The 72,089-nt window shown below is 44.5% G+C and overlaps 2 protein-coding genes across 3 annotated transcripts; both read right to left on the reverse strand.

Annotated features, from left to right (window-relative positions):
* Positions 1-12,970: 12,970 nt before the first annotated feature.
* Positions 12,971-16,433, reverse strand: LOC127683935 (insulin growth factor-like family member 4). 2 transcript variants are annotated; one of them, XM_052181004.1, is made up of 4 exons: positions 16,361-16,432; positions 15,970-16,014; positions 15,626-15,876; positions 12,971-13,310 (listed from the first exon to the last, which is right to left on the reverse strand). In XM_052181004.1, the coding sequence occupies exons 1-4, from the start codon at positions 16,377-16,379 to the stop codon at positions 13,287-13,289; spliced, it is 339 nt and encodes a 112-aa protein (XP_052036964.1). In that variant the 5' UTR covers positions 16,380-16,432; the 3' UTR covers positions 12,971-13,286. The 2 variants fall into 2 exon arrangements, with proteins under 2 accessions (XP_052036964.1, XP_052036963.1); XM_052181003.1 differs by having other exon boundaries at positions 15,626-16,014; positions 16,361-16,433.
* A 50,393-nt stretch (positions 16,434-66,826) lies between these two features.
* Positions 66,827-70,544, reverse strand: LOC127683961 (insulin growth factor-like family member). Its single transcript, XM_052181005.1, has 3 exons — positions 70,526-70,544; positions 67,051-67,378; positions 66,827-66,878 (listed from the first exon to the last, which is right to left on the reverse strand). Exons 1-3 carry the CDS (start codon positions 70,542-70,544, stop codon positions 66,827-66,829), a joined length of 399 nt encoding a protein of 132 aa, XP_052036965.1.
* Between the last annotated feature and the right edge of the window lie 1,545 nt (positions 70,545-72,089).

A 72,089-nucleotide genomic window follows, 5' to 3' on the forward strand; every position in this document is an offset into this window, starting at 1 on the left:
TATTATAGATATCTGGGAGACAGAGGGAGAAACAGAGAGAGAGATACAGAGAGAGAGACAGAGACAGAGAGAGACACACAGAGACAGAGACAGAGAGACAGAGAGAGACAGAGACAGAGAGACAGACAGAGAGACAGAGAGAGAGACACACACAGAGAGACAGAGGCAGAGAGACAGAGACAGAGAGACAGACACAGAGAGAGAGAGACAGAGAGAGACAGAGAGAGAGAGAGACAGAGACAGAGAGACAGAGACAGAGAGAGACACACAGAGACAGAGAGAGAGACAGAGACAGAGAGACAGAGACAGAGAGAGAGGAGACAGAGAGAGAGATACAGAGAGACAGAGACAGAGACAGAGAGAGACACACAGAGACAGAGAGAGAGACAGAGAGAGAGAGAGAGTCGTGGAGGGCAGAAAGAGGGGGATGCGGGGACCCAAGAGCTAAGGATGAAGAGAATGTGGGCAAAGAGGGCCCAGCTGGAACAGCAGGGTTAGAAGAGGCCGAGGAGCTGCGAGGGAGGAGTTCAGGGTCCAGAGGAGCTCACCTGGAGGATTCCCTGGGCGATCGTGCAGGTGAGCACTGAGCACGGAGAGGGACCTTGCTGTGTCCCTGTGCTCTGGGCTGTAGCATGAGCAAACTTGGTGTGTGTATGTGTGTGTAGGGGGGGTTCTTTGTGTGTGTGTGTTTGCTGTGTGTGTGTGGTGTATGTGTCTGTGTGCATGTCTATGTGGTCTGTCTCTTTCTGTCTGTGTATGTCTATGTATGTCTCTGTGTGTGTGTATATATATATATGTCTGTGTGCGTTTTATGTGTGTGTATGTGTATGTCTGCATGTCTCTGTGTATGTGTATATATATATGCCTCTGTGTGTTGTGTGTGTGTCTGTGTATATCTCTATGTGTCTCTGTGTATGTGTGTTATATGTGTGTATATGTGGTGTGTATGTCTGTGTGTATTACTGTGTGGTATGTGTCTGTGTGTGTCTCTGTGTATCTCCATGTGGTGTCTGTGTGTCTATGTGTATATCTGTGTCTGCCTGTATGTGTTGTATGTGTTGTGTGTGTGTCTGTGTGTTGTGTGTTTCTGTGTGTATGTCTGTGTGTTGTATGTGTGTCTGTGTGTTTCTGTGTGTCTGTGTATGTGCCTGTGTGTATTATCTAGTTAAGTCCCTGGAAAAGTGCATATCTGGTAGCCTTTTGGGGGAACTTTTGTGTCTAAAGGACACTGTAACTTTGGGAGGAAGTGTCCTTGGCTGTCCTGGTGTAGTAGTGTAACCACGGACTCTTGTGAATGTGCTGGGGCAGAATGTTCAGTGGTTATCCAGAACTGGTGGCCCGAGCGTTGCTAGCAGTGAGTTCGGGAAGCAGAGGCTGCACAGGGTTGCTATGGCAACAAGAACAGGTCCAGCGTCTGTGAGAAGGGACAAGGAACGCGCCTGAGTGTTCAGCTTGGTAGCAGGTATAGTTGAGGTTTTAAGAGTCCAAATCCCGAGAGACATACAGAGGAGGCAGAGTTCATCTTAGGGACGCCTTGTAGCCTGCAGCCTCTGTATAAAATCTTCAGGGTCTTTAGGACCTCGACAGGAGAAAGTGGGTGTGGTAGTAGACGCGAGGGTGTGTTTGACCTGAGGCTGAGTGAATACGGGTGATGAGAAAGAGAAGACAAACAGCAGCTGTCCCCAGGAGGTCTCACATGACTGACCCTTGTGCCAAGCGAGCTTGCTGCGGTGCTGCATCATGTGTACCCGTCTCGGAGGGGACAACAGCCAAGGAGAGCCAGCCACAATGCTGGCAAAGAGAGCGTGGAAAACCTCAGACCCAGCTGATGCAGGACCACAACCACACCCCAAGTCGGATTACAATTGAGTTACTGGATGAATCTCATCAGAGACTTTCAAGTTTGGACTTTTAACAATAGTGAGACTGCTATAGACTATGAGGACTTTTGAAGTTGGACTAAATATATTTTGCATTTTTAGCTATGACCCCCATGGACTCATATGTTTGAAGAAGCCTATGGGGGCCAGGGAGTAGAATGTGATGGTTTGCATATGCTCTGGCCAGGGAGTGGCACTGTTAGGAGGTGTGGCCTTGTTGAAGTAGATATGTCACAGTGGGCATGGGCCCACTATAATACCCTAGTCCTAGCTACCTGGAAGTGAGTATTCTGCTAGCAGCCTTCAGATGAGGATGCAAAACTCTCAGCTCCTCCTGCACCATGCCTGCCTGGATGCTGCCACGCCCCCACCTTGATGATAATGGACTGGGACTCAGAGAGCGGGACTGGCTCTGGCCTGGGCCTGGCGGGGGCTGGCCTGTTCTGTTGTTCGGTGGACTCTACTCAGGGTAAGGGGACTGGGACGTGGTTGCCCAGCCAGTGCTCCTCCCATGCTCTGCGTGAGGTTAGCGGAGGGCAGGCAGGTTCTAAGCTCAGCTGCTCAGCTGGGTGTCAGGTTGCCCACTGATTTAGGGATTGGGAGCAGGTGTGGTTGCAGAATAAACACTAGTACAGAGCACACACACACACACACACACTCACACACACAAAAGAATAACAAAGAATAACAAGTGGGTTTAACAACCTTCTGAAACAAAGATATGGTTGCAAAATACTCATAACAAAGATAATAACCAAGGTGGTCATAACAAGGGTATCATAACGAGGTAGTCATAATAAGGTAGTCACAAGCTGGTAACAAGGGTGGTCATAACGAAATGGCATTACAAGGTGGTCATAATAACCTTTAGAAACAAAGGCACAGTTACAATTTCCTGAAACAGACAGCACAGAGCCATTTGCAGATAAGCTTACAGTGGAACGTAGCCCAGTAGAGAGAGTTAATCACAGGCAGGAATGAGCGCAGCATATCTTTACTGTAAGATGCCCTTTAAGCCTAAGATGAAGGCAGGCTGCTTCATCAGTATGTTTTTATATGAATCATATAAAACAAAATTAAAACAAAACATTAAAATAACAACACAAGCATATTTTTAGCTCAGGGAAGCTGTACCCAGGATTCTGGCCGAGAAAGGCACGGTTTTTTAAGCGATGAAGATTAGAGGAGAGTGTCAGGAACAAAGGAAATCCATTTCCTCACAGTCTCAGGGTTATACAAAAGCTGGCTTTCCTCAAAACCCCGGGAAGCCAGTTTCCCTCTAACAAAAGGAGCCGGTTCCTTATCACTGTCAGTAGGAGACGATTCTCGCCTGGTCCTGCAGTAACCTGATGTGCCAGGGTGAGGTGATATCCAGGAGGGGTCCTGCCTTCTCAGAGAAGAGGGGAGTGGGAAGTGGGGGGAAGAGCTGTGTGAGGGGAGGGCTGTGGAAAGAGGAGGGGCTGATATTGGGATATAAAGTGAATAAATAAATGAAAAAAAAAGATTAGCTCAGCGGGTGCCCAGCTTAGCACTGAAAGCACCAGGTCTCTGTGTCTTTCATTTGGGAGCCAAACGGGGCCAGACTGGGGATAGAAATGCACGCAGAAATGTCCTTTACTGAAGGCTCGGGTTTCTCCCAGGAGAACACTAAAACAGCACTGTTCAGGCCGGCTCATCAGACCAGCCCGTCTCTCTGCAGAGAGATTTGTTGTTTTCAGGGACTTAACGATGAATGTAAGTGGAAATTCAGAAGGCAGGCACGCAGTGGCCGTCATGTTCTGCAGTTTTGAAGTTACTTTATTTTAATTACTTATTCGTTTTTTGGAGCAGGATCTCTCTACATAGTCCTGGCTGTCCTGGAACTCACTATGTAGGCCAGGCTAGCCTCAAACTCACAGTGATCTACCTGTCAGTGCCTCCCAAGTGGTGCTGGAATTCAATGCGTGCATCATCACACCCAGCCCTTTAAAGTTATTTTAAAGTCAGCATGCAAAGGGACAGCTTTCATTATGGTATTTCCACACATATATCATTATAGGTCATTCTTTGTCCCTGTGCCACTGCCCTCCCCTGGCTCTCTCTCCCCAGTCCTGGTCCCCTCCCTCCTGCCGTGATGTCCTTCCTTCTTTCATGCCACATGCATGGTTACAGTCCTTAGCCCAGCGGTTCTTGACCTTCCCAGTGCTGGTCACCATCGAGGAGGCTGATGGAGATTTACATAGACAGTTGTCAGATGACGTAATAGTCACAGCCAAGACATGAGTCAGGTGTTAATTATTATAGTCTTTTAAGATAGAATAGACGACAGAGGTTCTGTTTGATTAACAGAGAGGACGGACTGGGTGTTAGGTCTATCTTATACTTTATAGTTTACAAAATGGTAATAGTTGTGCTTAATTTATATTTGGAGAGAAAGTTTTTTTTTTTTTTTTAATTAAACAGAAAGGGTGAAATGTTGCAAGATTTCCTATTCATTCACATTGAGGCAGTGAGAGGCCAGTGATTGGAGGGGAGAGAGGAGGAGGAGTTAAGGAGGGAGAGAGGCTGGGTGGACCAATCAAGGTGTGTGTGTGTGTGTGTGTGTGTGTGTGTGTGCAGTGGGGGGGAGAGAGGGGGGGCACAGATATCCAGATGGCTTCAGACACATTTCTGGTGTTTTGGAGACATTAAAAATATTGGGATAAGACTTTATTATAACTTGACATCATGAAATTGGGAGTTTCCTATATGTAAATATATTTGGTTAACTATTTAAGAGTCATGCTTTACTGAGTATTTGGGTACAGAGTGGGAGCATGGAACTCTCGCCGTTTACAGAGTCTATGGCAGAGAGGAGACACAGCTGGGATGCTGTGAGAGCTAGCTGGGAAAGATTGGCCCAGCGGGCAACAGTGAGAACTGCCCTGAGCGAGACCTTGGTGCAGAGGCCTGGCATGCAGAGGCCTGGTGGGGTGGTACTCTTTTTGAATATTTCCCACTACACTGTGACCCTTTAACACAGTTCCTCATGTTGTGGTGATCCCCCCACCGTATCTTCATATTCATTGCTACTTCACAGCTGTAATTTTGCTACTGTTATGAATCATGATGTAAATGCATATGTATCTGTGTTTTCCAATGGTCTTTGGTGATTCCTGTGAAAGAGGATCGATTGACCCCCAGAGGGGTGACAAGCCACATGTTGAGAACCGCTACCTTAGACATTAGATCTTTCTCTCCTCTTTCACGATCTCCTTTTTACCTTCACCTCTTTCATACACATATGCACACGTGTACATTTACACACACACATACACAACACACTACTCAGACAAATTTATATCTAGGTATCTTGAGAGGAAGAACAGTTTCATCATTCTGAGCTGGATTCCCCCCCCCCCTCCTTTCTCTCTCCCCGCTCTCTCTGTAACATAATGTCCCCAGGGGTTTCAGGAACATGTCACAGGGGACTCATAGAGTGTTTGACTGCTTATAATCCAAAGTGGTTTTTTTGACTCTTCTATGAACATGGCTTATGATGACATGTCTATGGCTGACATGTTCACCATTGACCATGTTCTCCAGCTATGTCACACACGCTTAGCATGGATGTGTACCTGAGGTTCTTTGCAAGCACAGAAACACGGAACTACCCCAGTTATCTAGATATCGCATTACTTACCACACCAGATAATACAGCCATTACTGTTGTTGCATGTGTACTCTGTTCACGGGTACACACGCACGCACGCACGCACACATGTGCAGACCACAGCCAATTTTTGGTGTTTTTCTGTTGCCTTCAACCTAATATCATCTCCCAGGTAACTTGAAGGCCTTCATTTTGCCAGTCTGGCTGGTAGAGCCACCTCCCAGCTCTGCCGGCCTCTGCTCCATCCTGGCACTGGGGTTGCCGTCTCTCACAACCATCCTAGCATTTGCATGGATGCTGGGGTTCCAAGGCTTTGCTTGTTTAGTTTAGCAATTGTGTTTCCCTCTGAGCCATGTTCTCAGCAGCACGCTGCCCACAGTTCTTCAGTGTGGAGCCATTACCATGGCCACCTCCAGTGTTACCCTCTGCTGCAGTCGAAGTAAGATCTCAGCATTTCGGAGTTCCATGCAATGCTCCTCAGTTTCAGTTTCGCTATCAGAGGCTGTAACACGCACCCCAACTTTCTCTGCATACTTTCCCCTAGATTCTTACTTCTACGCCTTCTGAAGACACATGGGATTTCTGTGCTAGAGTTATTTCAAAACTGACTGGCCCCCTCTCCAGCCCTGCAACCGATGGCTTTTTGAGACAAAGAAAACAGGAGTTTTCTTGACATTCTGACCAGGCAGGGGAGTCCACACTATCACCACACCCTCAAATAGGTCACAACCAAGAACAGGTTAGACCAGTAACAGGTTGTTCTCAAAGGTCTTCCCCTCTTTGTCTGGGCTCCTGTGAAGACAGAAGTCACAGCTTCCTCTAACAGAATTATGAGAGGAAAGGGCAGCTCCCCTGGGAAAGACTGACAGCTCACAGTGTGCTGTAATTTTTATTTTTTTGTGCCTTCCAGGTCACAATGGAATGAACACTCTTTCTGTGACTACAGCCAATAGCTAATAATTGTAGGCATGGAGTTGGCTCTGAGCCACAGGGCGCTGCCCTCTCTCCCTGCAGATGGTCGAGGCTGCTGGTATCCTCGAACCCTGTCCTGTGCTGGAGTGTAGCCAGATGGAGACCAACATGGCTTTCTGATGTAAAGGAACATGCCAGCCTGCGAGGGTAGATACGCAGTATGTGTCTGGTCACATCCAATAGGCCTTGGGCACAAGGTGCCACCCAGCGATACCTCCTCCTTTTCCACCTCCATCCTCTCAGCGTCTGAGAGAATCCTCTGTGCCCTGCCATAGAGCACATGTGCCGTCTCCCCTGCACAGGCTTTGGTGGCCTCCGGGGGGAGGAAACTCTACGTGCAGTACTGATGATGTCATAGAACAGAGCACGCACTCAAGGAATAGCCATCGATTTCATTTCTTTCCCATGGCATTTGCCTGGTTGAAGCAGCTGTACCCCAGGCTCCAGGCATAACAAAGTTCAGGATAGAGTGAGAGAGTGGAGTATAGTATATAGACCAGGGAGTGACAGAGCAGAGTATAGTATATATAGACCAGGGAGTGACACAGTAGAGTATAGTATATATAGACCAGGGAGTGACAGAGCGGAGTATAGTATATATAGACCAGGGAGTGACAGAGCGGAGTATAGTATATATAGACCAGGGAGTGACAGAGTGGAGTATAGTATATATAGACCAGGGAGTGACAGAGTGGAGTATAGTATATATAGACCAGGGAGTGACATAGTGGAGTATAGTATATATAGACCAGGGAGTGACAGAGTGGAGTATAGTATATATAGACCAGGGAGTGACAGAGCAGAGTATAGTATATATAGACCAGGGAGTGACAGAGTGGAGTATAGTATATATAGAACAGGGAGTGACAGAGCAGAGTATAGTATATATAGACCAGGGAGTGACAGAGCAGAGTATAGTATATATAGACCAGGGAGTGACAGAGTGGAGTATAGTATATATAGACCAGGGAGTGACAGAGCAGAGTATAGTATATATAGACCAGGGAGTGACAGAGCGGAGTATAGTATATATAGACCAGGGAGTGACAGGGCGGAGTATAGTATATATAGACCAGGGAGTGACAGAGCGGAGTATAGTATATATAGACCAGGGAGTGACAGAGCAGAGTATAGTATATATAGACCAGGGAGTGACAGGGCAGAGTATAGTATATAGAGACCAGGGAGTGACAGAGCGGAGTATAGTATATAGAGACCAGGGAGTGACAGAGCGGAGTATAGTATATATAGACCAGGGAGTGACAGAGCAGAGTATAGTATATAGAGACCAGGGAGTGACAGGGCAGAGTATAGTATATAGAGACCAGGGAGTGACAGAGCGGAGTATAGTATATATAGACCAGGGAGTGACAGAGCGGAGTATAGTATATATAGACCAGGGAGTGACAGAGCGGAGTATAGTATATATAGACCAGGGAGTGACAGAGCGGAGTATAGTATATATAGACCAGGGAGTGACAGAGCGGAGTATAGTATATATAGACCAGGGAGTGACAGGGCGGAGTATAGTATATATAGACCAGGGAGTGACAGGGCGGAGTATAGTATATATAGACCAGGGAGTGACAGGGCGGAGTATAGTATATATAGACCAGGGAGTGACAGAGCGGAGTATAGTATATATAGACCAGGGAGTGACAGAGCGGAGTATAGTATATATAGACCAGGGAGTGACAGAGTGGAGTATAGTATATATAGACTAGGGAGTGACAGAGCAGAGTATAGTATATATAGACCAGGGAGTGACAGAGCAGAGTATAGTATATATAGACCAGGGAGTGACAGGGCGGAGTATAGTATATATAGACCAGGGAGTGACAGGGCGGAGTATAGTATATATAGACCAGGGAGTGACAGAGCGGAGTATAGTATATATAGACCAGGGAGTGACAGAGCAGAGTATAGTATATATAGACCAGGGAGTGACAGGGCAGAGTATAGTATATAGAGACCAGGGAGTGACAGAGCGGAGTATAGTATATAGAGACCAGGGAGTGACAGAGCGGAGTATAGTATATATAGACCAGGGAGTGACAGAGCAGAGTATAGTATATAGAGACCAGGGAGTGACAGAGTGGAGTATAGTATATAGAGACCAGGGAGTGACAGAGCGGAGTATAGTATATATAGACCAGGGAGTGACAGAGCAGAGTATAGTATATATAGACCAGGGAGTGACAGGGCAGAGTATAGTATATATAGACCAGGGAATGACAGAGTGGAGTATAGTATATATAGACCAGGGAGTGACAGAGTAGAGTATAGGATATATAGACCAAGAAGTGACAGAGTGGAGTATAGTATATATAGACCAGGGAGTGACAGAGTGGAGTATAGTATATATAGACCAGGGAGTGAGAGAGCAGAGTATAGGATATATAGACCAGGGAGTGACAGAGCAGAGTATAGTATATATAGACCAGGGAGTGACAGAGCAGAGTATAGTATATATAGACCAGGGAGTGACAGAGTGGAGTATAGTATATATAGACCAGGGAGTGACAGAGCGGAGTATAGTATATATAGACCAGGGAATGACAGAGCGGAGTATAGTATATATAGACCAGGGAGTGACAGTAGAGTATAGTATATATAGACCAGGGAGTGACAGTAGAGTATAGTATATATAGACCAGGGAGTGACAGAGCAGAGTATAGTATATATAGACCAGGGAATGACAGAGTGGAGTATAGTATATATAGACCAGGGAGTGACAGAGTAGAGTATAGGATATATAGACCAAGAAGTGACAGAGTGGAGTATAGTATATATAGACCAGGGAGTGACAGAGTGGAGTACAGTATATAGACCAGGGAGTGACAGAGTGGAGTATAGTATATAGAGACCAGGGAGTGACAGAGCAGAGTATAGTATATATAGACCAGGGAGTGACAGGGCAGAGTATAGTATATATAAACCAGGGAGTAACAGAGCGGAGTATAGTATATATAGACCAGGGAGTGACAGAGCGGAGTATAGTATATATAGACCAGGGAGTGACAGGGCAGAGTATAGTATATATAGACCAGAGAGTGACAGGGCGGAGTATAGTATATATAGACCAGGGAGTGACAGGGCCGAGTATAGTATATATAGACCAGGGAGTGACAGGGCGGAGTATAGTATATATAGACCAGGGAGTGACAGAGCAGAGTATAGTATATATAAAGCAGGGACTGACAGAGCAGAGTATAGTATATATAGACCAGAGAGTGACAGGGCGGAGTATAGTATATATAGACCAGGGAGTGACAGAGCGGAGTATAGTATATATAGACCAGGGAGTGACAGAGCGGAGTATAGTATATATAGACCAGGGAGTGACAGAGTGGAGTATAGTATATATAGACCAGAGAGTGACAGAGTGGAGTATAGTATATATAGACCAGAGAGTGACAGAGTGGAGTATAGTATATATAGACCAGAGAGTGACAGAGTGGAGTATAGTATATATAGACCAGAGAGTGACAGAGTGGAGTATAGTATATATAGACCAGGGAGTGACAGGGCGGAGTATAGTATATATAGACCAGGGAGTGACAGGGCGGAGTATAGTATATATAGACCAGGGAGTGACAGGGCAGAGTATAGTATATATAGACCAGAGAGTGACAGAGTGGAGTATAGTATATATAGACCAGAGAGTGACAGAGTGGAGTATAGTATATAGAGACCAGGGAGTGACAGAGCAGAGTATAGGATATATAGACCAAGAAGTGACAGAGTGGAGTATAGTATATATAGACCAGGGAGTGACAGAGTGGAGTACAGTATATAGACCAGGGAGTGACAGAGTGGAGTATAGTATATAGAGACCAGGGAGTGACAGAGCAGAGTATAGTATATATAGACCAGGGAGTGACAGGGCAGAGTATAGTTTATATAAACCAGGGAGTAACAGAGCGGAGTATAGTATATATAGACCAGGGAGTGACAGAGCGGAGTATAGTATATATAGACCAGGGAGTGACAGGGCAGAGTATAGTATATATAGACCAGAGAGTGACAGGGCGGAGTATAGTATATATAGACCAGGGAGTGACAGGGCCGAGTATAGTATATATAGACCAGGGAGTGACAGGGCGGAGTATAGTATATATAGACCAGGGAGTGACAGAGCAGAGTATAGTATATATAAAGCAGGGACTGACAGAGCAGAGTATAGTATATATAGACCAGAGAGTGACAGGGCGGAGTATAGTATATATAGACCAGGGAGTGACAGAGCGGAGTATAGTATATATAGACCAGGGAGTGACAGAGCGGAGTATAGTATATATAGACCAGGGAGTGACAGAGTGGAGTATAGTATATATAGACCAGAGAGTGACAGAGTGGAGTATAGTATATATAGACCAGAGAGTGACAGAGTGGAGTATAGTATATATAGACCAGAGAGTGACAGAGTGGAGTATAGTATATATAGACCAGAGAGTGACAGAGTGGAGTATAGTATATATAGACCAGGGAGTGACAGGGCGGAGTATAGTATACATAGACCAGGGAGTGACAGGGCGGAGTATAGTATATATAGACCAGGGAGTGACAGGGCAGAGTATAGTATATATAGACCAGAGAGTGACAGAGTGGAGTATAGTATATATAGACCAGAGAGTGACAGAGTGGAGTATAGTATATAGAGACCAGGGAGTGACAGAGCAGAGTATAGTATATATAGACCAGAGAGTGACAGAGTGGAGTATAGTATATATAGACCAGAGAGTGACAGAGTGGAGTATAGTATATATAGACCAGAGAGTGACAGAGTGGAGTATAGTATATATAGACCAGAGAGTGACAGAGTGGAGTATAGTATATATAGACCAGGGAGTGACAGAGTGGAGTATAGTATATAGAGACCAGGGAGTGACAGAGCAGAGTATAGTATATATAGACCAGGGAGTGACAGAGTAGAGTATAGTATATATAGACCAGAGAGTGACAGAGTGGAGTATAGTATATATAGACCAGAGAGTGACAGAGTGGAGTATAGTATATATAGACCAGAGAGTGACAGAGTGGAGTATAGTATATATAGACCAGAGAGTGACAGAGTGGAGTATAGTATATATAGACCAGAGAGTGACAGAGTGGAGTATAGTATATATAGACCAGAGAGTGACAGAGTGGAGTATAGTATATATAGACCAGGGAGTGACAGGGCGGAGTATAGTATATATAGACCAGGGAGTGACAGGGCGGAGTATAGTATATATAGACCAGGGAGTGACAGGGCGGAGTATAGTATATATAGACCAGAGAGTGACAGAGTGGAGTATAGTATATATAGACCAGAGAGTGACAGAGTGGAGTATAGTATATAGAGACCAGGGAGTGACAGAGCAGAGTATAGTATATATAGACCAGAGAGTGACAGAGTGGAGTATAGTATATATAGACCAGAGAGTGACAGAGTGGAGTATAGTATATATAGACCAGAGAGTGACAGAGTGGAGTATAGTATATATAGACCAGGGAGTGACAGAGTGGAGTATAGTATATATAGACCAGAGAGTGACAGAGTGGAGTATAGTATATAGAGACCAGGGAGTGACAGAGCAGAGTATAGTATATATAGACCAGGGAGTGACAGAGTAGAGTATAGTATATATAGACCAGAGAGTGACAGAGTGGAGTATAGTATATATAGACCAGAGAGTGACAGAGTGGAGTATAGTATATATAGACCAGAGAGTGACAGAGTGGAGTATAGTATATATAGACCAGAGAGTGACAGAGTGGAGTATAGTATATATAGACCAGGGAGTGACAGGGCGGAGTATAGTATATATAAACCAGGGACTGACAGAGCAGAGTATAGTATATATAGACCAGGGAGTGACAGAGCAGAGTATAGTATATATAGACCAGAGAGTGACAGAGTGGAGTATAGTATATAGAGACCAGGGAGTGACAGAGTGGAGTATAGTATATATAGACCAGAGAGTGACAGAGTGGAGTATAGTATATATAGACCAGGGAGTGACAGGGCGGAGTATAGTATATATAGACCAGGGAGTGACAGGGCGGAGTATAGTATATATAGACCAGGGAGTGACAGGGCGGAGTATAGTATATAGAGACCAGGGAGTGACAGAGCGGAGAGACATGGAAAAGCAAACGTCCAGCCAAGGACGCCATGGCTCTAGTTCCTCCCCGAGGTGCAGAAGTCAGGGTGGAAAGATTGTAAGATGGCTAGAGATTCAGGAAGACGCTGGGAGGCCATGTTGTATAGCTTTGATAGGGAAGCTAAGCACATAAGAGCTCAATGATAGGGCCCAAGCCCTAGATGAAGAGCAACAGGCAACTGATGACCGATTCTGGAAGGTGGAAAATTCGACTTGTCAAGAGATGTGTCCCCCAACTGGTTATTCAATACCAGGTGGTTGGCTGTGGAGACATGCAAGCAACACTAAAGACACTGAGATGGTTGTATTTATGTATTTATTTGTTTATATATGTGCATGTATACAAAAACAGGGGAATACTGGTCATGGACAGGTTTAAGAAGGAAAGGGGTTGGGATGTAGAGAAAATGAGGGGGCAGGTTTGAGGGAAAGGGGGTATTAGAAAGCCATATGGACAATCCACTAAAAGCTATCCCTCTCACAGCAACTATTCGTTGACAATATCTTCTTAGCTATAGGTGGGACTTTATGCCCACCCTCTCCGTGTTGGGATTTTGTCTGCCTCCAGCTTGTGTTGATCTTGTGCGTCTGCCCAACTGCTGTGAATTCATCCTTGCAAGTGCCCTTCCGTGTGCAGAGAAAGACTGTGTCCAGCTAGTCACCCATTGGGTGATGGATCTAGAAGGAATTACTTTAGTGAATTAATATGCTTTGCACAATTAAAAGAATGAGACAGAAAAGGGGAAAAGCTCTATATAAACCAACAATCTTGTAAAAAAAAGTTAAAGTTGTAATGGCAGTACCCTACATGGTTGGAAAAAGCTCCCTTTTGAAGTTATGGGTTATTGAACAAAATCTCCAGTGCCAAGAAGTGGAAACTTTCAGTTTCTTTAGAAAGCCAATCATGTGAAATGATGTTTTGCTGGGGCGCACAGGTGAAAGGATGTTTGGATATAGCAAACACATGAAAGGACTCTTGATAAAGGAGTATAAATCTGACCCCACCGACAGTGGGAGATGAGCACGGAGCTTTGGTTTGGTTTGCTCCGCCATGGTATTCTTCACTAAAGACACACATATATTGGTTCACCTTACATACATATTGAGCTCAACGGTGGTAACGCTGCCATTGAAAGAAACTTGCCCAAGAACTGCTTGTGAGGTTCCTGCGGCAGCTTGTCGTTACGGTGGCCTTGCTTCAGGCCAGCTGGTGAGGCTGTTTCTCCAGGACTGAATACAGCTGCCTGGTGTCTGCTACAGAAAGGACTGGACTGTGGCTGCTGGTTCGTGCCTGGTGTCTGCCTGCCGAGAGGACTGGTCTGCAGCTGCTGAGTCATAGTGTTCGCTACGGGAACTGCTGCCAAAGAAGATCAAGCTTGCCCCAAAGAACTATTGCTGGACAGGTCCACTTCCCCCATATTCTAATAACTTTTCTCTTCCAATACCTCTGTTAGGTAGTAGGCTAGAGGAGAGGTTAAGCTCTTAACTAAAAGTAGATTGCAAACAATTTATACCTATACCAGGAACAGGATTGCTCATTGATCAGGGATCCCCTGCAGCTCAAGAAACAACACAGGCTCTTGTCCTTGCTTTTGGCTGCCCATCAGAACTGGGTGGTAACACCTGATTGCTGAAGACATGACACAGAGTCACATGATACAGAAACATCAAGAGGGAGCTGTGTTGGAAGTCTCCTTCCTGCCTGACAACTTTTGTAGTGTCAGAAAACACTAGATAGGCTGTTAGGGGAGAAAGTTTTACCCAGATGTGAATCCAGCTGTGGATACCAATCTTCTAGGAAAGATTTGGTAGTGGCATGGATCTTATGGGGGTAATCAACACAAGAGAGGTTCCATAGGTGATACCACAACCCCATTCAAAACCTACAGCATGGGAGGTCGGCCGTAGGAGTGTGGCGTGTGAGCATGCATAAATCTGTGGTTTAATTCAATTCACAAAGCATCAGACCACTTTCTAAATACATGTGTTTACACTCACAGTTAACAACACTCTTGCCTTTAATCAGACAGGCTCCTCTTTGGCTGAATTGTATTGAAGGCCAAGAGGGATAAGGAGCACAGGGTGCTGAGAATGTGGGATCTTGTGTGTGTGTGTGTGCATGTGTGCATACATCCAGCACTAGATAAGACATCTTTTCCCAGGCTCTGGGAACATTACAAAAGAGGAGATGGAAAGATTGTAAGAGCTGGAAAGAATAATGAAGAAGCATTGTAAATAACATCTTCTGTGTAACTATAAACAGGAACTTACAACCCTGACTGACTTATGCTCCCTCTGTCTGCACAAGCATGCCAGGAAAAGATGGAGGACAGGAACTTGCAACCCTGACTGACCCATGCTCCCTCGGTCTGCACAAGCATGCCGGGGAAAGATGGAGGACTGAGGAGCCCTGTCTTTCACTTCTGAATTGTTTCCTTTGGAAGATGGTTTCAGTGCCTTCAGCTGTGTGCCACTGGTGACCCCTTCAGTCTTCAGTGTCACACAGATGCCTCAGAATGCTGAGAGGTTGAGGGTGGGGAGCACCCTCTCAGAGGCAAAGGGGAGGGGTGAAGAACTCTTGGAGGGGAGACAGGGAAAGGGGAGCAACATTTACATTGGAATGTAAATAAATGAAACAGTACAGAAAGCATGCATTATATCTGTGAAACCATCAAAGACTAACTTAATAATAGTGAGAAACACTGTCCAAATGACTGATTACAAAATATCAGATTCTGAGATGACTTGAAACTCTGCTCTCCAAGGTGGTCTAGAGACAGTCATGTCTGAGAGCTGGTGGGTGTGAGACTCCTATGGAGAGAGGGACTGAGGAGGGGGAGACAGAGACACACGGAGAGTCTTATATATAGCTACCCAGATAGGTGGGGGGTGGGGCCTCAGCAGAGACTGCACTCATGGGTCCAGGGCTCAGACACCGATGCGCTGTCCTTGCCTCCCCCCACCCCCCATCTGGACTGTAACAGAAAACTCACCTTGGCACAGATTGTGGAGATGGGGGAGGTTCTGCAGTTGGGCTTCATGCCTGGGACTTTGAGCCTAAGGACACCCTGATTCTGGGACTCCAGGCAGCAATGCTGGAAACAGGGCCAATAGATACAGTGAGGGCCACAGAGGCTCGTGCTGTTCAGGGCCAGGATGGTATCATTGTCACAGCACTGCATCAAGGGGTTGTACATCTGGTCTCCACATCTCGGTGCTCGCAGGCAAAGCAATAGACCAGTATCTGGGAAGGGTGACAGCTGGGTGACCTCCACAGGCCAGCCTAGACCCTCATCCACGGCCATCCTCTCCCTTCTCGCTGTGTGGTCCTTCTCACCTGTGGCTCCTGCTGAGTGCAGGAGGGCAGAAACCAGAGCTGCAGCTGAGACAGAGAACAGAAGAAAGGAGGCTGTGTAAGATGCATCAGGGGGCCACAAGACGGGGCACTCGAGGCAGACAGCTCATGATAGGTTTGAGGCTGACCCTGGGTGGTGGTGCAGGTCTGAGGTGACCTGTGAGGAAAAGCAGAGAGGGCTCCGGGAAGAGAGTGATTTTAAAAGTCACAGACGCAGGGCTTGCAACACAGTTGGGAGGCCAGCAAGGATGCTTGGCAGGGGTTCCGGGGTATGGTGTGGGGCTGAGAACGGAGCGGGTAAGAATGACGTGAGGTTGAGAGGTAAAGAATGACGTCACTCCGTCTGTGCGCCCTCCGGCTACTATCTCCTTACCTAAGATCCCAGGCACCATGCTGTTTGCAGCCGCACTGTAGGAGGCAGAGCAGGAGCCGGAGCCACAGTCAAAAAGATTCTGGGACCTTCAGCTGTTATTTTTACAAGTGATCTCATAAGGGTGAGGCAGGGAGGGGAAGGGAGGGTGAGGGAGGAATTACAGGGCCAGGAACTTGCTTCAATATCTGCCTCAACATGTAGATTTCGTGGCACTCCTTAAGGTTCTAACATCTCACGTGACCGTCTTTTGGAAAGCAAGAGAGGAAAATCCTATTGGAAGAGATGTCCGTTGCCTGCGTGCAGTCCACCCTGAGTGTAGTTCGCCAGCCAAAGCACTTGGCAGTTTCTAGGCTTCTCACACTCCACAGCTTGGAAGTTTCAAGGGCTCACCCTGTTCTCTCGTCCCGATCCTAAATTCTGTAGTTTAAAATTCTTGAGTTATTTGGTGGAGATTATGAAGTTGGAATATGATCCAGAAAAAGAGGGGCTTCAGAATCTGTGCTAGTGAGAATAAAAAAAAGGAGAATAGAGTTTTAGGAAGACCCCTGGGACTCACAGAATGGCTGGGAAGACAGAGTTTTTGTTGGCTTGCGGAGTTCCTTGTGTAAAGAAACGTTTTATAATGTGTTGTGCTGTTACTTCATCATCTCCATCTTGATTTCGTCTGATGGGAATTTAGTTTTGACATTAACAGTGTAGCATGGTTCCTCTTTGTCTCCCTGCGGAGGCCCAAGCAAGCTGCAGAGCCAGGGCGCCCAACCTTCTGATGTTTCTGGAAGAAGAGGGCCACACATTCAATCCAGGAACTCGGACAGAAGGTGATGAGAAGGAGAGGGCCTGTGCCGAGAAGCTTCCACACAGTGATTCTAATTATTGGGCAGTTCCCCGTGGACAGTGTCTGAAAACCCTCAGGCACGTCCCAAGCTTTGGACCATACCTAAGCAATAAAGTGTGATTTTTTTTTTTAAAGTAAAAGAAAGCAGGGTAACACAAATCCAGAGGGAATTTTGTCTCTGCATTTGAGAAGCAAACTAATGAACCAGCGCTCAGTGAGTCTCCAAGCAGCTCCTCAGAGACTTTGGTTCTGCTTTCAGTCTGGCTGTGCTTTATTTTCTAAACATTTGCTTCAGTGGGTAGGTGTCCCCAAATAGCAATGATGTGATGCGGCACGGCTGTGAGACTGAAACAGTTCTCTCTGAATGGTGGGACTGTAAATGTGGTAAAGTTGTGGCGAGGCTGTCTGGAGGCTGAGTTCAGCTTGTAGCTTTGTGCATTCTGCTTTGAAATCAGGAGGAAATGTGCACAGGTTGACAGAAACAGAGCCACAAACATTCCAAAGTATTATTGCCCCTGAAATTTTAAAATCTGTTTTCAAATTCTCACATCAAATCAAGAACGAGACTGCAGATCAGACCCTGTTCATGAGAGCCCAGTTTTAGCAGAATGCTCACAACTGCTTGTCTTATTCCGAGCATTAAAATTTCGGTTTTATTCGAATGCTGTTGCGATTTCGGACACTGGATTGACAAGCTGGCTTTCGCCTTGAAGATGCAAATCTGACTCCTTTAAATGTGCACTCATAACCACTGGAAATGACAAAGCTGCGAGCTTGCTTTAATCATTCTCTGGCACAAATTCTATTTTTGAAACCGTAAATGACTTGATAACACCGAAAATCATAAACCTGTTTCAGCACTCAGCTCGACCTAGCCATCTTATTTCCAGGAGGGAAATGATGGTGCTGTAGCCAGCACCCGTGCTTTAAAGACGTTTTAAAACTGGCTATTGTGATGGTTATGACTGAGTTTGATCCTCAGGACCCGCTTGGTTGGAGAGAATCCACTCCTATGAGCTGTCTCCCCTGTTCACATGCATATATTAACAAAGAAGTAAATAGAGTTCAAATGCTTCAAGTAGCCAAAAGGACTTGGTTGGGCACCCGCACTTGTGTGCCTAGAGACCAAAATTTAATAATAAAAACAGCCAAGAGAGTCAAGTTTCCCAGGAATGTCGGAAAAAAAATTCAGTGGGCAGATCACAAAAAGTAGTTGGTGGGTTCCTTTTTTTTTTTTTGTATTTTTTATTGGATATTTTCTTTATTTGCATCTCAATTGTTCTCCCTTTTCCAGGTTCCCCCTTCGGAAACTCCCTGTCCCCTTCCCCTCCCCCGCCTCTATGCGGGTGTTCCCCATCCCCATCCCCCACTCCCATCTTGACTTTGGGCTCCTAGAACAGAGCTGGGTAGTTTTCCACGGGGCTCACCATCAAGGAGGTCAGATTCTAGTCAAACCTGAACCGGCCTCAGCATATATACAAAGAGGAGCAGCCTCTGCGCTGCCTTGTCCTGGTACACTCTGATAATTTTCTCACCATGATGACTCTTAGACCCGATTTCTATGTCTGGGTTCTACCGTTCATTTCTTCTCTTTTTAAATTATGGGAGAGGGGGCATCTCCGCAACCAAAGAGCAGATCTCTTGATGTTTTGGTTGGAGTAAAAATGAAGTTCATGTACAATAGTGTAATATCGTAATGATTAGCAACTGAGCAAGAAGGGTCCCTGACAAGGTTTGTTTGTTTGTTTGTTTGTTTTGGTTTTTTCCGAGACAGGATTTCTCTGTGTAGCCCTGGCTGTCCTGAAACTCACTCTGTAGACCAGGCCTGCCTCTGCCTCCCTAGTTCTGGGATTACAGGTGTGCATCACCACGCCCGGCTTCTTCTTTTTTTTTTTAAATTTTGTTTTTGTTCCTTTTCTTTCTTTTTCAGCAAGATGTTGCCTAGGAGATGTAGGACTAGTGAGAGACACTTCGTGCAAATCATGACATCTTTGGGTTTTAAAGCCCCGTGTTGGCTTTTTCACTCCAGTGTGGTGCCTCACAGGATGAGGAGTTCCTTGTTTGGATGGTATGGTTTTTAAAACCATCCGAAATGGCTGCTACTGGGTCAGCTGAAACCAACCACTCCTCTTTCACCAACTACAGGATTATTAGATGGTTGTGGCAGCAGAGAAGACTCCCACCCCCATTCCCACCTCCACAAGGTGAAACTCTTCCTTTCCTCACTAATAGAAGCCTAAGGAGTCTGACCTTCTTGATAGTGGTTTGGATAAAATAGCCTTCCTTCCGGTTTTGTTCTGAGTTATCCCCACGACAGCAGGGTATTTGACAGTGGAGAAAAAGGGGACACTGTTGAACCTGGGTTGGCCTGATTTCAGAGTCCTGGCTGCTCTGCTTCAGCGTTCAGCCTGAGGTCGCCTTCTGCCTTGCAAGGGATACCAGGAAGCCCAAACTCAAGACAAACTCATAAAGAGGAAGATTTAAAATGTTTCTCATCCTCAAGTCCTTTCTGTTTTCACACCTCCCTTGGCTTCGTTTCTTCACCTTGATTTTTATCAGCTAAAAGGATGATGCTAAGCTGGCTGGCGAGGCACACCTCCCTCCTCGCTGCTTCCTGCTAAGCTGGCTGGCGAGGCTCGCCTCCCTCCTCGCTGCTTCCTGCTAAACTGGCTGGCTAGGCTCGCCTCCCTCCTCGCTGCTTCCTGCTAAGCTGGCTGGCGAGGCACGCCTCCCTCCTCGCTGCTTCCTGCTAAGCTGGCTGGCGAGGCACGCCTCCCTCCTCGCTGCTTCCTGCTAAGCTGTCTCCAAAAAACCAAAAAACCAAAAAACCAAAAAAAAAAAAAAAAAAAAAAAAAAAGTGTATCCCATACGTGGGAGGGAAATGGGGGTCAGGTATTGAGAGGGGAATGGGGGTCAGGGTCAGGTATTGGGAGGAGAATGGGGGGGTCAGGGTCAGGTATGGGGAGAGACAGGCCAGAGGGCCAGGAGAATGAATGGCTACAAAGACTGAAGACACTGAGGAAGCACCCTGTTAGGTTCCCCAGAGGATGAAATTTTGCCCACGATGCCATTTCTTTACTGTCTCCAATAGTCAGCCAGTACCACACAGCTCCTAGGCAGTCAAGAGACCACTGCCGCTCAGGGGGCGTTTGTCGTGATGCAGTGCTCACTGAGTGAGAGATTAAATAGAACTTTTAAAACGGCACTGCCAAGAAATAGACCTCCCTTGGCCAGAATTTCTGCTGCTTATACACTTTAGGGTTTGTTCCGTGATCGGCGAAAGTGGTTACTCTTTCTCCTTTTGAGACTGTGTTTGGCCATCTATATCCTGTCCTTTCAAAGGACTCAGGGAACCTCCAAGAGTATGGGCACACCCACCTCCAGCAGTTTTTAAGAGTTTGGCTGATACTGTGCAAAAATAGCGAATTTTCCTAGCTCTTAACGTTGTAGGTGCCCAGCAGCGGGTATGCCACACCCACACCAAGGATGCTGTAGAGCAGAGCCCCAAACGGAGAGTCTCCCTAGACCAGCCTCTGAACCCGACCTTCTCAACACAAACGCAGAATAGGGCCAATGGCTCAGCTCCTACTCTGCCTCCTGATACCTTCCGATCCTGTGGACTGGAGTCTGTCCTAGCTTAGCCTCTGATCTTATGTTACCTCCGAGTTTGGCGGGAAACCCAGGAGAGCTCAAGAACTGCCAAGTCTTTATATGTTATATGCTGTAACTTTGTATGAGAGTCTCTTTATTACGAGTCTTGACCCAGATCGCAGTCCTCACCACAGCGTAGGCCAGAAGTGGGACCCGAACTTAGGAGTCTGGAACTTTACACACGGAATAGTTAGGAACTCTTTGAATGTTTAGGGCGAAGGGGGCAGGAAGGCGAGTTAAGTGAGTCCTAGTTCAGACATGGTACCATTTGGCAGCAGGGCAGCAGGGCAGAAACCTTGAAGCTGAAGGAGGGATTCTTCTGACCAGGAGGTTAATTTTTGTGGAGCTATCAGGTATTAGTTTTATGGCCGGCCATAACTGTCTGTGGCCTCTGATTGCCTTTTTTTTTTTCCTATGATTTAAGCGTGGGCCCTAATCTTTGTTCCCCAAGGACAGGCACCAGCTGCACCTGGCTATCTGGGTGAGTGCTGGTCTAGGCGCCCCCAAGCTGTGGAGTTTTCGCCATTTGTCTTACTGGCACCTGGGTCTCCTTTAGTCCTCTCAGAGTGTCCAGGAAGAAGGAGGGGTGGGGAACTCCTTGTGTTTGATGCAGGGGCCAGTGATTGGGGAAATCCAAAGCCAAACGCAGAGGCAAGCAAGCCGTTTGGGACAGCAGAACTTCTGAGGGGAAGGAGCAAGGTGGCGGTTTGCCCCGCCTCGCTGGCTGTGGGAGAGCGCTTGGGGTGGGGGGGGGGGGGAGGAGGGAGAGTGCAAAAGCAAGCTGCGGCTGCCCGTGCACTTCTCTTGTCACATAAATTAGTCTGAGGGCAACATTCTTTTAGGGCAACTCCAGTTGCTAGGTAGCCATCAACATAAATAACTGCCCACCAGAGGGGTTCTGTCTTACCTCCATTGGATGGCGCTACTTAGGAATAGGCCTACCATCAATCATCCCTCAGACCTCACCAGGCTGTGCTGGAATGGCCTACACCAATCTAACGGATCGTGTTTCCTTTTTAGAGATGACCCCAGCCAGTGACAGCCTATGAAATGGTGGCCAGAGGACTAAATAAATAAATAAATAAATGATTGTGGGTTGTGGCGGAACCCATTGGTCTTATCTTTAATACCAGTCATGTGTGTGTGGACTTAGCCATTTGGAAGGAAAAATGAGTTAAGGTCATCATGGGCCTTACAATGGGAGAACCTGTTCACAGTCAGGCACTTCCATGGTCAACCCAAGGGACTAGGGTACAATAGGACCATCAGGCAGCACTATGGTCACCCCGAGGGAACATGGTGACAATAGGATTCTCATCACTAGTTGCACATAGGTGACATATTCCCATTGTTGCCTAGTCCTGCCCGTGTGCCACATCTCTGATAAAAGGCTGTGCTTCTCCTCCGGTCCTTCCTCCCTTTCTCCACCCAGAGGCAGCTTCTGTGTCCCCACCCCTTCCCACCTCCTCACCCCCACCTTTTAAAACTAAACCTCTCATGTGGGTCACACGATGTGATTTTGTGGATTTTGCCACTTATATCTAACAAGAGCCGTGGAGAAATAACATGAGAACTGAGACCAGAAAAGCCCTTCCTCTGAAAAAGACAAATCTTGAGATTTTGACTCCAGTAAACACCAGCCATCATCTCCAGGAGTCAGGACTGCTGGTTATGATTTCATGTAAGACAGGCCGCTTATATTGGAGTAGGAGTAAATAACCAAAGACTGACTAACAAGACCAGAGGGGCATGTTTAACTGGGCCACCTGTTTAGGTCACAGGAAGAGGCCGTTGGGTGGAATGAATGAAAACGGTTGCACTGAAATAGTTAAAAGTAGCTCCTAACGGTACATACCTCATCTGCTTCAAGGATATGTACACCAGCTACCCAGGAGACAGCTGCAGATCAGTCCTTCCATGTGCTCCCTGGAAGCCTGGGGTATTTGGATGTGGACCAGCCAGAAATAATAGTTATCAAGGAAAAAAGTTCCCCAAGAGGATATTGCTAGTCTAAATATCCAAACATCAAACACAAAGGCAGCCAAATTAATAGAAGAAGCATAGATCGGCCTAACATCACATATTGGCCCTTACATAGTGATATGGGGCGACTTTGATACCCGACTCACACCAACTAAAAGGTCATTCAGATGAGACTAAATGAAGAAATGGTGGAGCTAACTAGTGTTATAAACCAAATGGATCTAGCAGACATCTTCAGAACATTCTGTCCAAATACTAGAGAATGTATCCTTTTTTCAGCAGCCTGAGGAAATTTCTCCAAAATTGAATACAAACTTGGACCCAAAGCAAGTCTCAACAGGTACAAGAAATTGAAATAACACCCTACATCTTATATGATCACTACGGATTAAAGCTTGGTATCAACAACAGAAACAACAGGACGCTTAACAAACTCATGAAAACTGAACAATTCACTGATAAATGAAAAATGGATCAAGACTGAAATTAAGAAGGAAACTAAACACTTTTTTAGAATTGGATGCAGAATTGCTTCTCTGTAGCCTGTAAGTATTTGCAGGAATCCCCACAACTGTCACCCAGGAGTGAGGATCATGAACATTGGAGAAGGTAAGAACACTTTTTAAAAATAGAAATAGTATAAGACTCCGAGAGCCTTGCTCAGGAAGAGGTTTATTTAGCCATCGAATGTCAGGGCCTTCCTACCCATGCTGGAGAGGCAACCACGAAGGGACATTACAGGCTGTTTTTATACTTTTTAGGTTACATCAGCTAGGTTACAGTTTAAACCCATTAGCTAACATCTATTGACTATCGATCTTTAGATTTGCCTGGGATTTTCCGGAGGTCAGGTGGTCATCAGCTAGTACACTCAGAGCATTCTTACTCAGAAATGCCCCCTGGGTGGAGAAGGGAGTTTGGCTCACCTTTGACTCCAGGCAGGAGCGCGAAGCTGTACAGGGATTGAAAAGGCTCTTAGGTTTCTTAACTAAGGCAATTACAAGAACTCTGAATTCTTTCTCATGTTGGTCAGGTAATTCTCGGAACAAAGATGGGGGCGTGTTGCAGGAGTCACAGTCCTTATTTCTCAATAGTAAGTAGACAGGATTTCTGGGTCTCTTACCCAAGGAGTCTTGATTGTTAGAGACTAATTAGCATGGGTTCTAACTAGTCTTCGGAGACAAAGTATGCTGGAATACAATAATACGTTGCTTGGACCCTCTCAAGACGGGGGAGGGGAGACTTCCTGCTGGACACATCTTGTTTTGGCTGGACAGGCAAATGGACTTCATGGGACTTGGCTTCCAGGATAGCCATGTGTGTTTGAGACGTCCCATTCCAAGCCACCTGACTGGAACAGAAAGCCCTCTGACCCCTGAGCTCTTTCTCTTGCCCAGGTCTGAGCTGAGGAGTAAGCCTGCAGTTTGAGGAATGCTAGGAAGGGCTTTGCTACCTGCAGCATGAGCTAAGGCTCCTTTCCCCAGAACTTGAAATTATTTTCGTTTGTTTGTTTCTTTGATTTCTTTTCCTCCATTTTCTCTCACATCGAGGATAACTCAATATATATTGGTCCAATAGTAAATTAAATCAAACTCAACCTCTAGTACAGAAAAAAATAACAAATAAAGCACCTAATCCTAAGCCGGTATTGAATAAATTTCCTTTCCTGCTTGAATAATACTTAAAAATATGAGTACTTAATTTTCATGGTAAATAAACTAAAAGAGAAAAAAAATTTAAATTTCAGGCCGTGTCAGTTGGGTGTACCCTGATCTTCCCATTCCTCCTGAAGATTTGGCTCTGGTCTTTAAGTTGCTTCCTGGTGACTTTCTGCTAAATTCTATAAGAAATATAAATTTTTTATAGGTGGAGCATTCCAGATCAGGTGTGGGGAAGGACAGGAGAGATGGCCAGATGGCCATGAGAATGAATGGAAATCTTCAGCTGATGGGGTGTGGGGAAGTGGGGAGCATCTCCAGATGGCACAGAGGTCTGGGATAAGGCAGGCACCCAAGAATCAATGGGTGGTGACCTTAGCTGTGACTCGCAGCATTGGGGATATGGAACCTGAAAGGGCCACCTCCTGTAGCCAGGCAGGAATCCTAGTAGAGTGATAGGGATACCAACCCATCCACAAAACTTTTGACCCAAAATGTATCCTGTCTACAAGAAATGCAGGGACACGGGATAGAGCAGAGACTGTGGGAATGGCCAACCAATAATCAACCCAACCTGAGACCCATCCATGGGCAAGCACCAATCCCTGACACTTTCAATAATACTGTTGTGCTTGCAGACAGGAGTCTAGCATGACTGTGTTCTTAGAGGCTCCACACAACAGCCGACTCAGACAGATGCAGACACCCACAGCAAACAGTAGATGGGCTTGGGGACTATGGAAGAATAGGAGGGGGGACTGCAGCCTTGAAGGTGATAGGAACTCCACAGGAAGACCAACAGACCCTTGGAACTCCCAGGGACTGAACCACCAGCCACAGAGCACAGGCTGGACCTAGGCCCCCTGCACATGTGTAGTAAATGTGCAGCTTGATCTTCATGTGGGTCCTGAACAGTTGGAGTTGAGGCTGTCCCAGAAGACGTTGCCTGGACTTTAGATATGTTTTTGTAGCTGGGCTAGCTTGTCTGGCTGCAGTGGGAGAGGATGTGCCCAGACTTGCACACTTGATGTGCCAGGGCTGGGCAATACCTAGGGCGGGCCCACCCAGTCAGAGAAGACGGGGAGGGAGGATGAGAGAAGAATTATGGGAGGGAGGGAGTGGAATGTAAAGTGAATAAGTTAAAAAAATAAAATAAAATAAAAACTTCTGAGCCAAAGCTAATATAATTAACTTGCTAAATAATGCTGTTAAAATGGTAGCTCACGGAATTAATTCCTTTGTGTCTATCGATCACCTATTCTTCCTTCTTCCTCCTCACTCATATGATATCATAGATATTATATATATAATATCATAGATATTATAGAAATGTATGCATATCTTAATTCTCCATAATTATTTGTAACTCCTTATGTGTTGCAAATTCTAGAATTAATGAGAGGAAGGCCATGTCTTAAACAATGTACTGACAAAAAGCCCATAGAAATTATCGTGCGATAAAATAAACCGCAGCTTGATTATTTGTTCAACACTGATAATACTTTACAGGTCACTTTAGCATGTTACTTGGGATCTATAGATAATTGCTATCAAAAAAAAATTCCCTTTTCAAATTTTCTGAATATATCTCATGGGCATTTTCTAATATTACATTTAACAGTCTTATAAAAATTGCTTTTAATGCTTTTACAGATGGCTCCTCAAATGGACAAGGACCACTCCACATGATCCACAAAAAAAAAAAAAAAAAAAAAAAAAAAAAAAAGTTGTGCCCAGCCCTGGTTTTACAGTTCAAAAGTCTAAACACTAGGTATTAAATCAGCTCTTATTCAATATTTCTCAGTCAATAAACATTTTTAATGTTCATTTTAATGGAGATACACTGAGAATGGAAACCGACTTAAAGTGAAAGGAAAGGATGTTGCAGAAGGACTGTGAACGTGGGAAGGGTGTAATGGAAGGAAACATTTGCATCCTTGAGGATGGACTATAGTAAACAGAAACTTGAAATGGATGGGGCGTGAATGGTTTGTGAGAAATAACGACCGGTTGACTCCAGCGACCGCCCTCTTCCTTGTTCCGAGAATTACCTGACCAACGTGAGAAAGAATTCAGAGTTCTTGTAATTGTTTTAGTTAAGAAACCTAAGAGCCTTTTCAATCCCTGTACAGCTTCGCGCTCCTGCCTAGAGTCAAAGGTGAGCCAAACTCCCTTCTCCACCCAGGGGGCATTTCTGAGTAAGAATGCTCTGAGTGTACTAGCTGATGACCACCTGACCTCCGGAAAATCCCAGGCAAATCTAAAGATCGATAGTCAGTAGATGTTAGCTAATGGGCTTAAACTGTAACCTAGCTGATGTAACCTAAAAAGTATAAAAACAGCCTGTAACGTCGCTTTAGGGTCACCTCTCCTTTGTGGGCAGGACGGCCCCGACCCATAGGCTCCTTAAATCTCCTGCCTTTTGCTTGGATTGCTGCCTCGAGTCTCCTCCCAGAGGGGGTCTTCCTGAGCAAGGCTCTTCGAGTCTTACAGTTTGGAGACAGAAATGATAGAAAGAGGTTGAAATGAAAAATAAATAGCTTAATCAAAAAACAAAGATTAGTGCACTCCTTTAGCTGAGTTCCCTTACTTTGAAGATAAAAGGTAAAAAACAAACATTTTAAACAGCATTATCAAACTAAGAAAGTTTGCTGTGGTCTTTATTATAAACTTTATTCTTAAAACTTGTAGTTTTATACCATATAACACAAAATTAAAAATAACAACATGAGCAGGTTTGGGATGCATTTAAGAAAAAAACAGGAGCAAATTTAAATAAAAGTTTAAGAAATATTTCTTCTGCATAATCCTATGGCCAAGAAATCCAGAGATGGCTACGTATTTCTCAAATTCCCTTGGAGTCCAAAAGTGTTTAAATTAAATGTTCAATCAGTAGGAACTAAATTATTTTGAAGTTTACATCTAAAATTAATTTTGATAAAGCTTGGGAATCTGCTACATCAGATTGTCTACAAAGTGTAGAAAAACCAAAGCCTTCCAGCAAGTCTTCTGTGAAACTGAAATGATTAGCCTTGATCACAGTTTTGTTTCATTTCCAGTATCATGAGATACATACTTTTATACTAGCACAAAACAAAACAAAATACCGTTCTTTTCTCCTTCAGGTTTTTCTGTGATTGTTTCTCAGGTGCTTCTGAAAATCCTGCCACCTAGTAGAAAAATCTTTATGAACTCAGAGTTAAAACTGTCGTGAATTGATAGGTACTAAATCTTAAATCAAAAGCCTTAAGTTAAAAATCTTTAAAAGTTAATGAGCAATATGGACTAAATAGGATTCATTAGTTTTTTAGGTTTTTGCCAGGCCTTGGTTTGACAAATGATCAGACTACAGTAAGAAAGTTAAAAGAGGTTCACACAAGCCCACTCTTTAGTAAAGGCGTTATCTTATACAGCATCACAAGCTTTTAGTGTATAGTTAGTGAAGGTGTAGGTACCAAGACCTGAGAGGCCTGTGATGTCATACAGGCGACGATTAGGACAGTGTATAGGTCTGTTGCCAAGGCAACAGCCGCCATATACCCAGAATTCAATGGCCCACTTTTACCTGTAATTAAGTCATCACCTGTATATAACTGGGCAGCGTTTCTCCCCCTCTCTTTTTCCTCTCTTTCTTTCCTTCCTTCTTCCCGCCCGCTACCTCTTCCCCATCTTAAATAAAGCCCCACATGGAACTGTTTGGCCTGGTGTATCTCATTGCAGCCCTCGTGACAGGTGACCTGTATTGTGGAGTAGGCAGGCAGACCTTTGCGCAGAAAAACCAACAGAAGGAACATCAGCTTCACAGTAGAAGCTATGTCTGTCTGTGTGTGGGACCTTCTCTGCTGTCAGGAATGTAGAGATCTGTGCTGGAATTCCCTCCCTATCCAGTCAGCTGTAGGACACAGCCCTCAGTGTATCATAAGGCTGAAAACATTTAAAAAATGCTTTACCAGGGAAATACAAATGAAAACTACTGGAGATTGTATCTTATACTACTCAGAATCAGTCCAGCAAATGACAGCTCATGCTGGCGAGGATAGGAGATAAGGGGACAACCTCCATGACATGTACAGTCTCTATGGAAACCAGTGTGCTGGTTCTTCAGGAAGCTGGGACCGTCTGTCTCAAGCTCTCTTGGGGGTATACCCAGAGGACTCCGCATCCTAGTACACAGGATGCTCATTTTAGCTCTATTCATAATAACCACGAACTGGAAACAACCTAGATTATCTATCAGCGGATGAATGGACCCAGGAAATCTGACACATTTACACGATGGAAGATTAGTCATCCGGGGAAAAGCAAAATGAGGAATTTTTTATAAAATTTACAGGTAAATGGATAAAGCTAGAAAAAAATCATCCTGAGTGATATAACCCAGACCCCAAAGAACAAAAATGGTATGTATTCTCTTATAGTAGGATATATTGAAAGTCTTTAAGCCTTCAGTAGGGAATCTAGGATCCACGCAACCACAGAGGTTAGGTATAGAGTAAGAGGGTGGGGGCAGGGGCAAGTATCAACCAAGGAAGGAAAAATAGAACATATAATTATGAAGAGGAGCCGGGGAGGATTAAACAGAAGGGCAGAGAAAAGAGGGGCAAGGGAGGAAGTCCAGGGAGGGGCAGTTAGCACTGCAGTCTTTTCATATGGAAACCTTGCAGTAGGTTTCTTTTTAAAATATATACATATATGAAAAAAATTTAAATGGAATCCCCAAATAACAGGGAGACAAATCCTAACTAGACATCTCTTTCCACCAAGCATAACCTCCAGTGTGAACGAGCCAGCTCAGGTAGTCAACAGGTTCTCCAGGGAGAGAGTGAGCTTTAAAAAGTAAAAAAACAATTAGACAGCACTGACCCCAGCCAGTTCTGAGACTGAAGCAGTTTTTCCCCCAGTCTGCTTTTTTCTTTTCTTTCCCCCCCTTTTTAAAAATTGGATACTTTCTTTTTATTTTATTAGATATTTTTTTATTTACATTTCAAATGTTATCCCTTTTCCTCATTTCCCCTCCTTAAAACCCCCTATCCCATCCCTCTGGGAGCTCTGGGGTACTGGTTGATTCATATTGTTGTTCCTCTTATGGGGCTGCAAACCCCTTAAGCTCCTTGGGCCCTTTCTCTAGTTCCTCCATTGGGGACCCTGTGCTCAGTCCAATGGTTGGCTGAGAGCACCCACCTTTGTCTTTGTCAGGCTCTGGCAGAGCCTCTCAGGAGACAACAGTTCTATCAGGCTCCTGTCAACACGCACTTGTTGGCATCCACAATAGTGTCTGGGCTTGGTGACTGTATATGGGATGGAACCCCAGGTGGGGCAGTCTCTGGATGGTCTTTCCTTCAGTCTCTGCTCTACACTTTGTCTCTGAATCTCCTCCAATGAGTATTTTGTTTCCCCTTCTAAGAAGGACAGAAGCACCTATACTTTAGTCTTCCTTCTTCTTGAGCTTCATGCGGTCTGTGAATTGTATCTTGGGTATTCAGAGCTTCTGGGCTAACATCCACTTATCAGTGAGTGCATACCATGTGTGTTCTTTTGTGATTAGGTTACCTCACACAGGATGGTATTTTCTAGTTTCATTCATTTGCCTAAGAATTTCATGAATTCATTGTTTTTAATAGCCATTGTGTAAATGTGTCACTTTTTTTTTTTTTTGTATCCATTCCTCTGTTGAGGGACATCTGGGTTCTTTCTGGCTTCTGGCTATTATAAATAAGGCTGCTATGAACATAGTGAAGCATGTGTCCTTATTGCATGCTGGTGAATCCTCTGGGTATATGCCCAGGAATTGGTATAGCAGGGTTCTATGTCCAATTTTCTGAGGAGCCACAAAACTAATTACCAGAGTGGTTGTATCAGCTTGCAATCCCACCAGCAATGGAGGAGTGTTTCTCTTTCTCCACATCCTCTTCAGCATGTACTACTCCCTAAGTTTTTTATCTTAGCCGTTCTGATTGGTGTGAGGTAGAATCTCAGGGTTATTTCAATTTGTATTTCTCTGATGACTAAGGATGTTGACAGTTTCTTTAGGTGCTTTTCAGCCCTTCCAGTTTCCTCAGTTGAGAATTCTCTGTTTAGCTCTGTACCCCATTTTTTGTTTTTTGTTTGTTTTTTGTTTTTGTTTTTTGGATTTGGTGTTTCGAGATAGGGTTTCTCTGCATAGCCCTGGCTGTCCTGGAACTCACTCTGTAGAACAGGCTGGCCTTGAACTCAGAAATCTGCCTGCCTTTGCCTCCCCGAGTGCTGGGATTACAGGCGTGCGCCACCACCGCCCGGCTCTGTACCCCATTTTTTTTGTTTTTTTGTTTTACTTTTTTAAAAAATAAAACAAAGTTTATTTATTTAAAAAAGTAGGTAATAATGAAAATATTTGTGGGTAGTTTGATAAGATTTGCTGATGAAATTTGAGGTGGTAGTAGTAAAAATGATTTCCAAGTTTGAGGGGTATGTATGTGTGCTTGTGTATGTGTATACATATACCTGTAGATATATGTGTGTATATATAAATGTGTATATATGTATAAGAACAGACTGCCTCAAAATACCATATATATACACATGTATATAATACATATACATATATGTATATGTACACACACATATATGTATATATGTATATATATATATGTATATATATACACATACACACACACACACACACACACACATATATATATATATATATATATATATATATATATATATATATATATATATATACACTTTTTTTGAGACAATCTCATAGCTCTGGTTGGTCTGGAACTCAGAGATTTGCCTGCCTCTACCTTCCAAGTGCTAAGATTAAATGTGTGCACCACCATGTCCATGGCATATTTTATTTAACTATAAAAGCACATTTGAGAGTAGATGGTGTTATCTTTGTTAGCAACCAATTGGCTGAGGTTGGGGACCCCTATGGTTGAATTAGGGGAAGGATTGACAAAACTGAAAGGGAGAGTGAGCCCGTAGGAAGACTAGCAGACTCAACTAACCCACACTTCAGGGAGCTCCCAGAGACTGAGCTATCAACCAGGAGCAGGCACAGGCTGGTCCACGGCCCCTGGCACAGATATAGTAGAAGTCTGCCTGGTCTGACCACAGTGGGAGAAGATGCACTTAATCATTGAGAGGCTTCAGACTCCAGGAAAGCGGGAGGCCTGGGGTGGGGTGGGGTCAGGGGGAGCACCCTCTCAGAGGCAAGGGGGAAGAGGAATGGGATGAGGAACTGTGGGAGGGGCTGAGGGGCGTAATTACTGGAATGTAAATAAATAAAATATCTTAAAAAATTTTAATTGATTCTTTGTAAATTTCCCATCATGCACCACAATCTCACTCATCTCCCCATCTCTTCACATCTTCTATCCACCCAAGCAACCTGTTCCCTCAAAATAAAAAACAAAACAAAACACGAAAAATGAAAAACCAATCCAAACCAACCGACCTAAATATGTTCATGGCAGGTGTAGTGGTGTGTCACACAGTCTGCCCTTTTGTCCACACATCTTTTCTTGCAAATGCTCATTGCATTGAGTCATTCATCTGGTTTGAGGCCTCTGGCTTCCGGTTGCCCTATCAATACTCACATGATCTAGGAGTTCATAGATGAGGCCTGGTAGATATGAGCACACAACACTCACTCAATATGAGGTACCAAAGGCAAACCAAAGTAATCATCGGGGCTCAGGGATCACCTCATAAACCACAGAAACATCGATCTCAGTCAGATAGGGATAGTTTATTGGGCACACACCCCAAGAGTGATCAATCAGGGTCATAGCCTTTGGGAGCTGAGGCTGGATGTCAAACACATGTCAGGGACATCTTAAAAAGGAAAAAAAATCCACAAACCCCTCAATGAGCCCATGTGCAGGGGCAGGAAGTGCTGATTGGTGGTTGGCTCTGATGCTAGCTGTTCTGGCTAGGTAGATGGAACAGTTCTAACTGGTCTGATTGGTCCTAAGTGGAGTTTATGGTTGTGGAATTTCATAATATTACCAATGCTCAGAACATTCAGAACATAACAGGATATGTGGGGCAGCTTGACCTTGCTCTGAGTCAAACTTTTTCTGCATCAGTGACTGGCAGGCTACATCTATGCTAGAGGAATAGGCCTCAACAGTAATGGTACCACTACATCTATCTTTGTATTTTATTGGGGTCACTTACGGGGGGGGGGGGAATGAATAAAGGATCACATACAGGAGCATGCACGCCACAAAGATGGCTGCCACAAAGATGGCTGCCACAAAGATGGCTGCCACAAAGATGGCTGTGTACCAAAAGCCAACTCCATCAGAGTTGGAATCCTTAAAAGTTGGAACCCTGGAGCTTACTTCAGGGCTCTGAGCAAGCTCAGCAGTTAGAATTCAGTACTCACAGGACTGAATTCTCAGCAGTGCTTACACTTAGACACCCTTGGGGGCAAGAGGCCTTGTGAATCTAGAAGTTTCAGGGACTTCCTGAGATTTGTGAGTTAATTTCTTTCTGAGTCTTGAGGAACCTCGTTTTAGATCTGAGTAAGAGCAAGCTTTCCCCCGGGATGGCAAGTTTTGGTTCAGAGGACATCGCTACACAATGAGCTGGCCGTGGAATGCTGCCTGCATGAGGATGTCTCAGTGTACAGTGGCACTACGGAGCCTGGACAGCTAAGTGACTAAGTGGCTCATTAGATAGAGCAGCTCCACCCTGGGCTCCCCATGTGGGCAGCGCCACCTTGATTGGTGATGTGATCACCGTCTTGTTTGCCTATGTGACTGTCCATCACCGTATCTGGTCAGTATCTTTGCTTTCCCAGAGACTGACCTAATTTATTATATATGTGTTCATGCTTATATGTCTACATGTAGTCTTTGCATGTGAATGCAGGTGCTCCTAGCGGCCAAGGGTCAGATACCCTGGGACATGAGTATAGGCCAGTGTGATGTGCCTATAGTGGGTGCTGGAAACCAAACTTAGGTCCTCAGCGACTTGTCTGGACTGCATGCTCCGCGCGGCTTAGCTGCTGCTCAGTGAGGTCCAGCAGCCCTCTCTCGTCCTTGCACAGCACTGGGATTCGTGCCACAGGTACACACTGGAGGACGCAAGAACGTCTTTACCGACTGCTCTTGGGAAGGCCAGATTTCTACATGCAAAAGGATGAAACTAGATTCCAACTGCCTTGAATTATAAAAAAATTGATTTAAAAATTAAAAATGTATCCAAGGCCTTAATATGTATATGTGTTTGTGTATGTGTATATGTACATACAGACACACACACTCACACACACTCACACACACATACTCACACACACAGACACACACACTCTTTTATACACACATACATACAGACACACACACTCACACACACACACTCACACACACACTCACACACACACACACACACACACACACACACACACACACACATATTGAAAGTTTGAAAATACCAGAGAGAAAGAGAAATGCAGGGGAAATACTTGAAGCTATGTGGATAGGCAATGCTGTCTGGAACAGGAATTGAAAAGCACAGGTATAATCTCACAGATTTCCAAGGGAGTTGCATAAAATCCCCTTGCCCTAAATAGCTATCTCAGTGTATAATGAAGCATCAATGACCTAAAACACAGAAACTCAGATAAGCTGGAAGCTTCGGATTCAACGTAATGTTAAGACACCTCCTTGCCCTGCAAGGCAGCATCATACTGAGGACATCTGCCAAGCCATTTAGCCTTGGAACTGTAAAGCACGCATCCACTGATAAAGCTTTCCTTTCCCAAAGTCCCCTTCTCTGCCCTTTAAAGCCCCCTTAGAGTCTCCTCTGGACTCGGTCTCCTCTCCTTCCAAGAGGCTGCCTTTCCTCGCCGTTTGGTGAGAGGGCAGTCTGCTTCTGCAGAGGTCCGTCTCCTCCACCCTTTACCTCCACATCTCCATCAATCCTGATCTAACAGTTAACTGCAAGCGTTGCATTTCCAGAGATCACAGGGTCATTCCCAACACCGGCATGGTGGCTTGCCATTGTCTGTAATCTGGTTCCGAGGGATCTGGCTTCCTCTTCTGGCATGTGTAGGCACTGCATGTACACGGTGCACAGTCATACATGCAGACAAAACACTCCCACACATAAGTCCAAAGAGTAAAAAGAAATCTCAGGTTTTTTTTAAATTAAAGAATTCTGCAAAGAGAACAAAACAACAACCATGGTAAAGAGAGACCACGGAGTGAGAAAAAGTCTCTGCCAACGAGACAGCAGACAAAGATTTATATGCAGGATGTATAAAGAACTGTAGAAACTAAGCACTCCGCCCACCCGACCCAAAGAACACAAAACATCATCCACTAAATAACTGGTTACGGAACTGAAGAGTTCCTGACGAGGCAGTCAGTGCCCGGGGCCACTGGGGAAATGCACACTAGAGCTGTTTTGGGCTCCACCTCACTCCAGTCAGAATGGCTGGTCTGTAAGCGGATGAAGACAACATACAGGCAACTGCGTGGGGAAGAGGAGCCCTCGCACCTCCGCGGGACAGTAAACTTGTGCACGTGCTGTGGACATCAGTGTGGAAGTTCATCACAACTTACGTTAAGTGAAATAAGCCAGACTCAGAAAGACAAATCGTGAATGCTTTCTCTTATATGTGTGCTTATGCTCGTGTGTGTGTGTGTGTGTGTGTGTGTGTGTGTGTAAATTTATAGACTTGTATAGGAAAGGGGATTATAAAATGGAGGACATCATCTTTTTTTAAAATACCTTTGGGCTTCTCACGTTTTTTTTTTTTTAAATCAATCATTCCATTCCTTTACATCTCAAATAATATCCCACTTCCCAGTTACCCGTCCACAACTTCCCGTCCCACGTCCGACCTCTCCTCCCACCCCTGTGCCTCTATGAGGGTGCTCCCTCACTTACCCACCCTCCCCAGCCTGCTCCAGCACCCCCTTGTGCTGGGGCATCAAACCTCCAAAGGACCAAGGGCCTCCCCTCCCATTGATGTCAGGCGAGGCCATTCTCTGCTACAGATGTATCTGGAGGCATGGATCCCTCCTTGTGTTGTGTTGTGTTGGTTGGTGGTCTAGCCCCTGGGAGCACTGGGTGGTCGGGCCAGCCAATGTTCTCCCTATGTAGTTGCAATACCCCTCTGCTGGAGAACAGCTTAAGGGATCTTAAGGAATTGTAAGGGATGTTTTCCTTAAGGGAGGTGAGGAACACTCAGGGCGATGTATAGCACATGGTAAGACATCAGCTGGGAGGGTTACTCGACACTAACTTAAGAATGGAGAGGATGCTGGGAATAGCATACTGTGACAGGGACTTCCTGCAGCAGGTCCGGACGGAGACATCTCAGAAACCCGTGGCAGCTCTTACAAAGGATGGTATCTGGGACCCTGAGAGGCAGAAGAGCCACCATTAGAAATGAAGGACTGTCTGCAGCAGGCCAGGATGGAGACATCTCAGTAGCCCACAGGCAGCTCTTTGTAACAACAGTTGTCCCATTTCTCCTAACCTTAATCCTGGACAAACGGCTGTATAGGTTTCATTTGTTTGTGACTGCTTTTCAGTTGGCCTTGGCGTGCATAATTATTCTATTATATCTGACTTTCCTATTTCTTTCTCCTTTTGCTCTGGTGCATTCTGTGAAACTAGCTGTTCCCTGATGTAACGATTCTTAAACAATCAAAAATTGAGGCATGGGGCACAGCACAGCACAGTCCAGAGAGAGAGAGACAGAGAGACAGAGAGAGAGAGACAGAGAGAGAGAGAGAGAGACAGAGACAGAGACAGACAGAGACAGAGACAGACAGACAGACACACACACACACACACACACACACACACACAGAGAGAGAGAGAGAGAGAGAGAGAGACAGAGAGAGAGACACACACAGAGAGAAAGGACAACTTCAAGCCTTGCCTTTTGCCTGCCAGCTTGTGCCCTAAATGGTTGTGTGTGTTTATTATGTGCCTTCCCGATATCCCTGCTCTGGCTGAGAACTCTGATCTAGTGTCGAGGCTGGACCCCGGCAGAGAGGAACCAGCTCGAGGCGGCTGTAGGCCTGTGAACAGCCATTGGTGAGGGTAAGCAAAAGAGAAAAAGGTATTATGATGAAACTGGGCAAAGGCGTCACGATAGATAACTCAAATCTGGTCCTTGAGCGTGAGAGCTAGATTTAGAGATACTTGAGAAGAGATGGGAAGAGCCGTGAATAATGGTATCCGAGCTCTCTGAGAGACGACAACTTAGATGACACAGCTTGAAGCATTTCAAAGTTCTCCATTTTCTTTCCTGGCAACTGTCATGCAGCTCACCTCTCAAGAGATAGACAGCAGGGTCTGCGGAATGAGGGGGGGGGTGTCGCTCACCTAGGGCTGGGCTGTGTGCTATTCGGAAAGCCATAGGAACCAGAAGAAGACTCACTTCTGCCATTCTCCCAAACCAATATAACTCTGGTGCTCTAAATCTCTTTCCTTATACCCGAAGTTCTCTCTCATGCCCCATCAAAGAACTTTCTTTTTGAAACAGATGGAGAAGGTACAGAGATTTGATATCTGAAGACTACGTGACTGTGGGCTGCACGGCCACTTATACATCTACAGTGCAGTCCTAGCCCTAAGGGGGTGTCATGGAGGAGAAGGAGAAAGAGGAGAAGGGAGGGGAGGAGGGGCAGGGGAGGAGGGGAGGGGAGGAGGAGAGGAAGAAGAAGGAAGGGGAGGAGGGGGAGAAGGAGGAGGAGGAGAAGGAGAGGAAGAAGAAGGAAGGGGAGGAGGGGGAGGAGGAGGAGGGAGGAAGGAGGAGAAGGAGAAGGAAGAGAAGGAGGATAGGAGGAGGAGGAGGGGGAGGAAGAGAAGGAGGGGGAGGAAGAGGAGGAGGGGGAGGAGGCGATTGTAAGAGCCAGAATCAGGATGCCCATGAGAGAAGGTGGTTCCATTAATTCTCAACCACATGTTTGTCCACCAAACCTGAATTTATCACTTGACATGCCACTGTGGGCAGGAAAAGATTCATATGGACTAGACAAAGAGCTATAGGTAATCAATAAATGTTGAGAGAGGGAGAAATCAGGTTTCTCCTGGGATTAAGTTCCCCTATCCAATCCCATGTGGTCATCGCTAAACATATGTATACTAAACAGACTGGTATTTTATGTTATATAATATTATATGTATTATACACAATAATGTAATGCATACACACATACAGAGAGATAGATAGAATAAGTCCTTGATTTGAGAGGTAGTGGAGGGCACAGAAAGAGCTGGGAGATGAAAGGGTGTGACTTATGGAAATGATCATGTATGAAATTCCAAAAGCAATAACAACACAGTGGAAGCATTCTATCCCTTGGCTGTGCTGTTCCATTCCCAGGGTTCACTTGTCATCTATGGCTACACCATCCCTATGTCTGAGGCAGCAAGGGGCTTTTTCTTTTTTGTTTTTTTAAAGATTTATTATATGTAACAACACTGTAGCTATCTTCAGACACTCCAGAAGAAGGTATCAGATCTCGTTACGGATGGTTGTGAGCCACCATGTGGTTGCTGGGATTTGAACTCAGGACCTTCGGAGGAGCAGTTGGTGCTCTTAACCACTGAGCCATCTCTCCAGCCCAGCAAGGGGCTTTTCAGGACAGACTGTTCATGACTCAGCTCTTGGGTTCTTCTTGAGACGTCACCTCCTGAGGCCCAGGCTGGGACTGAAGGGCGTATACTCCAGCTCCAGTCCTTGCTCGTGCGAACATGCCCTGGCCAGGTGTCCCTGTCACTCACTCTGTATGTTTCCAGTGACCTAATTCACTGCCAGTGTCTTGTACTTCATTTTTAAGATTTTCAATTCCAAATTGACCTGAATAATACTTTCCTGGATGTGATCCTAGACATGGAACCAATGTGGAACGGGCCAGGCAATGATGTGAAGATTTAAAGTCTATAAGTCTTCTTGAGGCTATGATTGTCTTATAAATACAGGAACTGGATCAGAGCCTGTTCTTGCAAACCTCAACTTGTCTTTAGGAATATTTGTGTGTGTGTGTGTGTGTGTGTGTGTGTGTGAGCAGTATATTCAGAAGGGGATATAAAGCTGAAATACATGAACGGAGGGTACGTGGAAGTGTATAGAAAATGTATGAAAAGTGTATGGAAAGTGTAGGAGAAAATGATTTAAATATATTATAGCTTCAAAAATATATTTAGAAAACATTCAAGTCATTTTCTCAGCCTGCTACGGCACCAGACTCCCAGTTGTGTCATAAAGGCCCATTTCTGAGTCTGGACCCTTCACCCACTGCCAATCAGCCACGCTCACTCACGTTCTTAGACTTTCTTTTAGGTTCAGAGTTACAAAGGCTAGTTACTATTTTTCTCTGGACAATGAAATGCATTTAAATGAAAATATTAAAATGGCTCGAACTTTATGATAAAGATTATATTGGACTGTGAGAACCTTAATCTTCTGGATCAGTTCCTGCAGTCAGGCATTTTCAGTGATGGCGTTGGAGATTCAGGACTAAAGAGACAGCTCAGCAGTTATGAGCACTTGCTCATGTAGAGGACCTGTGTTCAATTCCCAGCACTCATGCTATAGCTCACAGCCATCAGTAACTCCCGTTCCATGTGATATATACACACATATATGCTCAATACACCCATACATATAAAATACAAATATCTAAAAATTTAAGAAGAAAAGATGCTGAAAACTCAAAATAGTCAGTAGAAGCTTGCCCATGTGCCCCAGGAAGGGCTCATTCTTTTAACAATAATGGAGGCCCTGGCATATGTCTGTCTTGAGCATCCTATTTCTTCTTTCTTTTTTATAGCAAAAGACACATTGATATAAACACCTCCCTGTCTCTGCGATATTCTGACACTGGGGATCTCAGTGGGGTCAAAACATGTCGCCCAGCATTGAACTGGAAAGGCCGAATCCTGTGCCTCAGATTTCTCCGCTGCTAAGAGATGTCTTTCTGCATGGAGAGCCTGCTTCAGTCATCTTGTTACGGTCATGAAAGTGGACTAATACGATCTTTGAGACTTTTATGTTTTTCTTTACTTCCTAAATCTGGCAATCTTAGGGAGTAGCGCCCACTGGCGCCATCTATGAAACGTGCCTCTAGCTTCAAGGCGAGAGGCTCTAATGCTTTCTCAGCTCCCAGGTGCAGAGTGCACACGGGGAACGTCTAAGACGTCTGAATATTTTCTTAGAATCTCTTAAACTCAGCCCAACTCAATACCAGGTTAACATAATTCCTTGCGTCCAAGTCCTGTCATTATGAGAATGACACCGAAGCTCTCATCTCCTTCCATGTCTGTGTTCAGTCAGAGACGCTGCCAAGAGCTCACATGAGCTTCAGGCTGCTTTAACACCTGCCACGTCTCATGTCCTCTTATGGCTTTAGAGCCAAGGCCAACAGGAGGAAGCTGTAACTGGAATCAGAAGAACAGAACCAAAACCTCATCCTGCCTTAACCAAAACGTCCAACAGTGGGGACAGATGGAATCTGACAAGACCACTCCCAGGGGAGGAGTGGGGTTAGCCATCTACCTTCAAAATTTTTTGACCCAGAATTGTTCCTGTCTAAAAGAAATGCAGGGACAAAAATGGAGCAGAGACTGAAGGAAAGGCCATCCAGTGACTGGCCCACCTTGGGATCCATCCCATGGGCAGGAACCAACCCATGACACTATTCCTGATGCCATGTGCTGGACCCTAGAATGGCTGTCCTCTGAGAGGTTCTACAAGCAGCTTACTGAGACAGATGCTTACAGTCAACCACTGGCCTGAGGTCAGGGACCCCTACGGAAGAGTTAGGGGAAGGATTGAAGAAGCTTAAGGGAATGGCCGCCCCATAGGAAGACCAATAGTGTCAAATAACTTGGACACCTGGGAGCTCCCAGAGACTAAACCACCAACCCAAGAGCTTACCCAGGCTGTCCTGTGGCCCCCGGAACATATGCAGCACATGGTCGTCTTGTCTGGCTTCAGAGGGAGAGGATGTGCCTAATCCTATAGAGACTTGATGCCCCAGGGAAGGGCAATGCTGGGTGGGTGGGGTAAGATGGTGGAGGGGAGTTGGTCGGGGAGTGAGTGGGTGGGTGAAGGAGCACCCTCTCAGAGGCAAAGGGGAGAGGGGTGGGGGGAAGAGCTCTGGGAGGAGAAACTGAGAGTGGGGTGGAGCAACATTTGGAATATCAATAAATAAAATAACTTAATAATACAAATGATTTATTAAAAAAAAATCCCTCCACCTGACATACCTCCAAGCATCACACATAACCTCCTCTGTCTCAACTGTCACTTTCAGCTCTGGCGTCTTCTCCTATCCTCAGTGTTTTTTCTACCATACAACCACCGCCATGTACAGAGTCATATTGGGGTCTCATGCCACATGGTGGGAACTTGACATTGGCCAAGGACAAGGGCTTCAGGCAGGAATCTAACATAAGGGCATAATAGGGAAGTAGGTTACAGCAGGAATTTTTATCCTAGGATGGACCGCTCAAAGTGAACTTGATTGGTCAAGGTGAACTCCTCCCAGCCTAAGTAGAGCAGGGAATCCCGTGCTAGTGAAGATCCTGCTCCACCTACGGCGGAGTGCTCAGAGTGAAGGTGAAGTTCATTGTTCCTCCAGGTCTATGAATTCCTGAATTAAGCAGGTGATCCGCCCAGACGCCTGAGCTGTGGAGCCAACACCCAGCGAACCACTTCCCTGGAAACTCAGCCCCGAGGCTGGGAGGAGGGGCTTGCCCAAACTGTTAGATGGTCTGACCCCCATTAAAGTTGGGGCCTCGATTGGTAAACTATCATCCTGACCTCCTTCTTTTTGCCCCTTCCCTTCCATCCCTCAGCTTCTCTTCCAGCAACCCAGTTCACAGTCGCTGCAGGCAGCTACAGAATGCAACACCTCCACTCAACTCTGGACACACCCTTCCCTGAGATCTTGTCTCATCTTAATGACCTCTGTTCATGCTTTTTTCTTCGTTGCTGATAACGCCAGACAAGAAACCACATATGCTGTTCCTCCTATCGAGCTAGCGTCTAAGACAATTCACCTCATGGAGTAATAATGTGAGATGTAGATGATACCAAAAACCAGTCTAGAACATTTCCCAGGAAATAAACTGTTGAAAATGAAGCAGCCAAGTTATCAAACGCATTCATTTTCCAAATGGTGGTTTCCTCCCTCACCCATCTGCCAGCAGACTCAGGGAGTTTTAGATGATGGTGGAACCAAGAACAGCAGGGAGGAACAATACCCAGCATTCACAGGCTTGTGTGCGTTGGTTACTTTTCCCTGTCACCTTGTTGACTGTCCCCAGACAAGGGATGGCATGGAGCGTCATTCTAGCATCTATTCAGAGACCATGCTTTGCCAGTTTCAGGGACAGAATCTCCTGCCCCTCCTCTCATCTGCTCCAGCGTTCTGTTTGCTGCCAGGTCATCTTCTCTGTCTCTTTCTCCTCTCTGTGACTGGATTTGACGGCTTATCACTCTGCTTTTCACTTTTTCTCTGCCTTCAGAAGGGAAGAGAATCGTAGCGCTCTGCTGCCTGTTCCAGGAAAATATGGAGAAGGGCAGGCATACAGTCCTAGGAGACACCCTCCACCACGGCCTCCCCTTGGCGATGGAATGTAGCATCTCCAATCAGCTCCCACAATTTTGTAGGAGGGTTACAACAAAAGAGAGATATTGGAACATCGGGGACAGAGCCTTTAATTGTGGTAAAGGACATGTCTTGAGACCTTGGTGACACAATTGAGTATCTTGAATAACTAATTTTCACTCCCTGTAGAATCCACAGATAAAACCAGGGGGCATCTCAGTTGTGACTTTACAGAGAGATCAACAGGGTTCTCTTGGTTTGCATTTACTTGAGCACAAACGTGGCATTTGGCTGAGACATCGCATTCTACACTGTCCATCTAGGTACAGCATACTTACGTCTGAACAACTCAAAAATATTAATTCGGATCTCAGATGAGTAGCTGTGAAGATCAGTTACCAGAGTCCTGCCAATTGTTCCTGGGAGCATGATCTCTCCCTCTGGTGTCCTCCACCAACCTATTGATTGAGGTTCTTCTATATCCTCTTGGTTGTACCATGGAGTTTCAGGCATCACTGGGACAGGGTGTGCCATTATAATACTAATAGGTCTCACTGCTCATAGGGCCATTTGTGAGGTAGCCAGGCCAGTGATCTGGTTACCTCTTGCGGTCTTTTGGAGTTCTTGGCAGTGGAGGATGGCAGTTCATAGGGGGAGCCAAATAGTCTTTAGGAGGCTTAGTGTTTTTCTTTGTTTTAATGTCCTTTTCCTTAGGGGTGAGAACCCCCCTCTCTCTACAGGCCATCCCTTGAGCATGCACAATAGTAAATAGTGAATGTAAAGTGACCGTCTGTGTATATGGTGATGGACTCTCCTTTTACCCCTCTGAGCCCCGAGTCAGATCAATCAGTTCTACTCTCTGGGCTGAGGTACTCCAAATAAGTTCTTATATTAGTGCAGATGTCTCTCTTATGTTGGGGTCCACCCAAGGGGCAGCTTATACCAGAAAAGCTTATATGTAGGTGCAGGAAGTGCTGCTGGGTGGTTGGTTCAGGCCCAAGCTTATTGTGGGCAACTATACAAAGCAGTTCTACTGAATTCCATCATGATTGGTTTCCAAGGCACAGAACATAACAGAATATGTAATCAGCTTGGGTATGGAAGGTTTCCTAGTAGCAGCAAAAACACTTGAGAAAGTTTTCTTATAATGGCAGGCTAGCCAGGTAACAGTTACTTAGGCCTTAACATCATGGAGTCAGTTGTGCTAAGTTCTGTGAGCTATTTTACAAACACACTCTATAGTTGTGAATCTCTGTTGCACGATGATCCTGTATCGTTGTCTGTCATCATAGCCAACATACTTGAGCTTGACTCCATCACTGGGCAGTGCTTTCGACATAGGCTGAACACTATATACAATTATACCTCTACCCACTTCCTATTGGGCCCCCGTGCCTACGAGAAGACACACATCCGTGGCGTGCTCTAGAGCTGCGGAGATACTGCTGACCAGGTCTATGAGGAGAGTATCAGCCCGAACAATCAGATCACAGCTTGGTGAGACAATGCACAGGTGCCGGCTGCTTCTTCCACACCACCCAGGTGCCGTAAGAACACAGCTCAGGACCTTCATTCAAAGAGTAAATAGTAGCATATATTGTAGATGAAGATAGCAGGAAACTCTTCAGATAGAGAACATGGAAAATGCAAACAAGCGGGTCAATGTGGAGGTGGTTAAAAAAGTAATGTTCCATAATAATTTCCCAAGATGTTCTTAACCATATTTACCCCTTCCAAATACTCCTGGATTCATTCCATGTCCTGACACATCCACCTTTATATCTTTTAAAGCCACTGAGTCCAGTGTGTGATGCCCAACTAGTTTAGGTGTTAGACGGTCCCCTAGAGCATGGCTAACCTACCAGGGACTATATTATTAGAGTAAATGGATTCTCTCTCTCCCAGAAGCTATAGTGGCCAACAGCTCTTTCAGTTCGTGGTGGAGCTTCCTGCCCACTTCCCCTCTTTGTACCTCAGTTTTGTCTGGCTTGAGCTTTCTCAGGTCCTGTGAATGCTACCACAGCTGCGAATCCATGTGTGCATCTGCCCTGTGGTGCCCAGAAGACACCACTTTGTTATAGTTGCCCAGCACCTCTGGCTTTTATAACCTCTCCCCTCTCTTCTTCTGTGATGATTCCTCAGCCTTGGTTAGAGGTGTGATAGAAATGTCCCATTTAGGGTTTAACATTTCGCAGTCTCTTTCTCTGTATGATGACCAGTTGCGTGTCTCTATTAACCACCGTCTACCGCAGGCAAAGTGTCTTTGATGAGAGCTAAGGAGTGGAGGTCTTTCATGAAAATTATAACCATAGTTAGAAAATGTGTGCTTAGAGAAGGACAAAAAAAATCACTATCATTTCCAGGACATAAAAGGAGACCCTTAAAAGTTAGGTGAAATCATTTATCTGGATGGCATTATTTTGCGAGAAACCTGTCCTGTGGGGATTGGAACAATATAAAACATCCCTCAAATCCTTCATAACACAGTTTCTGAGCCCTTGATCCTACAATTCATAGGGATATGATTTCGGTGTAATCTTATTACAACATGGTAGAAGATCCTCCCAGAACTCTAGCTACCTGAGACTTGCTTTCTTCTTATACAGCAGGGAGAGTGGTGCCAACCTGGAGTGGCCACCGGAAACCAGAGATTCTATAGTAACAGTACTCTCCTATAGACCCAAGTATCTTTTAAAGTATTTGTGAGCTCTATAAATGTTCAGTGCTGAATTACTAGGTCATATGAGGCAGGGCATTCAAGATGGAAGCCTACAATAGAGACTATTATTATTTGAGTACCATTGACTGATGCTGTTGTTGGTCCAAATTCTGATGAGGGGGTCCCACTTAAGATGATGACCTCTTTGTTTCTGCGATCTTTGACAATATTACTCATCTACATCAAAAAAGTTTACACTACAGCCAAAAAAGCAAATTCATCAAGGATTCATTATTCAATGGCAGAATATAGTGGTCTTGGGAGAAAGTTCTGGGGATTGAATTAGAGGAATTTGAGTTTGTAGCTTGGATTGGGCACAGCCTAGTTGGCAGCAACAGTCAGTGAGTGGGTAACATGGGCCCTCATAGAGGACCACAGGAATATTACTTCAAGACCCATGTCACCCACACATAATGAGGACATCCATGTGATTGACATCTGAGGCTCTGGACATTCAACCTTCTGTTTGAAGGTGAGCTATTAGGTCAGGGAGGACAGGAGCGATGGCTCTGATGTTAAGAGTGTGTGCTGCTCTTTTAGAAGCTACAAGTTCAGTTCCCAGCACCCACACAGGTCAGCTCACGTTTGCTTTTAGCTCAGCTCTAGAGGATCTGATCGCCTCTATTGGCTTTTAGGAGCAATGCAGTTTTGTTCACACACCTTGTTTTTTCCCCCACTCCCACACCAACAGACACAGAATAATTAAAAATAAAATAAAATAAAATAAAATAAAATAAAATAAAATAAAATAAAATAAAATAAAACACTGATTTTTAAAAAGGGGGCTGACCCGTGCTCTGGTGGCTCTTGTGAGGCCTGCTGAAGTTCCCTGTTAGAGCCAGGCTGCACAAAACTTGTGTAACCCCACAATCCTGCCAGACCAAAGAGATGTAAGACGCTGGTCTCATTTACACGGGCGGGGTGTTAGTTTATGGAGGTGACAGCACAGACAGGTCAGTTACAGTGAAAAGATATGGGATGTGACTTTTTGTTGGAAGTGAGAGGCCAACATGCGCTTCAGGGTCACGTGGAGAATCAGCCTGTATGTTCCAAAGGGGAAAGCAGGGCGGAGCCTTGGTTGTGTTTCTGAGTCAGCCAGGGAAGGCAGGATTCTCAGCATCCGTTTGGCTGGTGCGTGTCACACCGGACCAGAGCGGTCTTTGCTCTTGGTGTGGTCTCTGGCTCTGGGCTGACCTGAGATGTAGACGAGTTAGGTAAGTGGGTTGGCAGCGCCCAGTGGAGACCCGACTCGTTCAGTGGTTCACCTGACCTCTTATTTATGGAAAGCAAGGACACAATAATAGGAAAACAGAACATGATTGCACCCAGGACACAAAGCCAGGCATCTTGTATTACGTGTCAGTTTTCTGATTTCAAGGATTATATTATCATTATGTAATATGATACATGATGAGAAGCCTCTCTTCCTGACTTCCTTGGAATATTTTTTTATGAATTTCATATGGACGCTATATAGAACATGTGTACACCTGAAGTTATATCTAAATTGCTTCAGTGTTAGCCTAAGAACAATCCTAACTACTTCCTAAAGTTATCGTCAGGGTGCCCCACATCTTTACATACCTTAAGCTGAACTCACCAACTGCCCCCTTGTAATCTATGTTTCTTGGTTTCCTTGGCGTTGGCCTCCCAGCCATATGTGGGCCATTATGGCCTCTCAGGGACACGGCTAGGACCGCCATCATCGAGGCGGCTGGTGCTCGCAGGGTGTGGTGGTTTGAATAGGTATAGGCCTCCTAGAGTCATGTGTTTGAATGTTTGGTCCACAAGGGATGGCACAATTTCAGCAAGCCAAAAATAAATATCTAGTCAGGCACGTCCTGGGGACACTATGGACACACTCCCTTGAGGTGGACGGCCCACATGCCTGTGGCTTCACAGCCAATGAGGCTGACCCTCACGGAGAGCCGTGGCCGCAAGGTCTATGTGCACACGTCAGCCCTGCGTCCACTCTAGGTCGTTCTATCGACAGCTCCGCACGCACCGCACGCACCGCACAGGGGCTGGGGCCGGTGCAGAGCGAGGGGGGCGGGGTCGCGAGTGCCAGACAACAGGAAGCCCTTGCCTGACTGGGTCGCTGTTGGTTCCTGCCTTCTTGCCCACAGTGAGGGTGTAGCCTAGTCACCGGGATGCTGCTCAGTGAGGCGGGCTGTGGTGTAGGGAGTTCGATAGAGAGATGGGGACATCTCAAACATTTTAACCCAGAATTATTCCTGTCCAGGAAACACAGGGACAAAAGAAAAAAGAAGCAGAGACTGAAGGAAAGGCCGTCCAGAGACCGCCCCACCTAGGGGTCCATCGCATCTGCAGACACAAACCTCAGCACTATTGCTGATGCCAAGAAGCGCTTGCTGACAGGAGCCTGGTATAGCTGTCCCCTGAGAGGCTCTGCCAGCATCTGACTAATACAGATGCAGATGCTCACAGCCAGCCATCGGACCGGCCCCGGGACCCCCGGGACCCCGGAGGAGCTGAAGGGGACTGCAACCCCATAGGAAGAACAACAATATCAACTCACTGGGTCCCCTCCCCCTCCCGAGCTCCCAGGACTAAACCACCAACCAAAGAGTACACATGGAGGAACCCATGGCTCCAGTCACATATGTAGCAGAGGATGGCCTTGTCTGGCATCAGTGGGAGGGTACATCCTTGGTCCTGTGGAGGCTTGATGCCCAAGCATAGGGAGATGCCAGAGCCGTGAGACTGGAGTGGGTGGGTGGGTGGAGGAGCACCCTCTAGAGGCAAAGGGGAGGGGGGATGAGATGAGGAGATAGATAGAGAGAGAGAGAACGAGAGAGAGAGAGAGAGAGAGAGAGAGAGAGAGAGAGAGAGCGCACAGACACAACTCAAGCCCCAGGGACAAGATCACTATCTATTAACGGAGGTCCCTGCATAACCTCTAACTCAGCTGTCCTGCAGCAACAGCTCCGTAATAGTCATGTCAAAACCTAATAGAGACGACAATAAAGCAACATTAATATCCTTTTAGCCAAATCACTGTCGTTGTAGTGCATATACATGTGCTCTTGTAGTTGCTTGCGCGAAGTTATTCTCTGATCGGTGTTTTAGCGCCATCTAGCGACACGTTTCTGGAATTCGACTCAAACACTCAAGGCAGGGTGGTTGTGCTGTTTGCGGGCACAGGTGATAATAATATTACTTTGGGTGTAAGGACACGTGCTTTAAACTTCATGATCACATGATCACATGGTATAAAACACGTGTGTCTAGAAAGATAATCCACAGAATGGGAAAGGATACATACAAATTAAAGATTAATTAAAAGCCTGGCACAGTGGACATCTTTTAATCTCAGCAGATCAGTTAGGTATATTTTTTATTTACATTTCAAATGTTGTCCCCTTTCCCGGTCTCCCCCCGCCCCCGAAAATCCTGTAAGCCATCTCCTCTTCCCCAACCAACCCTCCCTTGATTCCCTGTACTGGTATTCCTCTACATTTCAGTATCAAGACTTTCCAGGACCAAGGGTCTCTTCCCCCATTTGGTGTCCAACAAGACCATCCTCTGCTGTCGATGTGTCTGGGGGAGTGGGTAACACCATGGTTGATGGTTTTGTCCCTGGGAGCTCTGGGAGTACTTGGTGACTCATATTGTTGCTCCTCTCAAAGGACATTCTTTTTGTAGTGAGCTGAGCTTGAGACAGAGACCCACGAATGGTCAAATCTCTGAGAGTAAGTGGATGTTGAGAGCTTTGTTGTAAATAAAACACCCATATTATACCTCCTTCCAATAAGGAACTGTTTAAGTTTCCTTTTGTATATAAATGTTTTGTCTTCATGCATGTCTGTACACCACGTGCATACCCAGTGCATAGGGAGATTAGAAGAGGTTGTGGGAGTCACTGGAACTGGGTTTACACGTAGTTATGAGTGGTTATGTAGGCACTGGAAATGTAGCCTGGGTCCTCTTTAAAGAAGTCATCTTTAAAGAAGTGCTTTTGAACTCTGAGCCATCTCTTCAGCTATTTTTTCTTCATTTCAAAATTTACATTGATTTTTCCCAGTCTTTAGGTGTGTCTTAAAATTTTCACCTGTGTGTGTGTGTGTGTGTGTGTGTGCGTGCGCGCACGCGCTGCAGTGTGCGCGTTCATAGAATGAAGATCACATTGTCTTTCCACTGGAGACATCTATGTTTTTAAATGTATGTTCACTGATATATGTTGCCCACCATCTTTATGCCTTTTCTTTTAAAATCATTCAAGTATAATCAAAACAATCTTAGCTTTCCCCATAATGTTTTCATTCTTTATATCACATTAAATTCCTGTCTAATACTTTTTCATTTCCCTTTGACATTTCTTGCATTATTATGCAAAGTGGATTCTAGAGTTCATGGGAAAAACAATGTCCTGGAAGTGAGTGTTGGGGGAAAAAGATAGAGTTTATCAGCAGCGGAGGGATGGAGGTGAAGGAGCTGTGCCCATAAACTGACTTCTCGGCTTCTGGAGTTGAGAGGAAGCTGACACGAGATGAGGATATTAGGATAGACATGGGGAAGGTAACGAAGGCGAGGGATGGACATGTGCTTCTGGAGATCAGATGATGTCTTCAAGGAACCAAGGTTCTGGTTCTTGGACTTTTCCAGAAACGATAGCTGTTAGATGTATGTAGCCTTGAAAAAAATATAAAGAGGGTAGGACAATCTAGCTCAAATTACTCTTGTAGTATAGCTCCGAACAAAACGCTTCTCAGATGATTCGCATATGAACATGCTCGTGTAGAGGAGAGAACCAATGAAGGGAGCAGGCTCACTGTGTAAGCAGAAACGCCGTGTATTTGAATGATTGGTCCCTAGCGTGTAGAACTGTTTGGGAAAGAGTAGGTGGTGTAAAGAGTAGGCTGTTGAGGAAGATGTGCTACTGGTTTAAAGGCCAGCAAGATTCTCATCCGCTCTCTCTGCATTGTGCCTGTGGATAGGATGCGCGCTCTCAGCTACTGCTCGAGGGGCATTCTACCTGCCTTGGTGCTCCCCACCATGATGGTCATGGACTCTAACTCTCCAAACCACAAGCAAGCCCAAACCATCGTTTTATAAGTTGCCTTGGTCATGGTGTTTCCATATAGCAATAGAACAGTAACTGAGAGGTTGGTTTTGCTGTGATATGCTTGTCCTTATTGGCTTTTGGAGGAATGAGTGTTACCTTGTGGCGTTGGAATAGAGAAAAGTATTGGGATGGTATAAGCTTGACTTAATGATCCACATTAGGAGGAGTGTGGAAGGCAGCAGTGCTGAGAGCCACGTGGACTTTGGAGGCATGCATCATCTATCTAGCCTGGGAAATAAGTTGATTTCTCTGCCATTAGCACCATGCTTTTCTTCAATCACTTCAAGCATGCGTGTCTGCTGGACACTGCCTGACAATACCACTGACAGGGTAATGTTCTCTTTCCGTTGAATCGTGTGGAGATTCGGTTTGCACCGAGTGCGCTCCTTGCATCATTTATGGTGGAAAGCAGGCAGGAGCTGTTTCTCAGCAAACCGACGTCCAGTCACTGCTCTTTTCTTTGCAAGTTGTGTTTCCCAGGCTCCGCTCCATCTGGCTTTGACCATAGCATGTAGGCAGAATATACGCGCGCGCGCGGGGGCGGGCGGGGGGATTATTGGGAACTCTGGAGAAAGAGCAAGGTACTTCTGCCTCGACAGCCCCACCAGTGTGGATCGGAAAGAATGCAATTAGCGATTTAGATGAGTGAGCTTGGATGTGAGCCTCAAGCTGCCCGAATCAGAGCTGGCCAAGGCTTCCTTTCTCAAAGTGTTAATCAGTCTTTTCACAATGACTCTCTTTGGATTTCCAGAGCTACAGAAACAGTGAATTACAAGTCTGGCTTCCGCTCCTGGCACACCGTTTGGGTAAAGAATTGATATGACTGTCTTGACAAATTACAAGGAGCTTTATCACGGGCGTGCTTTTTCATTAGTAGGAAAACTATTTCCTGGGTGGGTGATTTAGAATTAAATTAGCCCGCAGCAAAATGCTGGTAAGGGTAATGTTCTCTTTCAGTGGAATGGTGTGGAGATTCAGTTTGCAACTGAGTGCACTCCTTTATTTCAGACAACTTTTACAAGCAAGATAAAATCCCAGTTTTAGCGGAATAGAATTGGGACTGAGTGAAGAATCTGGACTTCCCGAAGGTGTTCTGGGTGAGTACCTCCATATTTATCTGTGGGGCACGTGATCTCCTGGGTCCATGCAGGTGAGCGAGTGCGGGGCTTCCACACGTCCTCCTTCCAGGGGAGGGGTGGCGATCACTCTGCTCCTTTCTGTTCTCTTGTCCCCCCAGATGTTTCAGTTCCAGTGTTGTGGGAAGTGTGGCACACAGTCTGGGCCAGGAATCTGGCCGGAAGCAGGGAGCTACCTGCTGTCTCGGGTGGGTACCTGGGTGCTGGGGACTCTGGACCTGTTCTGTCTTACCGCGTGTCTTGCTGTGCCACACCAGTCAGCTAGCTCTGACTTGATTCAGCGAAGGGAGGACCTAAGCAATAAAGGGAATACCATTCGTTTGTCTTGTGCCCGATTCCTACCTTGTTCAGCACATCTAGTAGCAGGTGAAACGCCACTCCTTAGACCCTGGCCACAGCTGACCGCCGCTTCTGTTTTACCATCCTCCAAGAGCCTTCCCTGGGTTCTCCGTACACACCCCTTTCTTTTTCTCTTCTTATTCACTTCCTGTCTCCTCCATTCCTTTTGCATCTTTGTAAAGGAATTGCTATGATTTCCCATTGCCACCAGTCTGTCTATGTGTATCCCCTCCCCCCTCTCTCTTATTTATTTATTTATTTATTTATTTATTTATTTATTTATTTATTTGAGACAGGGTTTCTCTGTGTAGCCCTGGCTGTCCTGGAACTCACTCTGTAGACCAGGCTGGCCTCGAACTCAGAAATCCACCTGCCTCTGCCTCCCAAGTGCTGGGATTACAGGCGTGCGCCACCACCACCCGGCTATGTGTATCTTCTCAATCAATGATGTAAACAATTCTTCATCTTAAAGTCTCTTGATTTTAAAAACTTTATATGCTTTTACTTATGTAAAGGTAATTGTGGTTAAAATAGATATGTTGATAGAAATATCTTTGTAAATTTGTATTATAACAGAGCTTAAATAACATATATAGGGTGGGGATGTTAGACAGTGGGAGAGCACTAGCCCAAGATGCGTGAAGTCCTTGGTGTTAACCTTGGTACCACAGGGCAGCAGTAAAGAATAGTATGATTTGTAGACAAAGTAATAAAAATATTAACGGCTCAAAATCTTCCTGGTCACTGCAAACCAGTATAATCAAAATAGTGGCAATTATTCCATAAAGGACGGAGTTGTAGGATTTTAATTTATGTTTTTTAAAAATATTTTACTTTCACTTTTTACTGAGTTTCATGGCTGAGGTGATGGATGTGTCCTGTTTTACTGAAACGCTCGTGACTTGGTAATATCTCTTAGGATTTGCAGCTACTGAAACACGGTAAATGTGGAGCATATCCAGAGTTTAAAACTCTCAAAATTTTAAGTCGCGTGTGGTCATCGAAGCCAGGAATCTCAGTGTAATTTAAGAGCACACAGAGAACTGAGCTGTCCTGTTAAAAACACCTTGGGAGTAGTGAGACTTTGGCAAACTAAAACAAGCTCAGGGAAAGAACATTATAGTGATGCACATTGTTATGTGCATACTGACCACTGGTGTGCTTTCTACCATTTCAATTACCCGAGGAGATTCCTGATTTGAACTTTATTTTGTTTCCTTCCTGATCATATCCAGTAACAACCTACCACCCTAGATGATAACAACCATAACACATCAAATGACCAAAAACATCCACCCCAACTTAAGGGAGTAGGACAAGTTCTTCCGGCTGAATTGGGGTGAAGAATTCCTGTTTGGGGCCCAAGGAAAAAAATGGTCTTAAATCAGTCTTAACAACACCAGCTGTAGCATTTGTTACCCAGTGTTACTCTGTGTGTCTGCCTAGTGTATGTGATGCCCAGTCTCTGTGTGATCCTTAGACCAATGTTCATCCTTTCCACAGCAGCCGCGATACCTGGAAACCCTTGTGTTTTATTGCAATCAAAATCTCCTTGTTCTCTCCTACAGTGCTGTACCCTCTAGCGTCAGTGTATCTGCTACTTTGAGCTCTGAATCTTCCTTTTAGCCTTACAATATCTTTGGAGATGGCCAAATTCACTAAAATTAAGCATCAAGTATTTTGATTCCTGAAACTTCTAGCTATGATTTGCCTATGATTTTTGCATGATGCTCCTGAGAATTAATACCAATAGTTTTTCCTATCCATTCAGCTATCAGGGCTTCTCAGGTTTTCAATGGTCTGACTGCTCTCTTACATTTAGCATTCACAGTTTCAAATGCCAAGATCTCTATTAATGACTGCCTGATTTCAGGATCTGATATGGCTCCCTACAGCTGATCCCGATTTCTGTAATAAGCTAGTAAAGGCTTCTGCAGGATTTTAATCTCTATGTTATCAACACTATGTTTTCTTTCAATTGCTTTAAGAACACTGATGGATGTCTGAACTACCACTGGAGCAAACCAGGCTGCTGAGAGGGATGCACGAGAGGAGACGGTTCTCAGCAGTGCTATTACACACTCACGTCTCCTTACTCGGGAATTGTGTTTCTCAGGATCCACTTCATCTTGCTTTTGGATGCAGTCCAGCTAGGCAGGCTAAGAGTGTGGGCTGAGCGGGAGATCTGGAGAAAGACCAGGGTGTGTCTGTCACTCGCATCAGTCCTATCAGTGAGGATTAATGGCTTGGACCAGTGTGCCTGGCTGTGAGTCTGAAGCGGCATGATCAGAGCTGTCCAGCACTTCCTTTAAAAAAAATATTTTTATTGAATATATCCTCCATTTACACTTCAAATGTTATACACTTTCCTGCTTCTCCCCTACCAGAAAACCCCCAACCCATCCTCCCTCCCCCTGCCTCCTTGAGGATGTCCTTCCCACAACCCACTCCCACCTATCCTCCCTTGATTCCACTACGCTGGGGCATCCATCGAGCCTTCATAGGACCAGGGATCACTCCTCCCACTGATGCCCGACAAGGCCTTCCTCCGTCACACTTTTGGCTGGAACCATGTGTACCCCTTGGTTGATGGCTTAGTCCCTGGGAGTCCTGGGGCATCTGGGTGGCAGACATCGTTGTTCTTTCCATGGGGCTGTAAACCCCTTCAGCTCCTCCAGTCCTCCCTCCAACTCCTCCGTTGGGTACCCTGCGCTCAGTCCAATGGTTGTCTGCTAGCATCTGCCTCCGTATCTGTAAGATTCTGGCAGAGCCCCTCCAGAGACAACCATAACAGGCTCCTTTGCCAAGCACTTCTTTTTTGTTTGTTCGTTTGTTTTCGAGACAGGGTTTCTCTGTGTAGCCCTGGCTGTACTGAAACTCACTCTGTAGACCAGGCTGGCCTCGAACTCAGAAATCTGCCTGCCTCTGCCTCCCAGGTACTGAGATTACAGGTGTGCACCACCACTCCCGGCTTTTTGGAAAACACTTCTTGTCATCCATAACAGTGCCAGGGTTTGGTGACTGTTTATAGGATGAATCCCCAGGTAAGACAGTCTCTGGGTGGCCTTTCCTTCAGTCTCTACTCCACACTTTGTCTCCATAATTGCATCTGTGAGTATTTTGTCCCCTTTTCAGAAAAACCAAAGCAGCCACACTTTGGTCTTCCTTCTTCTTGAGGTTCACATGGTCTTTGAATTGTATATTGTTTATTCTGAACTTTTGGGCTGATATCCACCCATCAGTGTGTGCATACCATGTGTGTTCTTTTGTAGGTTTCCTCACTCAGGATGACACTTTCTAGTTCCATCCATTTGCCTAAGAATTTTATGAATTCATTGTTTTTAATAGCTGAATAGTACTCTATTGTATATATACCACAGTTTCTGTATCTATTCCTCTGCTGAGGGACATCTGGGTTCTATTCAGCTTCTGGCTATTATAAATAAGGCTGCTATGAACACAGTAGAGCATGTGTCCTTATTACATGTTGGAACATCTTCTGGGTATATGCCCAGGAATGGTATAGCTGGGTCCTCAGGTGGTGCTATGTCCAATTTTCTGAGGAACCACCAAACTGATTTCCAGAGTTGTTTTACCAGCTTGCAATCCCACCAACAATGGAGAAGTGTTCCCCTTTCTCCAGATCCTCTCCAGCATTTGCTGTCCCCTGAGTTTTTCATCTTAGCCATTCTGAGGTCCCATTTGTCAATTCTCATTCTTAGAGCATAAGGACTGGTGTTCTGTTCAGGATATTTACCCCTCTGCCCATGTGTTCAAGGCTCTTCCCCACTTTCTCCTCTATAATCTTTAGTGTATCTAATTTTATGTGGAGGTCCTTGATCCACTTGGACTGGACTTGAGCTTTGCACAAGGAGATAAGAATGGGTAAATTTGCATTGTTTTTTTTTTACATGTTGACATCCAGTTGATCCAGTACCCTTTGTTAAAAATGCTGTCTTTTTTTTCCACTGGATGTTTTTAGCTCCTTTGTCAAATGTCAAGTGACCATAGGTGTGTGGGTTCATTTCTGGTTCTTCAATTCTATTTCATTGATCTTCCTGCCTGTCTCTGTACCAATACCATGCAGGTTTTATCACTGTTGCTCTGTAGGTATTGCTTGAGGTCAGGGATAGTGATTCCCCCAGGAGATTTTTTGTTGTGGAGAATAATTTTTGCTATCCTGTTTTTTTTTTTTTGTTATTCCAAATGAATTTGAAGATTGCTCTTTCTAGCTCTATGAAGAATTGATTTGGAATTTTGATGGGGATTGCATTGAATCTGTAGATTGCTTTCTGAAAGATGGCCATTTTTATTGTATTAATCCTGCCAATCCATGAGCATGGAAGATCTTTCCATCTTCTGAGATCTTCGCTTTCTTTCTTCAGAGGCTTGAAGTTCTTGTCATACAGATCTTTCACTTGTTTGGTTAGAGTCACACCAAGGTATGTAGTATTATTTGTGACTACTGTGAAGGGTGTCATTTCCCTATTATCCTTTGAGTAGAGGAAGTCTACTGATTTGTTTGAGTTAATTTTATATCCAGCCACTTTGCTGAAGTTGTTTATCAGCTTTAGGAGTTCTCTGGTGGAAGTTTTGGGTCACTTAAGTGTATGATCATGTCATCTGCAAATAGTGATATTTTGACTTTTTCCTTTCCAATTTGTGTACCTTTGACCTCCTTTTGTTGTCTAATTGCTCTGGTTAGGACTTCAGGTCCTATACTGAATAGATAGGGAGAGAGTGAGCAGCTTTGTCTGGTCCCTGATTTTACTGGGATTGCTTCAAGTTTCTCTCCATTTACTTGGATGATGGCTACTGGTTTGCTGTATATTGCTTTCATTATGTTTAGGTATGGGCCTTGAATTTCTGATCTCTCCAAGACTTTTAATATGAATTTTGTATTTTGTCAAATACTTTTTCAGCATCCAATAGATGATCATGTGGGTTTTTTTGAGTTTGTTTATGTAGTGGATTACACTGATGTATTTATTTTTTTTTCATTTTCATTTTTATTTATTTATATTTTTTATTTACATTGCAAATGATTTCCCCTTTTCTGGGTCCCCACTCCCCACAAGTCCCATAAGCCCTCTTCCGTCCCCCTATTCTTCCATCTACCCCTTCCCACTTCCCTGTTCTGGAATTCCCCTATACTCTTGCACTGAGTCTTTCCAGAACCAGGGGCCACTCCTCCATTCTTTTTGGACATCATTTAATGTGTGGATTATGTCCTGGGTATTCAAAGTTTCTAGGCTAATATCCACTTATCAGTGAGTGCATACCATGATTGATCTTTTGAGACTGGGTTACCTCACTTAGTATAATGTTCTCCAGCTCCATCCATTTGTCTAAGAATTTCATGAATTCATTGTTTCTAATGGCTGAATAGTACTCCATTGTGTAAATATACCACATTTTTTTGTATCCATCCCTCCGTTGAAGGACATCTAGGTTCTTTCCAGCTTCTGGCTATTACAAATAGGGCTGCTATATTGAGTTTATTTCTGTATATTATATATTCTCTGTATTCCTGGGTGAAGCCTAGTTGATCATGATGGCTTATTATTTTGATGTATTCTTGGATTTTGTTGGCCAGAATTTTGAGTATTTTTGTATCAATGTTCATAAGGGAAATCGGTCTTAAGCTCTCTTTCCTTGTTTGGTCTTTGTTTAGTTTAGGTATAAGTGTTATTGTGGCTTCATAGAATTAATAGTGTAGTGTTCCTTGTGCTTCTATTTTGTGGAATAGTTTGAAGAATATCTGTATTAGGTCTTCTTTGAAGATCTGACAGAATTCCCCACTAAACCCATTTGGTCCTGTGCTTTTGTTGGTTGGGAGACTGTTAATGACTCCTTCTATTTCCTCAGGACTTATGGGACTATTTAGATTGTTTATCTGATCCTGTTTTGACATTGGCACCTGGTATGTCTCTAGAAAATTGTCTATTTCATCCAGATTTTCCAATTTTGTTGAGTATAAGCTCTTGTAATAGAATCTGATGATTTTTTGAATTTCCACATTTTCTGTTGTTATGTCTCCCTTTTCATTTCTGATTTTATTAATTTGGGTAGTGCCTCTGTGCCCTCTGGTTAGTCTGGCTAAGGGTTTATCTATCTTGTTGATTTTCTCAAAGAACCAGCTCTTGGATTTGTAGATTCTTTGTATAGTTCTTTTACTTTCTGTTTGGCTGATTTCAGCCCCGAGTTTGATGATTTCCTGCCATCTACTCCTCTTGGGTGCATTTGCTTCTTTTTATTCTAGAGCTTTCAGGTATGTTGTAAAGCTGTTAGTGTAAGCTCTCTCCATTTTCTTTTTGGAGCCATTTAGAGCTATTTCCTCTTAGCATGTGTCCCATAAGTTTTGGAATGATGTGTCTTCATTTTCATTAAATTCTAAAAAAGTCTTTAATTCTTTCTTTATTTCATCTTTGACCAAGTTATCATTGAGTAGAGCATTGTTCAACATCCATGTATATGTGTGTTTTCCATTGTTTTTGTTTGAATTTAAGGCCAGCCTTAGACTTTGGTGATCTGATAGGATGCATCGAATTATTTCAATATTTCCGTATCTATTGAGGCCTGTTTTGTGTCCAATTATATGGTCAATTTTTGAGAAGGCACCATGAAGTGCTGAGAAGAAGGTATATTCTTTTCATTTAGGATGGAATGTTCTATAAATATCTGTTAGATCCATTTTGATCATAACTTCTGCTAGTTTCACTGTGTCTCTGTTAAGTTTCTGTTTCCACGATTTGTCCATTGCTGAAAGTGGGGTGTTGAAGTCTCTTACTATTATTGTGTGTGGGTACAATGTGTGCATTGAGATTTAGTAAAGTTTCTTTTGTGAATGTGGTCGCCCTTGCATTTGGAGCATAGAGGTTCAGAATTGACAGTTCATTTTGGTAGACTTTTCCTTTGACCAGTATGAAGTGTCCTTCCTTATCTTTTTTGACAGCTTTTGGTTCAAAGCCGATTCTGTCCAATATAAGAATGGCCATTCTAGCTTGTTTCTTGGGACCATTTGCTTTGAAATTTGTTTTCCAATCTTTGACTCTGAGGTAGTGACTGTCTTTGTCACTGAGGTGGGTTTCTCATATGCAGGAAAATGTTGGTCCTGCTTATGTATCCAGTCTGTTAGTCTAGGTCTTTTTATTTGGGAATTGAGTCCATTGATGTTAAGAGACATTAAGGAAAAGTAACTTTTATTTCCTGTTATTTTCATTGTTAAAGGTGAAATTCTGTTTGTGCGGCTATCTTCTTTTGGGCTTCTGGAAAGAAGATGCTTTTTTTTTTTTTATTGCTTTTTCTAGGCTGTAGTTTCCCTCCTTGTGTTGGTATTTTTCACCCATTATCCTTTGTAGAGCTGGGTTTGTGGAAAGATATTGTGTAAATTTGGTTTTGTCATGGAATGTTTTGTTTTCTCCATCTGTGGTAATTGAGAGTTTTGCTGGGTGTAGTAGCCTGGGCGGTCATTTACATTCTCTTATGCTCTGTATGACATCTGCCCAGGATCTTCTGTCTTTCATCATTTCTGGTGAGAAGTCTGGTGTAATTCTGATAGGTCTGCCTTTATAAGTTACTTGACCCTTTTCCCTTACTGCCTTTAATATTCTTTCTTTGTTTAGTGCATTTGGTGTTTTAATTATTATATGACAGGAGGAATTTCTGTTCTGGTCCAATCTATTTAGACTTCTGTAAACTTCTTGTATGTTCATAGGCATCATCTCTTTTTTTAGGTTAGGGAAGTTTTTCTTTTATAATATTGTTGAAGACATTTACTGGCCCTTTAAGTTGGAAATCTTCAATCTAATCTATACCTATAATCCTTAGGTTTGGTCTTCTCATTTTGTCCTGGATTTCCTGGATGTCTTGGGCCAGGAGCTTTATGCATTTTTCATTTTCTTTGACTGTTGTACCAATGCTTTCTATGCTATCCTCTGCATCTGAGATGCTCTCTTCTCTCTTGTATTCTGTTGATGCTTGCCTCCATGACTCCTGGGTTCTTTCCTAGGTTTTCTATGTCCAGAGTGGTTTCCCTTTGTGATTTCTTTATTGTTTCTACCTACGTTTTTTAGATCCTGGATGATTTTGTTCAAGTCCTTCACCCATTTGGTTGTGCTTTCCTGAAATTCTTTAAGGGCTTCTACCTATTTACTTGTGTTATCCTATATTTTTTTAAGGGAATTATTTATGTCTTTCTTGAAGCCCTCTATCAGCATCATGAACTGTGATTTTAAATCCAAATCTTGCTTTTCTGGTGTTTTGGGGTATCCAGGATTTGCTGTTGGGGAGAATTGGGCTCAGATGGTGCCATGTTGCCTTGATTTCTGTTGGTAATGTTCCTACGTTTGCCTTTCGCCATCTGGTTATCGCTGGTGATAGTTGGTCCTGCTGTTTCTGGCTGTCACTTGTCCCTCCTGTGAGCCTGCAAGTCTATCCCAGCACCCCTGGGTGACCAGCTCTCTCCTGGCACAGCATGCTGTGGCACTTTCCAGCTCCTGGGTGCAGGTGGAGCCTGGACTGACCCTGTCCCAGCTGCTCTTCCACTCCTGTGTTTCCTCTGCTCCTGGCTGTACCAGCCTGCTCAGTCACGGGAGAGAAGATGGCTCCCTCATCTTTAAACCCAGGAGTCAAATCACTCCCTGCAGAGTTCTCCCTTGGCAGGATTGGTGCAGACAGCAGTGGTGCTGCCCAGCTCCTGGGTGCAGGTGGGGACCTGGTGGACCCTGTCCCAGCTGTTCTGGCACTTTGGTGTTCCCTGAGCTCCTGACTATACCTGCCATCTCAGTCGCTGGAGAGAAGATGGCCTCCACTGAGCCATCTTGACAGCCCAGAATTATCATTTTACACTGACATATTCTGAGATCAAGGTCTTGGTTTGCATTCACGAGTGAGAAAACAGAAGCACTTGACCATGTCTGTCTATGTGCTTGACCTGACTAGACCTTGATTTAACTAGCCTTTAGCAATCTCCCAGGATCAAGTTCCACTGAACTGAAGATATTTGTATCTCTTGTTTCAGAGTGTGCTGAGATCCATCATTATCAATTACAATCAATTTGAAAGTGAGAAATAGAGCTTGTTTCCTGACATCAGGAGCTGACCTGGCCTCCCAGCAAGGCTTGCTGTTCACAGAGCATCTGCCGCAGGCCACTCTGTGACTCTGATGGATACGGCCAACTGTCAGGCCATTCCGTAGGCATGTCTCCACATGGACAACATTAGCAGCGTTCAAACCACAGCTAGGAGCCAACATCCCTCCACCTGTGCTAAAACTGGTGATCCTTACTAACTATGGTCACTTAAGCCTCCTCTCATCCCATACAGCAGTTACTAAGACATTGTATCAGTCAGCTTGAGTTGCTATAACAAAAAACACAGCCTCACAAATTAGGCAACAGACACATTCTGACAGTTCTGACGTGCCAGAGCCCGACTTACCTGCTGTTGTGTGTGTGACTTTCCTGGGGAGTTGGGCCACACACAGCATGGACTCACCCCGCATAAGGAACTGAGAGTCTGCAGTAACAGTTTAACAACAGTACAACTTTTTCAACTAATCAGTTTATTTGGGTTGTAATGACAAGCATGTGGGCGAGGGGTTACTAACAGGGTAGAGAGGATGCAAAGGCATTACTAAAAAGCCCAGCCCAGCCTGGTGACTATTCATAGGAGCTGCAGCTCTGGAGTGCACTGAAGAACTGTAGACAGCTTGCCTGGTCTGAGTCTTTCCTCTCAGCCATAGTTTGTGGCTTCTATAATTCTGAGAGGGTCCTGTGGATCTTAATGTTTTCCCTTTTCCTACACAGACAGATGCTTTTTATTCATGACTGGAGCCTCCTGGGCATCCAGGATGGATTTTTTTTTTTTTTTGTAGAAAATGACTTCATGTGTCCCACGGCTTGGATTTTTGTGAGGGCCCCGTGCCTAACTTGCACGACTTGCCTTCTCTGTGGACTCTGGCTTGAATATCTTTATCTTTAGTTGCATCAAAACACGATAATTTTTAGAAAGTTATAGGGGAACCTTCCAACACTTGCTTAAGTATATGATAATATGATATTCAAATGAGCATTGTAATGAGACACATGCATCACTGTACTCCAATGCTTCAGACGGCCGTTCTTCAAGTAAGAACATTCAGGAACTGGTACTTGCAGGAAGGAAGCAGACTCTCAAGGCTGTCCAGGGAGGAAGAATTAAGAGTTGAGATCCCCAATAAGGAGGAAATGCAAAAATCACTTAAAGAAGTACAGGAGAACTTGGGTCAACAGGCAGAAGTCATGAAAGAGGAAACACAAAAATATCTTAAAGAATTACAGGAAAACACAAGCAAGCAAGTAAAGGAACTGAGCAAAACCATCCAGGATCTAAAAACAGAAGTAGAAACAACTAAGAAATCACAAAGGGGACAACTTTGGAGATAGAAAACCTTGGGAAGAAATCAGGGGCCATAGATGCAAATATCAACAACAGAATACAAGAGATAGAAGAAAGAATCCCAGATGCCAAAGATACCATAGAAACCATGGAGTCAACAGTCAAAGAAAATGCAAAATGCAAAAAGCTTGTATCCCAAAGCATCCAGGAAATCCACTCTAATATCAGATAAAATCGACTTTCAACCTAAAGTCATCAAAAGAGACACAAAAGGACACTTCTTTCTGGTCAAAGGAGAAATATACCAAGAAGAACTCTCAATCCTGAACATCTATGCTCCAAATGCAAGGGCACCCTCATTCATAAAAGAAACTTTACTAAAGCTCAAAATACACATTGCACCTAACACAATAATTGTGGGTGACTTCAACTCTTCACTCTTCTCAATGGACTTATCAGGAAAACAGAAACTAAACAGGGATACAGTGAAACTAATTGAAACTTTGGACCAATTGGATTTAACACATATATAAAACATTTCACCCTAAAGCAAAAAGCAGAAAAAAAAAAGAAATCAAAGACTTTTTAGAATTTAATGAAAATGAAGACACAACATACCCAAATCTGTGGTATACAATGAAAGCAGTGCTAAGAGGAAAACTCATAGTCCTGAGTGCCTCCAAAAAGAAAATGGAGAGAGCATACACTAGTAGCTTAACGACACACCTGAAAGCCCTGGAACAAAAAGAAGCTAATTCACCAAGGAGGAGTAGAAGACAAGAAATCATCAAACGCAGGGCTGAAATCAATCAAGTAGAAACAAAGAAAACCATACAAAGAATCAACAAAACCAGGAGCTGGTTCTTTGAGAAAATCAACAAGATAGATAAACCCTTAGCCAGACTAACCAAAGGGCACAGAGACAGTATCCAAATTAACAAAATTAGAAATGAAAAGGGAGATATAACAACAGAAACTGAGGAAATTCAAAAAACCATCAGATCCTACTACCAAAGCCTATACTCAACACAACTGGAGAATCTGGAGGAAATGGACAATTTCCTAGACAGATACCAAACACAAAAAAAATTAAATCAGGATCAAATAGATCATTTAAACAGTCCCATAACCCCTAAAGAAATAAAAGGGGTCATAGAAAATCTCCCAACCAAAATAAGCACGGGACCAGATGGTTTTAGTGCAGAATTCTATCAGACCTTCAAAGAGGACCTAACACCAATACTCTTCAAGCTATTCCACAAAATAGAAAGAGAAGGAACACTACCCAACTCGTTCTATGAAGCCACAATTACGCTGATACCAAAACCACACAAAGATCCAACAAAGAAAGAGAACTTCAGGCCAATTTCTCTTATTAATATCGATGCAAAAATACTTAATAAAATTCTTGCCATCCAAATTCAAGAACACATCAAAATGGTCATCCACCATGATCAAGTAGGCTTCATCCCAGGGATGCAGGGATGGTTCAATATAAGGAAATCCATCAATGCAATCCACTACATAAAGAAACTCAAAGAAAAAAAACACATGATCATTTCATTAGATGCTGAAAAAGCATTTGACAAAATTCAGCATCCTTTCATGCTAAAAGTCTTGGAAAAAGCAGGAATTCAAGGCCCATACCTAAACATAGTTAAAGCAATATACAGCAAACAGGCAGCCAACATCAAACTAAATGGAGCAATCCCACTAAAATCAGGGACTAGACAAGGCTGCCCTCTCTCTCCATTCTTCTCAATATAGTACTTGAAGTTCTTGCTAGAGCAATTAGACAACATAAGGAGGTCAAAGGGATACAAATTGGAAAGGAAGAAATCAAATTATCACTATTTGCAGGTGATATGATAGTATACTTAAGTGACCCAAAAAACTCCACCAGAGAACTTCTACAGCTGATAAACAACTTCAGCAAAGTGGCTGGTTATAAAATCAACTCAAGCAAATCAGTTGCATTCCTATACTCAAAGGATAAGTAGGCTGAGAAAGAAGTTAGGGAAATGATACCATTCACAATAGCCACAAACAATATAAAGTATCTAGGTGTGACTCTAACCACACAAATAAAAGATCTGTATGAAAAGAACTTCAGGTCTCTGAAGAAGGAAATCAAATAAGACCTCAGAAAATGGAAACATCTTCCATGCTCATGGATTGGCAGGATTAATATAATTAAAATGGCCATCTTGCCAAAAGCAATCTACAAATTCAACGCGATCCCCATCAAAACCCCAACTCAGTTTTTCATAGAGTTAAAAAGAGCAATTCTCAAATTCATCTGGATAACAAAAAACCCAGGATAGCTAAAACTATTCTCAACAGTAAAAGAACTTCTGGGAGAATCAGTATCCCAGAACTCAAGCAATACTACAGAGCAATAGTATTAAAAACTGCATGGTATTGGTACAGTGACAGGCAAGTGGACCAATGGCATAGGATTGAAGACCCAGAAATGAACCCACACACCTATGGTCACTTGATCTTCGACAAAGGAGCAGAAAACACCCAGTGGAAAAAAGATAGCCTTTTCAACAAATGGTGCTGGTTCAACTGGAAGTCACCGTGCAGAAGAATTCGAATTGATCCATTCTTATCTCCTTGTACTAAGCTCAACTTCAAGTGGATCAAGGACCTCCACATAAAACCTGACACACTGAAACTAATAGAAAAGAAACTGGGGAAAACCGTTGAGGACATGGGAACAGGGGAAAAGTTCCTGAACAGAAAACCAATAGCTTATGCTTTAAGATCAAGAATTGACAAATGGGACCTCATAAAATTACAAAGTTTCTGTAAGGCAAAGGACATGTCAAAAGGACAAAATAGCAACCAACAAATTGGGAAAAGATCTTCACCAACCCTACATTCGACAGAGGGCTAATTTCCAATATATACAAAGAACTCAAGAAGTTAGACCCCAGAGAACCAAATAACCCTATTAAAAATGGGCTACAGCTAAACAAAGAATTTTCACCTGAAGAACTTCAGATGGCTGAGAAGCACCTTAAGAAATATTCAACATCATTAGTCATTAGGGAAATGCAGATCAAAACAACCCTGAGATTTCACCTCACACCAGTCAGAATGGCTAAGGTTAAAAACTCAGGAGACAGCAGGTGTTGGGGAGGATGTGGAGAAAGAGGAACACTCCTCCACTGCTGGTGGGATTGTAAGATGGTACAGCCACTCTGGAAATCAGTCTGATGGTTCCTCAGAAAACTGGGCATTACACTTCCAGAGGACCCTGCTATACCACTCCTGGGCATATACCCAGAGGATTCCCTAGCTCGTAATAAGGATATATGCTCCACTATGTTCATAGCAGCCCTATTTATAATAGCCAGAAGCTGGAAAGAACCCAGATGTCCTTCAATGGAGGAATGGATACAGAAAATGTGGTATATTTACACAATGGAATACTACTCAGCAATTAAAAACATTGATTTCATGAAATTTTTAGGCAAATTGTTGGAACTGGAAAATATCATCCTAAGTGAGGTAAGCCAATCACAAAAGAATATATATGGAATTCAATCACTGATAAGTGAATATTAATTAGCCCAAAAGCTCTGAATGTGCAAGACACAATTAGCATATCAAATGATTCCCAAGAAGAAGGAAGGAGAGGGCCCTGGTCCTGGAAAGGCTTGATCCAGCTTTGTAGGGGAGTACCAGGACAGAGAAATGGGGGAGGGGTAATTGGGGAATGGGTGGAGAGAAGAGGGCCTATGGGACATATGGGGAGGGGGGAACCAGGAAAGAGGAAAGCATTTGGATTGTAAACAAGGAATATAGAAAAAAAAGAGTTGAGATCCTCAAAATATAGTCACACACACGTGACTGGAAGGAAGGTGTGTGTGTGTGTGTGTGTGTGTGTTTGTGTGTGTGTGTGTGTGAGAGAGAGAGAGAGAGAGAGAAAGAGAGAGAAAGAGAGAGAGAGAGCATGTGTGAGACCCACCAGTGCTATTTTCGTAAATGTTCATGCTTTCAAAAGGTCTTGTTTAATTTACTTAACTTTTAAAAACTTGGATATTTTATTTACATTTCAAATATTATCTCCTTTCCCCATTTCCCCTCTGCAAACCCCTTATCCCATCCCCCTCCCCCTGCTTCTATGTGGGTGCTCCCCCACCCACCCACCCACTCCTGACTCACAGCCCTAGCATTCCCCTACACTGGGGCATTGATCCTTCACAGGACCAAGGGCCTTAACGTTTTAATCTTCATTTTTATTTGTTTGGATGTTTTGTTCTCATATCCCAGTGTACCATGCATATGCAGTGCCCGCAGAGGCCAGAAGAGGGCAACCTGGGACTGGATTTACAGACAGTTGTGAGCCATCTTGTGTGTTGGGGATGTACTGTAGATTATTTGGAAGAATAATGGGTGCTCTTAACTATGGAGGTCTCTATTACTCAATTACCTTTTTAATATTTTTATTTATACCCATACATCTCTGCTTTCCTGGATGCGTCTTTTTGCAGTAGGCAATGGTTGTTAGAGCAGGTTGTGACTGCTGTGGATGGGTCATCCGCATCAACATCCCCAGCCGAGGCTCAGCGAGCACATTGGAACAGTGTGTAGTAAGAATGTGAGAAATTAGGGAGGATTGCCATGGAATGCTGGCTTCTGGGCGTGACATGGCTGAAGCGCACATCAGCTCATAGCAACTGTGATTGTATGCGCAAGACCCAGACAAGTTTAAATCGGTCAAAATTCCAGTGTCTATGGGGACATGGGGGTGCTTGAGGAGCTATTGACAGCTCAAGTGTCCTGAGGAAGGGACCGTATTTTCCCTTTGGTGACATGGTGTAGGTTATATGCTCATGCTCCGATAGCTAACTCGGTAGGGAGAGAGTGAGCCCGTGAGCCTTGCCTGCTCCCATGGCTGACTGTTGACAGGCCTGGTCTTCCACAGCCAGCTGAAGCAAGACTGAGCTTGCCAACAGCCTGGCCTCTTTGAAATGTTTCCTGAGCCTTAGAAGAAGCCGCACAAATATCGTGTTTACAACCCAGCACTAAGCCTTCATCTTCGTTGGTGATTACATTGACCCTGAAGCTTACCTGGGTACCACTTTCTCCCTAAAGAGAAAGTAGGTTTTCTTTAATATCTTCTCTGTGCAAAATCTTTTTGCTACAAAGGAGAAAGCAAATTGAAGAGTCAGAGAAGGGAATGAATGCGAGAGCCTGAGAGTTTGTTAGCAGCACGAGGAGGGGCTAGGGTTTCCTTAAAGGGATAGACCAACACATCCCCCTTCTCCATTTTCATACCTAACCCTACACACAGACAGGAAGAGGGCGCTCACCTTTCACAGTGCCTGGAGATAGGGGATGAACTGCAATGGGCTCTCTCTCCCTGAACTTTCAGCTTGACAATAAATTTCTTCTTGGGGCTATAGGACTCAGGACAGCAGAGCTCAAAGCAGGGCCTATAAGTGCAGTTATGGCCACAGAGGTTCGTCTTCGTACGGGGCAGGATGGTGTCATGATCACAACACTCCTCAGAGGGGTTGTAAGTTCTGCCATCACACTTGGGATTGCACGGCCATGGGTCAGGGTCTGAAAAACTCGGGGATTCTTGAGCTCCTGTAGCTCCTTCAAGTATAAACAGGAGCACTGCAGTCAGGACAGCACCTGAGAAATATTGAGAGAGAGAGAGAGAGAGAGAGAGAGAGAGAGAGAGAGAGAGAGAGAGAGAGAGAGAGTCAGAGTTAGGATGTGCACAGCAGCTGGTGACGATCAGAGGCAAGGACACATCACCAGGTCCTTGGTGGCCAGTGATGATTCCGAATGGCTTTTGAGACTGATTCTGGATGTGGTTCTGGTTTGGGCTGATACATAGGAAATGCAGAATCCTGGGAAGAAGGCAGATAGAAATATTCCACTTAGAACTGCTACTTCTATGGTTATGAGGGAGACTCTGGGAATTGAACAGGAAAGACAGGATTAATTTGAAGTTCAGAGGTGCCTTAGAGCTATAATAATATTTAGACATGATTTTGTCTGGACTATCCTTCCAGAAGATTCCAGAGACCATGGTCCTGATCAGGCTGCAGTGTAGTAGTAGCAGAGTATGTTTCCAACCGAAGCTGTTATAGCAAGCCTGAAAACAATGAAGACCTTGACTGAGCATAGAGTACAGAGGATAGCCTTGATAGACCCAGGATGATGCTCAGTTAGCTCTCAAGGAATGGCTGGTGCTTGCAGGGTCTTTATGTGTAGGTGAGGGACAGACTGGGAAGTATTTCCCTACTGGAGAGTCTGTCAACAGCTTTCTTAATAAGGAGTTCAGCAGACTCATGTTTAAAATGTTTTTACTTTATTATTATTATTATTATTATTATTATTATTAGTGCGTGCATGTGATACACACACAAAGGCAGGTTGGCAGGCACACAAACACAAAGAATGAGAGGACAATAGGATGTGAAAGAAGATCTTCAGACATCATGGAATCAGGTCTCTCCACCTTGACGTGGGTTTTGCCAGTGGAACTCATGCCAAGTGAAGGCCTGCTTGCAATCACTTATGTGCTAAGCCACCTCTGCAGCCCCATGTTTGATAAACATGTGAAAAGGAAACCTTTCTATGTGCCCATTCACATGCGTGAGTGTGTGTGAGAACATCCCAGGAGTGTGGCGTTCAGAGGACAATCTCTGGTGTTAGCCTTTACATCCTTGTTTGAGATTGGGTCTCCTGTTCCCTGCTGTGCATTTCAGACTGCTGGCTCTCAAGCTTCTCAAAGACGCGCTGAGTCTTTTCATGGGAGTCCTGGGAGTAGACTACAGTTCTGGCTTTATATCGGTTCTGAGTATTCAACTCAGGCACTCATACTTGAACAGCAGACATTTTATGCATGGAACTATCTCTTTAGCCCCAGAGCCAGTTAAAAGTTCCAGAGTAGAATTTTATTGAATCTGGAACTGAATTAGAGGCACTTTGGTAAGCTAACTGATGCTCATGAGTAAGAGTAAGAAGCTCACAGCTTCTTATCAGGAGCTGTGTGGCTTCTCCTGTGCTCTGAGGTGTCAGGCTCCACCCCCTCAATGACTCACAATGACTTACAGAAAGCTCAAGAACATAGGAACATTAATAGTCACAGCGTTTGACTTTTCCATGGCAGAACATCTTGCCCCAGGCTTGGTAGTTTTCACGATTAGACAGTGAATTCTGGCTCAAGGTTATAGAGGCTGGAAAGTCACAGGTCACACAGCAGCCTTTAGACAGGACTCTGTTTCTTCAGCTCCATGTGGATAATTTGGGAAGAGAGATCATGAGAAGCAAGCTGCTTTTCTCCAAGACACTGTTTAAGGTGATTACTAGGCGAGAATGGGAGCTCCGGCATTGCTGCCACACACTGACGTCATTTCCTGTAAAACGGCTCTGTCTCCACATTCTAAAACAGCTTATAGATGCTACCCTGAGTCACTCTAGCATTGATCAATTGAGATTTTATGGCACAAACATTTAGGGGACACAATGAAAACCATGTAATAGTTCAAAAACACAGCATATTTTTTTTAACCTATATGATATTTGGGTGACCTGCAATCATCTGCCTAAAGTAATCTAAGGGGCTGGAGAGATGGCTCAGTGGAGTCAGAAACTATTTTGCAAGCAGGAAGACATGAATGTGTATCCACAGGACCTATGGAAAAAACCAGGCATGACCCTGCACATCTATAACCCAGGATATGGAACAGAGACATAAGGATCTGCAGAGCTTGCTGGCCAGCTAGTGCAATCCAAACAGTGACCTTTGTTGGGTTCACTGACAGGACTTGTGTCAAGGCAACACAATGGAGGCAACACAGAGAAAGACACCCACTATTTGCCTCTCTTCTATGTGCACTCACGTGGGTACTCAAATCCACACAACTCATAAACATGCAACACACACACACACACACACACACACACACACACTCAACAACAATAATGATCAACACTTGTCAAAAATCATCTAGATTAAGTCAGATGTGGTCAGCTATGGCCATGGGTGACTTGGGTGATACTGCTATAGAGTGAGAGATGGAGTAGAGTGATGGGATGAGAGAAGGAGAGAGGGAGAGGGAGAGGAAGAGGGGAGGGACACGAGGGTTGGGAGGGAGAGGGAGGCAGAGAGAGGAGAGGAGATGAAATGGACCAGCACATGGTTGCCTGTAGGTGAAATTGTAGGGTGCAAACACAGCCAGATTCTATCCACGATGCCCCCCCAAGTCCTTGTTATCTAGTAGGACCCTCACTTGTACGTAGACCTTGCAGTGATGAAGGAGAGCACTCAAGCGTCACGCCTAGGACTGTGACCCTCATGACCCTCTGGTTCTGGATAAGGCTCAGGATTCCAGGCCACAGTGCTGACAGGCACATCTGGGATGTGCTGCTGGGGCCACAGAGATGGGTGCCACCCAAGGGAAGGGATGGGATCCTTGTTCCTGCTATGCGCTCCAGGCACTGTCTTGATAATTAATAGACAGCTGTCTGAAGAATAACGATGGCTTGTACCTTTAATCCCAGCATTCCGGGGCTGAAGTAAGAATATCTCTGTGAATCTGAAGCCAGGGTGGTCTAAATAGAACTTTCCAGGACACTTAGGGCTACATGGTGAGACTCTGTCTCAAATAAATAAATGATGAAAAGGAAGAAAAAAAGAAAGAAAAACAAAGTGAGAAAGAAAGATACCGTTAGCTAGACAGACAGACAGACAGACAGACAGACAGAATTCATGATAAAGGTGGGATGCTAAACACTCATTGTCTCCTTGGGGTGCAGAATACTTACAAGCGTTTCTGATCTTCATGTTTCTGGATAGGCTGTGTGTGTGGAGTTTGTAAGTTGTGGAGTTGTGGAAGAATGATCATCTGAGCCTTTGAGCTGTGGCCGACACACACACACATGATATTTATACCTCATAGGCAATGATACTCTTGGATGGGTGGAGTTTAAAATGCTACAGAAAGAGTCAAGTCGAACAGATAATCCTACTCTAGAACATTTCGTTGTGTGACTGCTGATAAGGAGAGGTGCTGATACTAAAGTCTAGTTTCTAATTGGTTCTTGACTTGTCAATAAAGAAGGCCGAGGGCCACTAGCTGGAAGGAAGATACCAAGGGGGAAAAAAAGTCACGCAGGGAAAGGGAGAGAGTGGTTTTTTTCTGCTAGGTTTTGGACCTGGAATCAGGATACAATCATGTGGGGGTAAAGGGAGCTGGGAGGGGCCAGAGTGCAGCAGCTCCTGGGCAAGCTGGGTCAGTGCTGGTGGCTCCCGCCAGCTAGGATGTGGAACAAAAGGGAGCTGGGGGTGGGGCGGGGGTGGGGTGGGGAGGTGGGGCGGGGGTGGGGTGGGGGTGGGGGTGGGGAGGCTGGCGGTGCAGCAGCTCCCGGAGAAACGAGGTAGTGTGAGTTTTAAAACTGCACGCAACAGCTGACTGACTATCTTCTGGATTTCAGTCTGGAAGGGATATCACATCTGGAGATATTGGCATTTATTTATGTACAGACTATCAGTAACCATCCACTCTTTCTACCTTCTTCAGGTGTTTCACCCTGGAAGTCTCAAGATCTCACCCTGCCTGTAGTTTGATTTCACAGTTCTACTGTTTAAAATGAGAAAGCACGGGCTTAGCATATGTCAAGCCCTAATCCTCCTCCAAGTAGTGCATCATGTTTCGAAAATTAAACTCTAAGGAAGAAAAAGTGAGTCGAAGAATCAGCAGTTTTTGAAACTCCTGTTCTAGATCATTATTTAAATTCATAATTTCCATCAAATAACTCTGAAGACTTTTAATTGGAAAAAAAAAGTATTTTGCAGTACTGGGAATTGAGTCCAGTTCTTCTAGCACTGAGCTGTATCCATCAAATGTCAACAATACAGTCACGCAAACCAACCCTAAAAGATGATACGACCAGTTGCCACGCTAGTATGTGTGGGATAATTCTCACAAAGCTTCATCCTTAGAAGAAAAGAGTGGATCCAGGGAGAGGGAGATTCAGTCTTCTCCTAAGACGAATGCTGATAGCTTACTCAATCCAAAGAGTCTGTGTTTTTCTCAATATGCTTTCCAGGATAAAATCCTTCTCACTTCTTTTTGCCTTTATTGATCATTAGATGTGACCATTACTCATGGGTATTTGGGCACATGTAATCATTTCCCTAGAGAAACAGCTACAGTTACACTGTGTAAGCCTGTGGCAGTTGTAGAGAGTGGTAGTCCTACTTGTATAACTGCTCTGAGGAAGCTATGTGTGATCAACTGAGACTTAAAATGAAGAAACTATATCTATTCAACAGGACTTAAAGTGGGGGAGGCTACATCTGATCAACAGAGAACTGAAAATGGCTCTT

This window comes from Apodemus sylvaticus, chromosome 1 (genome assembly GCF_947179515.1).
Source record: "Apodemus sylvaticus chromosome 1, mApoSyl1.1, whole genome shotgun sequence".
Taxonomy (NCBI): domain Eukaryota; kingdom Metazoa; phylum Chordata; class Mammalia; order Rodentia; family Muridae; genus Apodemus; species Apodemus sylvaticus.

Excerpts from the sequence above, each read along its gene's own strand:
- LOC127683935 (XM_052181003.1), bottom strand. Across the intron at positions 13,311-15,625 it reads TCTCCACAATCTGTGCCAAG|ATCCATCACCCAATGGGTGA; the intron begins GTGAGTTTTCTG and ends AATTCCTTCTAG.
- LOC127683961 (XM_052181005.1), bottom strand. Across the intron at positions 66,879-67,050 it reads ATCTCCAGGCACTGTGAAAG|CAAAAAGATTTTGCACAGAG; the intron begins GTGAGCGCCCTC and ends TCTCCTTTGTAG.